General features: G+C 45.3%; 8 protein-coding genes and 2 pseudogenes across 9 annotated transcripts in view; 8 read left to right on the top strand and 2 right to left on the bottom strand.

The window, feature by feature from the left end:
- The window catches only part of LOC127783735 (Bowman-Birk type bran trypsin inhibitor-like), a 683-nt gene extending 675 nt beyond the window's left edge, over positions 1 to 8 (top strand). The window contains exon 1 of the mRNA XM_052310913.1: positions 1 to 8. This exon is cut by the window's left edge and continues 675 nt beyond it. The gene's annotated coding sequence lies outside the window, so the exon portion shown is untranslated.
- Positions 9 to 7,940: 7,932 nt separating this feature from the next.
- On the top strand, positions 7,941 to 23,841 carry LOC127783768 (probable LRR receptor-like serine/threonine-protein kinase At1g05700). Its single transcript, XM_052310937.1, has 13 exons — positions 7,941 to 8,056; positions 8,123 to 8,651; positions 19,942 to 20,444; positions 20,525 to 20,663; positions 21,265 to 21,336; positions 21,463 to 21,534; positions 21,634 to 21,714; positions 21,824 to 21,984; positions 22,065 to 22,333; positions 22,433 to 22,559; positions 22,669 to 22,737; positions 22,838 to 23,024; positions 23,115 to 23,841. The coding sequence occupies exons 1-13, from the start codon at positions 7,954 to 7,956 to the stop codon at positions 23,614 to 23,616; spliced, it is 2,814 nt and encodes a 937-aa protein (XP_052166897.1). The 5' UTR covers positions 7,941 to 7,953; the 3' UTR covers positions 23,617 to 23,841.
- Positions 23,842 to 25,619: 1,778 nt separating this feature from the next.
- LOC127783665 (putative leucine-rich repeat receptor-like protein kinase At2g19210) lies at positions 25,620 to 35,191 on the top strand (annotated as a pseudogene).
- Positions 35,192 to 37,072: 1,881 nt separating this feature from the next.
- LOC127783707 (Bowman-Birk type bran trypsin inhibitor) lies at positions 37,073 to 38,165 on the top strand. The gene has a single exon (XM_052310897.1). The coding sequence runs from the start codon at positions 37,121 to 37,123 to the stop codon at positions 37,883 to 37,885; it is 765 nt and encodes a 254-aa protein (XP_052166857.1). The 5' UTR covers positions 37,073 to 37,120; the 3' UTR covers positions 37,886 to 38,165.
- Positions 38,166 to 43,161: 4,996 nt separating this feature from the next.
- LOC127783718 (Bowman-Birk type bran trypsin inhibitor-like) lies at positions 43,162 to 44,229 on the top strand. The gene has a single exon (XM_052310902.1). The coding sequence runs from the start codon at positions 43,204 to 43,206 to the stop codon at positions 43,954 to 43,956; it is 753 nt and encodes a 250-aa protein (XP_052166862.1). The 5' UTR covers positions 43,162 to 43,203; the 3' UTR covers positions 43,957 to 44,229.
- Positions 44,230 to 45,834: 1,605 nt separating this feature from the next.
- On the top strand, positions 45,835 to 46,857 carry LOC127783697 (Bowman-Birk type bran trypsin inhibitor-like). The gene has a single exon (XM_052310892.1). The coding sequence runs from the start codon at positions 45,844 to 45,846 to the stop codon at positions 46,621 to 46,623; it is 780 nt and encodes a 259-aa protein (XP_052166852.1). The 5' UTR covers positions 45,835 to 45,843; the 3' UTR covers positions 46,624 to 46,857.
- A 2,303-nt stretch (positions 46,858 to 49,160) lies between these two features.
- On the top strand, positions 49,161 to 50,333 carry LOC127783757 (Bowman-Birk type bran trypsin inhibitor-like; annotated as a pseudogene).
- Positions 50,334 to 51,924: 1,591 nt separating this feature from the next.
- On the top strand, positions 51,925 to 52,900 carry LOC127783726 (Bowman-Birk type bran trypsin inhibitor-like). Its single transcript, XM_052310907.1, has one exon. The coding sequence runs from the start codon at positions 52,021 to 52,023 to the stop codon at positions 52,597 to 52,599; it is 579 nt and encodes a 192-aa protein (XP_052166867.1). The 5' UTR covers positions 51,925 to 52,020; the 3' UTR covers positions 52,600 to 52,900.
- Positions 52,901 to 53,075: 175 nt separating this feature from the next.
- LOC127783673 (E3 ubiquitin-protein ligase SINA-like 11) lies at positions 53,076 to 55,293 on the bottom strand. The gene is made up of 2 exons (XM_052310870.1): positions 54,371 to 55,293; positions 53,076 to 53,909 (listed from the first exon to the last, which is right to left on the bottom strand). Exons 1-2 carry the CDS (start codon positions 54,908 to 54,910, stop codon positions 53,226 to 53,228), a joined length of 1,224 nt encoding a protein of 407 aa, XP_052166830.1. The 5' UTR covers positions 54,911 to 55,293; the 3' UTR covers positions 53,076 to 53,225.
- Positions 55,294 to 65,373: 10,080 nt separating this feature from the next.
- Positions 65,374 to 67,101, bottom strand: LOC127783683 (E3 ubiquitin-protein ligase SINA-like 10). Of its 2 annotated transcripts, none has more exons than XM_052310886.1 (3): positions 67,038 to 67,101; positions 66,378 to 66,584; positions 65,374 to 66,281 (listed from the first exon to the last, which is right to left on the bottom strand). In XM_052310886.1, exons 2-3 carry the CDS (start codon positions 66,561 to 66,563, stop codon positions 65,619 to 65,621), a joined length of 849 nt encoding a protein of 282 aa, XP_052166846.1. In that variant the 5' UTR covers positions 66,564 to 66,584; positions 67,038 to 67,101; the 3' UTR covers positions 65,374 to 65,618. The 2 variants fall into 2 exon arrangements, with proteins under 2 accessions (XP_052166846.1, XP_052166838.1); XM_052310878.1 differs by having other exon boundaries at positions 66,378 to 66,619; positions 67,038 to 67,099.
- Between the last annotated feature and the right edge of the window lie 1,148 nt (positions 67,102 to 68,249).

Genomic DNA, 68,249 nt, shown 5'->3' with positions numbered 1-68,249 from the left:
GCGGTTGCTCTGGCTAGCTAGCCGCTGATCTCTAGCTCGTTCGCTCTCTCGCTCGAGCATTCAGAGTTGCTAGCCTATATAGCTCCATTCAGAGCGTGCTCTGCTAAGCTTTAGCTTGCTGAGCGTTCACCTCTCTGCGTGTGCTCTGCTTAGCTTGCTAGCAAGGCACGCCGATCGATCGATCTGCCCACGGGTAATTTCGCGGCTGGCTTGCTTGACTGGTTGACACAAACCACATCGTGCAGAGGCTGGCAAATTAAGCAAAAGCAGCCATAAGCATAGATATCAAGATTACCATGGTAATATATACACGGAGAGGGACCTACTACTCGTAATAAACTTGAAGCAAGCACAGGGCGCTCACTGCAAAGAGGATTCTTTACACGCGTGAGTAGTGCTGGTGAACCAGCATGCACGTGCAAAATCGGCTTTTCCGGCGTGCCTACTGAAGAATAATGTTGATGTGAAAAATAATGAAATTGGCACCTCCCAAGTACTGGTTCGTTAAATAAAATATTACTGTATCAAAACTAGTGAGCTATCTGATATAGACGAGAACCAAACTGCATGCTTTCCTAAAGGTATTTAGATATACCATGAAAGGGGTTGTAATACTTCATGAAATTCTGAACACAATACACCATACAAACACATGATCTGAAATACCTTTTAGGATGGACTTTGAAAAGACATACGATAAAGTTAATTAGTCATTCATACATAAAAATAGTTAAGCCAAAGGCTTTCCGGACAAATTGATTGACTGGACTATGAAACTAGGGGAGAGGAGTGTTGTTGTTTAGGAACATACTTTGACAGTTGACACTCAAAAAGGAAGGAGATCTTTTGTCTCCTGTAATGTTTGATCTAGCTGCTGAAGCACTAACAATGTCAGTGAAAAGGGTTGAACAAAATGGGTTATTGGAATTACTAGGGTATGAAATGAATCGTATATATATCAGTATTACAGTATGCCGATGATACAAACTTTTTACTAAAATATATCCCAGAATATACAAGGAACCTGGCATTCATCCTATATGTCTTTGAACAAATGGCTAGGCTGAAGATTAATTTTTATAAAAATGAAGTCTATTGCATTAGCATGAATCATGAGAAACAGAAAATGTACAGCGATTTATTCACTTGTCAAGTGGGTGCCCTACCTATGAGATACTTGGGCATCCCATTGGAATCGATCACAAAAAAATTCAGAATAAAGATTGAAAAGCAATCATCTTTGACCATTTCACGCAGCTAATGGGACGCGCGGGACCGAGGCCAAATGAACTAAATTGAGAAACCCTGGACATCCCCCCGATTGATCTCTGCGTCCTCGGGGAGCCTTTCACAGAGCAAGAAATCCATGGGCAATTAAAGAGACGCCAGCCGACAAAGCATCAGGCCCTGACGATTTTACTGGGAACTTCTTCAAAGCTTGTTGGGACATCATTAAGGCCGATGTTAGCATGGTCTTCAACTATGCCTACAACCTAAGGTGTGCATCTACAACCTAAGGTGCTCCAACTTGAGTATCGTGAACTTGGCAAATATAGTCCTAATCCCAAAGAAAGAAGGCGCGAATAAGGTGGCGGACTACAGGCCGATCAGCCTAATACACAGCATTGCCAAGATCCTCTCCAAACTTCTAGCGTTGCGGCTGAGACCACACATGCAATCTTTAATCTCCGTCAACCAAAGCGCCTTCATCAAAGGAAGAAATATCCACGACAACTTCCTCTATGTGAGAAACATGGTCAGGAGATACCACCACTTGAGGCGTTCGATGCTTCTCTTCAAACTTGACATAACGAAAGCTCTTGACTCTGTACGTTGGGACTACCTGATAGCTTTGCTGCAGCAACGTGAGTTACCTCAAAGGTGGAGAGACTGGCTAGTGGCCCTGTTGTCAACCTCCACTTCTCAGGTACTCCTCAACGGAATACTGGGACAACGGAATAGCTTTGCTACAGCAACGTGAGTTACCTCAAATTGGAAATATGTGATGGAAAAGTTGAAAGTTTGTGTATGTAGGAAAGTTCGATTTGACGAAAAAGTTGAAAGTTTGAAGAAAAAATTGGAATCTAAACAGGGCCTAAGCGCATGGTGGGTTGGAGGGGCAAGAACATAGGGCCGGCGGGAAGGACCATACTCGTCAAGTCAGTCATAACGGGGCAACCAATTTTATCTCCTCACTGCCTAGCGTATGTCCTTCAATTGAAAACTCGTGCATCTATCAAGTTTTACATTAGGAAATTTAATACTTTCCGGTAACTTCTTAAAAAATAATAATCACCCTTATCCAAATTTATGTGTAACTAAAATAAATATCCGCGTGTTGCAACGGGGTAAAAACTTTTTTCCTATACATTTTATTCCCTTGGTTTTTTACCGAATGCTTCCTTGGTTTTTGTCACACCCTAATCCGGCACCGCCGTACAACAGCACCTGACAGGAGCGTGTCGTAGGAAAAACGGCGCAAACCGCTTCCTACAAAACCGCGATCTCAGTACCAGTCCCAGGACATAGCGCTGGTACCCACAGTGACAAATATGAATCATTGCAATCCTTAAAATAAATAGAGGACTTATTTACCTTAACTTAGGTTGCAGCTCAGAACAGCCCGAGAATGCAACCGACGACACGAACGAGGAAACACCAACAACAACAGCAGCAGCGGAACCAACGGACTAACACCCAACACCACAGGCGATGGCTAGGAACCAGGATGAAACCCTAATCTTCACTTTACTTCATCTTCAACTTCAGGGCGGAGGAACTATATATATATTTATATAGAGCAACGGTGAGTACTTTCGTACTCAGCAAGTCACGGGAATTTAGGTGTTTAATGCAAGCTTGGAAGAGAGGCAAGGTTGTTTTGCAAATCCTTTGTTTTGAAATCATTTTAAAATCACTAAGTGATTTACTTCTTGTTAAGTTTGGGCCGAAAAGAGACTTGCGTCTCAAATCGACTTAAGAGATGCTTTTCAACAACTCAATTGGTAATGTACCGACCTCCCGGGTCAGATCATTACTTCTCGGCTCCCAGAGCCATTTCACTTGATTAATCGGCTCCCAGAGCCTTTTTCAATTTCTCGGACTCCCAGAGTCTAGCTGCCCAGCAACACAACAATCCGCTTCCACTCGGGAAGCCTAGTCTATGATGCCCGCAGACATCCCGAATCACACAGATTTGTTTCTGACCACTCAGGTCATCCATCTGCCACATAGGCTGATTCTGGTTACGATTCCCACACCACAACAACTTTTCACAAAGCACTGGCAAACAATTCTACGCAACGGGAACCACCTCACATCCACTCATGACCATGGGCACTGCTGTTCGAACAGTTAGTTAACCTCTGCAGAGGGGTACACTTTACCTACAAGACACGAACTTACTCTAGACACTGGCCAATGTCACTATACAATATACCCTGTTGCATAGGCCCATCCATTCTGAACAACCATCCCGGCTGCACAGTTCTATCTCCAAACCAGGAATATACCATTCCAAACCAGGAGCTAATCAAATTATTACTAGTTATAGCATCTTTTATTATGGTGAGAAGTGTGAAACTAATCACGAAAGACATTGTTAGACCCGCCCATAACCGCGGGCACGGCTATTCGAATAGTTTTACTCTGGCCAGAGGTGTACCACTGTACCCACAAGACACAGCCCCACAATATGTCACCATGCGCCTCAATACCACCACGGTACCTCGGAAAGGAGCTGTGACAGTACCCCTCGCACAACACAATCCACCACAGCGCACCATTCCTGGATCATAATCACCCCCTTATAAACAAGGCATGGACTCCCCAGCGACCCCCGTGGGCTTATCTCCGCCACTTCTCAGTCTGGTGCCCCGCAATGAACCATGCTATACAAAAGGTAAAGCCGTTGCCCACGCTGGCTTGTGGTTGGCATGGTTAATGTTTCACAACCGAAACTCGTGAACCGGTCCTTAATTGTCATGAACACGACCATCAAAACCATGTGCTCACAACCCACCATTATCAGGTTTTAGTTGGCAAATTAATTAATTAACCAATCATGATTAACCATCATGAGCTATCATTAAATATCCATCATTAAGTAATAGTGAAACATTAGTTATCCCAATAGTGTGCTAATGTTTCTAAGCATGGTTAAGCAATTATGTATAACATCTAGCTGAACCAATATATAAAGCTCAACTAGTCAAATTATCACCCAAGGTATCAAAGAATAGAGTAAGCAATGCAAATTGGTCATAACAAAGGAATAGGTTCACACCACCCGGTGACATTCCAAAATAAATGCACAGTTGAAATAAATAGAGAATTTTAATATAGGATCAACATGCTCAAAGGAATTGTGTTTGGGATCTGTGTGACTTGCCTTGCTGGCCTTGGAACTCTTCAAAATCTTCTCCTGCAAACTCAGACTCTCCGGAAACGTCGGAATCTAAAGAGAAAAGAGCAAAATCACCAAAACATCACATAAACAAGCATGAACAGTACATGTAGATATTTTTAACATGTAGATCTCAATTTTAGAAAAATTTAGAGACTTGAACCAACTAAATCCGAGCTAAGATGAATTAGTTATGAATTTTTAAAGATTAAATCAGATTAAAACACTTATATGGGTTTTAATTGAATTATGACGCAATAATGAATTATTTTTGAAAAAGGAAAAGAGGATTTATTGCGTCAGCGGCTAGGGTTCGCGGTGGACCGGGCGCACGGCGACGGTTCACGGGAACGGACGGCCGAGATCTATCCAACCAAAACAAACGGCCGAGATCGATCGGGTCTACCGCGGCTCACGGGAAACGACGACGATGACGTCAGCGGTGACGTCACCACCGGCGGCGGCTCGGCCTCGCGTGCTCGCCGGCGAACAACTGTGCGGCGGCACAAACGGATGGCACCTACGGGTTGCGGGCATCGCGGCGAACTCACCGGTGACCAAAACGACGGCGGACGATGACCGGACGACGTCGGCGACGAGGAAGAAGCGGCGGCGACCTTCGTCTTGACGACGGCGACGGTGTTCCGGCGGTCTTCGGCGACGACGGAGGGGCAGACGGGATGGGCGACGGCTTGACGATCGCGACGGCGGCTTTCCCGAGCGACGACGACAACCGGAGCGACGGCAGCGCACGACTAGAGCTGCGGCGGCGACGGCGGCGCACGGCTGCACGGGGCTAGGGCGCTACGGGCGGCGGCGGACGAAGGCGAGGGTGGCGATAGGTAGCGGCGGGCTTGGGGGTCCTTATATAGGGGCTAGGAGGCGGCGGCGAAGGCCCACGGCGACCGGCGACGCGATGGAAGGTTTAGGGTTCGGAGGAGAGAGATCGATCCGAATCGAACTCGAATCCACGGATTTCCAAACCGAATTGGCGATCGATTCCAAAAGGAAAAAGGTAGAGGAGATCCCTGAGATCCTTTCCCCTCAATTGATTTCACCGGAGAAGGAAAGGCGCGAGCGAATTTGGAAGGAGACGGCGGCGCGGCTCGGCTAGGGTTTCGGCCGGGCGACGGCGCGACGAAGACGACGGATCCGACAGGTGGGCCCCACCTGTCAGCGAGCGGGAGCGCGCGCGCGAGCGGCGGCTCGGCTGCGGGCTGACTGGGCCGGGGAGAGAGAGAGAGGGAGATTTGGGCCGACTTTCGGCCCAAAGCCAAAAGAGAACTTTTAAAACCTTTTCCAATTTAAATTATTCATGAAGTGCAATTCCATTTATTAAAAATACTTCCTTGGCTCAAGTAAATCCCAGAAAAATCTAGGAAATATAGAATCAATAAAGTATTTAATAAATATTTATCTGGCCCACTTTTATATTGGAATTTATTATTTAAAATTAGATCTTCTCTTCTAGACTTTAAAAATCATTTCTAATAATTCCAATTAAACAACAATTTATATATTTAGGATTTTTAGGGTGTGACAGTTGGCCGCGCGACGGCGATGCGACTTTGTGGTGGTGCGGCGGCGGAGAGGCAAGAAATTGAGAGTGGAGGCGTGGGTTTTATAGGCGGCGGGGAACTTTGAGAGGAAGGGACTGAGCACGGGCGGTCGGTTCAAACCGACCTTGGGGCGGTCAAGGCAGCAGCTGGCGTTCACGGGCGGCGCGAGAACGAGCAACGGCGTGGATGCGAGGGACGATGGAGGCGGTGGATCGGACGATGGAAATCGAACCGCGAGCGCGGGCTGGCGTGGCTCGGCGTGGTTAAGGTGGGGCAGCAAGGAGTAGAGGCGGCGTCAGCGGCTCTGCCTCCGAGCGCAAGCGGCCAAGGGGTGAAGACAGGGCGCCATTGCCCGGGAGGGGAAAAGGAAGGGAGGACGATGGAAAGGAGACTTGTCCCTTCTGTTTTGGGCGGCGGGCAGGCGAGGCGCGTGGGAGCGGCGTCCTTGCCGGTCGGCTATGCGCGAGAGAGAGGCGGCCCGAGAGGGAGAGATGGGCCGGGAAGAGGAAATTAGCCCACAAAAATCCAAGGGAGGCAAAACAAACTTCAATAGAGAAATTGAATTGGAGCTTGGATTTGAATCGAGTTTCGAATTCAAATTGCATATTTGAACTCAGCGAAATACGGAGGAGCCAAGGAATGGATTCAAGGTGGACTCGGACATTTTGGAATCGGGACAGGTATTTGGCGAGGATTCAAAGGAGGCGATTGAATTTCGGAGACTTGAATCGGAATTGGAATCTTGAGGTGGGCGATTTTGATGGCGACGAGAGGGAACAACGAGAGATTGAATTGAGATCCATGGCACGACTTAGACTTGCACACAAAGAACGAAAATTTTCTCAATTAGGATTTTCTCAAACTAGTTTTTAACGTCTCACGAAAAGCGGAGCTTTACAGTTTTGGACCGAACACTCTCATTCCTTCTTTTCCAGCTCCAGTCCTAGCCCAATCTGATACCTCCCTCTGCTCGGCCTACCTCTCTTCGGCTCAACCCACAAGTAGAACTGTATGCCTAGCTCGAACTATCGGAAGCTGGAGTAGCATATTTTTTTCTAATCTGGAAAGCGTCAGCGCGCGTGAGTAAGGCTTTGTTTAGTTCCGAATTTTTTTTCCAAAAATATTATATTGAATGTTTAGATATATGTATGGAGCATAAAATATAGATAAAAAACTAATTGCATAGTTTGCATGAAAACCGCGAGATAAATCTTTTGAGCCTGATTAGTCCATTATTGGCCATAAGTGATACGGTAACCTACGTGTGTTAATGATTGATTAATTATGCTTAATAAATTCGTCTCGTGGTTTCTAGGCGAGTTATGAAATTAGTTTTTTTTTTCATTTGTGTCCAAAACCGTCTTCCGATATCCAGTCAAACGTTCAACGTGACACCCAAAAATTTTCTTTTCGCAAACTAAACACGCCCTAAGTGTGAATCCACGTACTCGGAGACTCAGAGTTTAGACGCTCTCGAGGTAGACTTGCTTGCTTGGATGACTTGGTTGCTTTGGATGACTCAGAGGAGCAAAGTCGTGCAGTTCTGGTCCCACAAATTAAAGAAGATTCGGAAAAGCTGGCCCATCACTGACGAGGTCATCTGATCGCGATGGTGTTAATTAACGGAACCAATATAATAGTCGTAACTGTTCCATCCTAAAATATAAAAGATTTCTAAAATTTTAAATTTTATACCATAATATAAGCATTCTGTGCTAATTCCTATAAATCCTATTTCAATGATTCCACAACCGGTCAAATGCTAGAAAGATAAAATGCTCTAAGCAGTTCAAAATTTAAAAACTGACAACCGAAATGACTAAAAAAAAAATCTTTTAACCTATCTTAAAAAGAATTCTTATATATTAAAACTGACGCGTATATACTTATTACTACTACTTGTTCGCTCGCTAGATTAAAACTGGCTATAAATAGGGGAAGCATGTTCATAGAGAGATTATTCTGGATAGCTAGCACCTAGCATGAGCAATGATGGAGCGTTCACTTCAGTGGTTGCTTCTTCTTCTCTTATTCGCGGTCGGCGTACTCCAATCTCGTGCGCAGCCAGACAGCAAAGGTACGTACTATATTAATCCACCATGTCCGATCCTGCAGTCTTTCGATGGAGTATGTCTATACTAAATTCATCAGGATATACACTGTGGTATCCCGCCGAAGACGAGGTACGTGGACAACACGACCAATATATCCTACGACGCCGACGACGGCTTCACCGACAGCGGCTCCAACCACAACATCTCGGCGTCGTACATGGATTCCGGGCACGGACGAACCTACAACGTGCGTGCCTTTCCCGACGGCGTGCGCAACTGCTACACGCTCCGGTCGCTCGTGGCCGGGTCCAAGTACCTCATCCGCGCCACCTTCATGTATGGCAACTACGACGGCCTCAGCAAGTTGGCCGTGTTTGACCTCCACATCGGTGTCAACTTCTGGACGACGGTGAATATCACGGACCCCAGTCATCAGGTGACGAAGGAAGCCATCGTGGTGGTGCCCGACGAATTCGTGCAGGTATGCCTCATCAACACCGGCGCCGGCACGCCCTTCATCTCCGGCTTGGACTTGAGGCCTCTCGAGAATAGGCTCTATCCACAGGTCAACGCGACGCAAGGCCTCGTCCAGCTCGCCCGGCTCAACTTCGGCCCGACTAACGGCACCATCAGGTGGGTACTCAAAACATCGATCGATCTTATAGCTAGATTATTGTATAGATTTAATTAAGCACTCCCTCCGTTACTAAATATTTGACGTCATTGACTTTTTTAAACATGTTTGACCGTTCGTCTTATTAAAAAAGTTTATGAATATTATTCAAAGACTTGAGTAGTAGTAGTATATTTAATCATTAATCAAATGATAGGAAAATAATTAATAATTACTTAAATTGTTTGAATAAGATAAATGGTCAAACATGTTTAAAAAAGTCAACGGCGTCAAATATTTAGGGACGGAGAGAGTACTAAATATTATCAACTTTTCTTTTAGACTATTAACTATATGAAGGGGCAATTTCGTTCTTACCCCTACTTCTATATCCAATATTGGTTTTGCCCCCGTTTTTTAGGTTTTCGTTTTTTCCCCTGTTTTTTTAAACGAAACTAAGTTTTGCCCCTACTTAACGGCGTTAAACCTTTCACAAAAAGACATCCATACCCTCCTTTGCAAATATTGTTTCAAAATTTGACATACAAATTTGATAAATTTGGTAAATCTGGACAAATGTTGAACAAAAAATGACAAGATTTGGCCAAAAAAAGTCATAGAGCAAGCTACAAGTTGCCGCCGCCGCCTCCTCTCCGCCTCTTCTCCACGCCGAGTCGCCATCGCCTCTTCTCCACGCCGAGTCACCATTGCCTCCTCCCCGCATTGAGCCGTCGTCGTCGCCCACTGGCTGGGTCACCACCGTCGCCTCGGGTCCTCCCCACGCTGAGTCGCCACCATCGCCTCCTCCCCGCGTCGAGCCGCCGCTATTGTCACCCCCTCCCCACTCTGAGTCGCCACCACCGCCTCCTCCCCGCGTTGAGCCGCCACCGTCGCCACCCCCTAGCTAAGCCGCTGCCGCCTGGCTGGGATGTCCTCGTCACCACCTAACCCCCTCCTCACCGCCGCCTCCAAGCCTCCTCACCCCGCCGCCGCACCCTCTCTCCGCTGTCGCCGCACCCTCTCCCAGCCACCTATCCCGCGCAGGGCAGCCCTGCTCGACGGCGGGAGGGGTCTGTGCCGAGGCGCCGCTCGCCCTCGCTCATCGCCGCCTTCCACGTTGCTGGATGCCGCTGGATGGGGTTGCCGTGAGAGTGAGAGGCTGGAATAGTTTCCCCTCTTTGGGAATTTCCCAGGGGTAAAAGAGTCAATCAACAATTCGAAAAATGTTTATTTCATATATTTCTCTATTTATTTAATCATATAATTTATCTAGCAAGGCCTCTCGCGATAGTCTTAACGCGCGACCCAACCGTGTGAGCAATTGAGTGGAGAAGTCAATACACATGCATGCTTTTCCCTTTTTCATAAAGTTTTCTCTCAAATTACTTATCTGAATCTATAATCCGATTACACCATTGTGCTTGTTGCAATTAAATCTTCAGAACAAGATCTTACATGATTATATTATGATGAAAAAATATTTATATTTGTAAATTACTTTTATTACATATGTAAGTTACTTTTATCATATACATAAATTACTTTTAGATTTGACTAAATTACTTCTTAGATAGACATATAAAAGTAAATTCAATAAAGTATAAAAGTAATTAACATAAATTATAAAAGTAACTTAAAATAAAACGGAAGTAACTTTATCACGACATTAGAAGTAAACTCGTTGTAGGGATAAAAATATAACTCTATCTAGAAATTAAACTTAATCAACACATATCAGCATATGTAAGTTTAACAATTTTTAAAAGTAACTTCAATGTTAATTGGAAGTAACTTTTGCATGGTTCAGAAGTAACTCTCTATAAATCTATTTTAATCACCGATTGTTTCTTTCCTTTCATTTTTGTTTTTCATGTAGAATGAGAAAAAAAAAACCTTTGATGGATTGTAAATAACATTGATGGAATAACTAATGAGAATTAATCATGTATAAGATGTAATGGTTACTTCCTGATAACATGGAAGTTACTTTCTAACATGTAATAAATTACTTTTAAATTAATAAAATGTTTGAATATATTCAAAATGGATCTCGTTTTATCACATATTTTGAGTGGAGTACAATGATGCAAATAGATCTTAAAAACAATATGTGATTTAAAAGATATAAGTTATTAAAGAGATTAAAAAAAGATACATACTATTGTATTTTTTTTAAAGTTGAAACGAGACTATAGATGGAGTGGTAGCTGGTTTAGACAAACCAGCTTCCACTAGCTGTGTAGTCACATCCTTATTTAATGCCATAAGCCCGGTCCCTCTCACTTCCGTATATAGCAGGGTCAAACGCCTCTTTCGGTTAAAAAAAGTGAGGGTAAAAATGAAAACCCTAAAAAGTAGGGGCAAAATTAGTATTGGACATCAAAACAAGGGCAGAAACGAAATTGTCCCTTATATGAAAGACAAACGCGCACAGACTCACATATGCCCACCTTTAATATACACTCGAAGAGATGGTAAACGGTGTTAAATCTCTTACCTTACTAAATTCTATTACAAGTGCACCCATCAACCTAAGTGTGCACAATTGGAGGCACGAACCAGGACTAAAACTTTGATGCGAAATCATGCACCCATGTTTGTACTACCATTCAGGTTATCAAATCATCAAAGTTGTTTTGTAGAAGCACATAGGGATATTTATACTAGGAACAACCCTCCTAGATAGGTATGAAAAGTCTTGGAATTTTAAAGGACATAGGCTAGCCCAAAGGTCTCCACAACTGAATTCCCGAGAAGACTCGCGCGTCTATTTGCCTTCTGAGCAGTCTTCAGTAAAAATGTCATTACTCCTTATTGGGAAGTCTAAATGACATGGGGTCGGTTGCGTTGGAAATCTAAGTTAATAAGCTTTCACACCATGTGAATAATACACTACAAAATATTGTAGATTGATAGAGTTTTGCATGGAAAGTTGAATGTCTTGGCAGACTGTTGGCCTTTGGAGTAGTGTCCACTAATCTGGCCATAACTCTTTAGTGGCAAATCCAATGGACGAGCGATTTGTTGGGTGTGAAACTATACTCAATAAGCTTTCCAGAAAGTGCTCATTCACCTTCATAGCTTTTGAGAATCAAAAGTTATGATGATTTCTTGAACTGGTCCGTTTTGAAGCTGAATTGGTCCTTTTTGCTGGTCCTTTTTCACTGCCCAATTCAGCTTCCTCTTGTTGCATATTCCTAAGCACAACCAAAGTAGAATATTTAGATAGTATAACATTCTCATCTATAGATGCATCAAATGTAGCATGGAGTGAGTTCACCTGCTGTTGTAGTTTCTTCGCACGACTTCGCGTAAGTGGACCTTGATTTAGATCTTTGGGACTTGAGCTAGCGTGCACAGCTGGGATGTCCTCATCACTAATAAAATTGCATATGAATTTTTAGAAAAAATAGTTTGCAAAAAAGTTTAGAAAGTTTTTTAGTTGCAGATCTATGAAAATTATACCTTAATAAATTAGGTTCATTCAATAGCAAAGATTATTGCGAGCACAGAAAACTTATTTTATACATATCATAAAACTATTTTTTGTTGCTGAATAGTTCTTTATATAGCTCACCAAAATATAATCTAGGTTGTGTTGTAGAGAATAAGTTGTATTTTTTAAGAAAAAATTGAGTTCATGTACTAGTTTGTAAGGTCCAAAAGATTTTTTTTTTCAGATTTAAATCACAATGCCATGTCATTCAAACTCACTTTATCAATGGCTGATCGACATTAGTTGAATAATATGTGCATAATTAATTAAGTATTAATAAAAATAGATTTTAAAATCTATTTTGAAGAATTTTTTTATATAAAGTTTTTTTTAAAAGAAATCACACCGTTTAATTGTTTAGGGAAAATGAGAATGATATTCTGCTAGCTAGTAATTGAAAAGAACAAGGGCTGAATTTGGTCAAAGGACGAAAAGAGAACAATGTGTAAAATTCATGGATGACCGTGTCTCAGTTTTAAATTAAGTTAGGCATGTAAAGTGAGTATTTATCATACTAGAAAAAGTTGCAACGGGAAGAAAATTAAGGAATATCTCGCTGGCGGATCCGGCCGTCTGGAGCAGAGGGATGCGAGCCGCCATCCATCTCGAAGGTGGAGCGAGGAGAGCACAGCCGATCGGTGGCACTGAAGATGGCAGATGCTATTATATGATTTTGGGTGTGTTAGGTCTTGGATATGACTCATGTGTTCTGTTTGTTGTTGTGCTCTTTTTTGAGGATTTGTGTTCTCTCACACCCTGATTTTCATTTCAACGATTTGGAAATTATTTAATAAATTATTTCTGAAATTTATATTAAATTTCATTAATTTACAAGTGAAGTTTAATATGAGAAATAAAATTTCCTAATTAAAACATGGCTATATTTAATCTTTACTATATTCTCCATGATTAATTATACTCTTTAGAATTTTCCAATTATTAATTTTAATAATACAAAGAACATTTTAGTAATTATGTAAACAATTATTAATGATTAAATGATCTAGATAAATATTTTTTTTAAATATTTTGAGTGTCCAACTATTTTCATGATTTTTTAAATTATTTGAGCACTGGAAGTGTTTTTGAAAATTCAAAGATCATTTTAGTATTTAATTTAAATAGAAAAGTAATTAAAATCCTCCCTCCTTGGACAAATTCTAGTGAAGTCTGTTTTCCGTCTCCGGCAGGCTTGCCTCCTCTCCGGTCAAGTCTAATATGTCTCCTCCTCCTTTCATCATGTTTGCTTTCTTCCTTTCTCCTTTGGCCCAGCAGCAGCAGAGCAAGTATAGAGAGCCTCCCTCAGTCCCTCCTCTCTCTGTCGCCGGGGGCCCACGTGCCAGGGTCGTCTTCCTCCTCCTCCTCTAGACCTAACTCTCGTGCCTGGAGAAGCTGGCGCTGCTTCTCCTTCCAATCCCGCCTCCCCTTTGCTCCCCTTTCTAAATTTGATGCGAAGATGGGTTCCCCTCAATCTCCTCTACCATTTCCTCGAGAAAGCCTCATCCATCTTGTGCTAAATTCCGTGAATTTCGGCTTAGTTTTCATCCTGGCAAACTCGGCTCAGTTTTGTCCGAATCCCGTCGTTTCCGAGCCAGACTCCCCTGATTGACGAACGAAAAGAAGGTGTGACGAAAGGAAAGTCACGAATCTTTGAATTACTTGAAAAAAAGTCTGTGCGTTGCAACGGGAAAACTAATCGTTTAGGTTCATGACGCCTTGCATGTGTAGTATTTTGAAATTATGGATCATGATGTTAACCCACATTGCAAGCTATCGCGTGGCGCTTGCTTCACTTGATTGCAAAAATCTCTTCGAACTAATAAATGGTGGGTCACTGAAGCTGAATATGATTTATCGCGTGAGGAGAAACATCATAGCAGTTCAAATTTGTTAATGATAGCATTAATCTGGAGATAACCAAGGATCCACCTAGGCATTGAAAAAGCTAAGCCGCCAGATCTATATTCCAATTCCATCACGATGTATTGTAGACGATAAATCTAATTTGATCATATATGTTTAAAAAGTATTATATGTTATTATATCTATAACTTTAAAAAATTGCATTAGAATTTTCATCAAATTGGAAGAATGGGTTTCTTCAACTTGGTGGACCTCGACAAAGGAATAGTATAATCAAATAGAAATTTAGCCTAATTTAATTCAGCTTTACCAATTTACATATAGATAGCTAAAAATGATAATGAGTATGGATTTCAACTTGTTGATATTTCGTATGGATTAGAAATTTGATAAATACTTTAAAATGTATGCTGGTTTGGAGATTATTGTTTACTTGGAAGGAAGTAAGAAGTATTAAATAGGATTAGTTGCCTCTCATCATTAGCAGGCAGAACCACACACTTAAGGCATGTACAACGGTCTTCATTTCTGGTCTCTCTCTATTGTCATGCAAATAAATTTGATGGCATGGAAGAAAGAGAAAGGAGGAAAGAGAAATATGGTTGTTATACATGACAACGGCTCAGAGTCGACTCTTAGCATTTATTAGAGCAGATTTTGTTGCATGGTGGTAAAAGAAAGCAACGAATAATAAGAAAAAAATTTTATACATTAATGATTACAGACCATATTGTCTCAAACTATTGTAGGATGCTAGTCTCTAGATAGCATAGAGCTCATACCTGACTCTACCTTTGTAGATGCCCTTATGACCTTGCCAGGTAGATGCCCTTACTCTACCTTTGTAGATGCCCTTATGACCTTGTGTAACGCTCCGCTTTTCGTGTGACGTTAAAAACTAATTCGGCAAAATCCTATATGCAAAAATTTCGTTCTTTGAGTGAGAGTCTAAGTCGTGCCATGGATCTCAATTCAATCTCCATCGTTGTTCCCTCTCATCGCCATCAAAATCCTCCACCTCAAGTTTCCAATCCCGATTCAAGTTTTCGAAATCAAATCCTGAAATTCAATCACCTCCTTTGAATCCTCGCCAAATACTTGTCCCGATTCCACAAATATCCGAGTCCACCTTGAATCCATTCCTTGACTCCTCCCTGTTTCTCTAAGTCCAAGTAATCAAATTCGAAATTCAATTCCAAATCCAAATCCCTTCCAAATCATCTCTCTGCAAAAGTCTATTTTGCCCCCTTGGTCGTTGGGCCGATTCTTCCTTCCTTGGCCCATCTCCTCCCTCAGCCTCGCACGTGCGTTGCACGCGCCGAGCCGAGCTGAGAGAGAGCTCTCTCGCTCTCTCGTTCTTTCTCTCTCTCTCGATGCTTTCTCTCTCTCACGCGCCGACGTCGATTTCCCGCCGGCATCGCTCAAACCTCCACCGCCTTCGCTCGTTCCCGCGCGCGCTCCCGCCATGGTGGCCGACCGCCCTCGGTCGCCGTCCGCCCTGGCCCGCCTGCACCGCGCAGCCGCCCGCGCCCACTCTGCCGCCGCCCCCACCTCTGCGCAGCAGCGCGCGTGTGTCCAAGACGCGGAGGCAGCGCCTCTCTCTCCCACGCGCTCTCTCCTCCCTCAGCTCGCCCAAAATCGGCAAGGAGCCGAGCTCCTTTCTCCCTCCCCCTTTTTGCTTTTTCCTCGACCGGCGCCACCGTCACCTCCTTTGCCACCCGTGACCGCCTCTGTCACAGCTTGACCGCGAGTCCACCACCGCCTCTCCTTGATCGCCCGTGCTCGGTTCCTTCCCCTCGAAGCTCCACGTCCCGCGCCTATAAAACCACAGCCGAGCCCCTCCCCTCCATCTCTCTCGTTTTCGCCCCCCACCGCGCCATTGCAGCCGAACAACCGTCGCCGCCCTGTTGCCGCTCGACCCGATCTCGTCGTCGCCGTTCGCCGCCGAGCACCGGAGGAACCGGTGCCTGCATGGGCGCGTGACGAGGAGCTCCGGGCGCCACCTCTCCTCTCTTCCTCCCCGGCCGCGCCCACTCGGTGCCGCGCCATCCCACCGTTGCGACCACCTCGCCACGACTCCCTCCGATCCGCCGACGCCGTTTCCTCTCGTCGGTGAGCTCCCCGCTGAACCCTTTCCTCCTACCGCTCGCTATGCCGCGCCCGCCGCCGCACGCCATAGCCTGCCGCACGATGCGCCGCGCACCTCGCCGTTGCTCTGTTTCCGCCGCCGCGCGCAGTCGCGCCGTCGTCGGGCCCCAGCTCGTCGACCACCCTCGCCAACACCGTCCTTGAGCTCCCTAGGACCTCTCCAAACCATTCCCTAGCACCGCCGTCGCCCGGCATGGCCTCACCGCCATTACCGTCCGCTCCCGGAGGCCGCTGCTCGTCGCCGGCCCTCCTCAGTGCTTCTCCGCCCCATCCGACACCGGAAACGGATTCCTTGAACCCCGGAGATGCTCCCACCCCTTTGAATCGAATCCTCGTCGTCTCGTTATGTTTTCCCCTTTTTGCTCGCCGGTGATTGCCCTCGCCGCAATCCACCGCCGTCAGCACCTCTCGCGCCGATTCCTCTCGCCGCCACGCTCCCGGGGATCCCCTTGAGCTCCCCCCGACTGTCCCTAGGCCGCCGGCCTTCTCCTTTGCCTCCGCACCGTGTCGCCCCTTCCGCCGCCGCATAACGCCACCGCGCGTGTGTCGCCGGTGACCATCGGGTCCCGCGTCACCGCGTGCGCGTTGCAACCCCATACCGATTCGGCTAAGCCCGAGCCTGCGCGCCCTTCTCTCTTCTCGCGCGCGGCCACGTCGGCGTGCCGGCGAGATTGGCCGCCGCCGCCGGCCGTCGTCGCGCGTCGTCTTCCCGATCCGAGCCGTGGAATGAGTGCCCCTTCTCCTCCTCCTGCCGCCAGTGCTAGCCGCCCCTCCGGCTTGCTGCCGTTCGCCGGATCCCGCCGCGCGCCGTGAGCCGTCCGATGAGCCGCCCGGCCTCCTCTCCCTTCCCCATCCGACGTGACGTCCACGTTGGCGCCACCTCAGCCATCGGCCCCGCTTGACCAAGTCAGCCGACGCCCAGTCAGCAGCCGCCCCTCTCTCTTGCTCTTGGGCTTGGCCCAGTAGCCACCCTCCTCCTCGGCCTGATAAGTAAGACAAACAAAGTCCACATACACTCCCTTCGTCCAAGCCCAGTGTCCATCACCCAAGAGCTAAAAGTCCACAATTACTCCCTCCAATTGCTCCTCTCTCTCTCACCTTCTTGTTGGCCCCACGTGTCAATGAGTCAAAGATATTCTTGGGAATATCTTTTTCAATAGTCCTCACATATTTCTCTTTTCTAGAAATTCAATAAATCATTTCCTATATTCCAAATTCCATAAACCCATCCTCTTAATCCGGAGATTCCAATAATTCGTCCCCTCGAGCCCGTATGTCAATGGATGTCAATAATATTCTTGAGAATATTATTTCTATAAATTCCATAAACCATTTCTCGTATTCCAGAAAATTCCGACAAATCATCTCCTTGTCTAGAAAAATTCATTTAAACTTCCAAAATTCATATCCCTCGATCCGTTCGTCCGATTGCCTCCGTTCCACTTCCAGTAATTCCATTGAATTGTGATCTATCTAATGGCACTATTAATTAGCCTAAATAGGACATTTTATTTGGTCTTTGCTTAGGTTTTTGATTGTTTGCGCCTAGTTGTGGTTATCGGATATTTTTCTTCAAGCGGATTTCTCGAAGATTTGTGAAGCTTCGTGAAGACCCTGAGCAAGGCAAGCCACCTTTGAACATATTGATCCTATATTTGAACTTAATTATATTGCTTGCAAAATATTATGCATTGATAGGATTGCACTTAATCTGTTTGCCCCGTCTACAAGGCAGACCGATGGGCCTACCTAACTTGTTGCATCTGATCCTTCTATTGTTAATTGTTATATCATGTTCCCTTGTAACCATCTAGTTGCGCCTCGATAATTCGTGCACTCTGTGCGAGTATCGACGGTCGCCTTCAAACTTAAAATTTGAGTAACTTCTTGGGTAACACTTGGTTTACAAAATCTTTGGAAAACCCGACGCCTGGGTCGGTGCCTTGTGAAAGAAAATGAGTTTTAAAAATGAAACTCGCGACACAAGGCCATTCCTGGGTGGAATACTTGTGCGGTCGCATTTAAGGACCGATTCCTTCGGAATTACATTCGAGCATACAACAGTGCGACCACATGGGTGTAATGGGACGCCCCTGGCTGAGTAATTAGCTAATCAGGGGAACCATGATGCCAAGAGACATGTGGATTCAACGGGGTGGTGTCGGGGAGAACCCTCGGGCTTCCTGGCACAGTATGGTCTGGGACCTAACCTGTTGTTGGTCTGGGACCCCTCTCGTTGGCATATGGCAACCCTGTGTCGGCTTTGGAAATGCCTTGTCGTGAAAGCCTCAAAGTCGCCAGACGTGGCTGTTCTGCACGGGCTGGGTGACCTAGGTTAGTAACGTCGTGTGGGTAAAGTGTACCTCCTCTGCAGAGGTTATTAAACTGTTCGAACAGCCGTGCCCACGGTCATGGGCGGATGTGAGGTGATTCCTTAGCGTAGTTTTTGTTTTACCCTGTTTTATGAAAAGGTGTTAAGGTTTGGGAAACCTAATGCTTGGGAAGCATTTAGCTGTCCGGGGGACAGTGGGACCGGGAGTCCCTGGAAGTGATTGGTCGTTTGGGGTCCACTATTATCGGGAAATTTGGAAAATTGGTTTGGTTTGGGAAAACTAGATTTGAAGCCAACTCTTGGAGTTGTGCAAATCTTGATAAATAAATTTGTTACTTCTCACCCCGACCGAGCTGAGACTTTGTCTCGCTCTGGTTGTGGAAAGCACACACTTAGATTGTTGAAAACCTTGAAAACAAAACTGATTGCTAAATAAATAGTCTTCCCTTGAAGCTTGCATTAACCACCTAAGTTTCCCTGGCTTGCTGAGTACGTAAGTACTCACCCTTACTCTCTATATAAATATAGTTCTGCCAGCTCCGAAGATGAAGTTGAAGTGAAGTGAAGATTAGGGTTTCGTCCTAGTTCCCTGCTGTTGCCTGTGGCGTTGGGTGTTAGTTCGTTGGTTGGTTCCGCTGCTGCTGCTGTTGTTGGTGTTTGCCTCGTCCGTGTCGCCGGTTGCATTCTCGGGCTGTCTGAGCTGCAACCTAAGTTAAGGTAAACAAGTCCTCTATTAATTATAAGGATTTGCAATGATTCATGTTTGTCACCGTGGGTACCAGCGCTATGTCCTGGTACTGGTACTGAGATCGCGGTTTCGTAGGACACGGTTCACGCCGTTTTCCTACGACACGCTCCTGTCAGGTGCCGTTGTACGGCGGTGCCACAGAGAAGAAGGTTGTTAATCAGGACCATATGAAAAATTTGTAGATGCCCTTAGGACCTTGCCACAGAGAAGAAGGTTGTTAATCAGGACCATATGAAAAATTTGTAGATGCCCTTAGGACCTTGCCACAGAGGAGAAGGTCGATAATCAGGACCATATGAAAAAATTTGGTGACTACGTACTGAGAACAAAGGGGTGATGGGAGCCGAACTCCAAACCTTTTGGTTGAAAGTTTCATTGGCTAACCAACTGAGAATATTCATGGTTGTGTCATGAGGTGTTGCTACAATTTAGCAATATAAGTATTCAGTGGTCAATGAGGCTGGTAACAAATTGGAGTCATAACACGCACGAACGAAAATTAATGAAACCGTTGCTCGTGTGGATAAGCGAAAGACGGACGAAATTTTTTACGGAAGCCTTGCGTATCTTTTAATTATCTTTGATTTGAATTACTAAGATAATATTTTAATAAGGTTTATATAATAATTATATTGGTTACAAAGTAAAGCTGCGTGTGAAACAGAAAGCATGAAAGAAGGATGGATTAATGGCCGTAGATGCATTTGATTCCATGACCTGCAGGTTCCCGAGTGATCCCTACGATAGAATGTGGGATACCTGGATCGACGCGAACGACACGAGATGGAATGAGATATCGACGAGGGATCTAGTGCAGAAGGAAGACAATGACCCGTTCGACCCACCAATGGCGGTGATGCAGACGGCGATCAGACCGCGCAACGCGGCCGATAACATCCAGATGTACTGGGAGCCCGAGTTGGAGACCAACGGCCAAACTCGGGGTTTCATCGCCATTTTTTACTTCTCGGAGCTGGAGAGCGTACCCAACAACGCCTCACGCCAGTTCTACATTAATCTCAATGGCGTATTGTGGCTACCGAATTTTTTCGAGCCAAGATACCTTAAGGCGGATGCCGTCTATGCCACACAGACCATGGAGAAAAACCGCTGGTACAATATCAGTATCGACGCCACCGCCAACTCGACGCTGCCACCGCTCATCAACGGTGGCGAGGTTTTCTTTGTCATCTCCACCGCCAACATTGGCACAAACTCGGAGGACGGTACGAATTAACAAGCATGCTGACATACTTATATGCATAATATACTGTTAGTGGTGAAAATTACTTATGCGCACTGGCAGCATCCGCAATGATAACGATCAAGACGGAGTACCAAGTGAAGAACAATTGGATGGGTGACCCGTGCATTCCAAAGGCATATGTGTGGGATAGGTTGACCTGCACCTATTCCATTTCCGACCGTGCAAGAGTCACACGCTCGTAAGTGATTCCGTTCATAGGTTGCTCGTGAAAAATGGAAGAAAACCATTATTTTTTTTCAAAAAAAAGAAGGTTATTGCCTCTACATTAATGATGATCATAACCATATTTTTATGGATACTAAATCTTGAATCAAGTACGTGTAGTCATGTAAGAAAAGTAATGTGAGGTAACATGATAAAATAAAACTTTCCGATTCACCACTGAACTCTTGGGTAATTGGTTTGATTTACCCCTATTAAACTACCAAACAATCAACACCCTTAAACTCTAACCTGGATAGGTTATACCACTAAATGAATAGAGGTGGTTTTGATCCTATGTGACAATTGAGTCAGCATACTTAAAAGAAACTGAAAGAAAAAAAAGAGACGTACATGTCATTCACACATGCCATGTCAGATCAAAACCGCCCGTATTTTATTAAGGGGTAATTCATCTAGTTAATTAGAAGGATGCCAAATGAATGGCATCATAGTTTAGGGACGTAAATCAACCAACATAATAGTTTAGGGGGGTAAATCCGAGTATTTCCCATAATTAACTTTGTAACTAGTGAAACTGGATCAATCTGATTATATTGTTTTTTTTTTTTTTGTAGAAATCTGTCCGCCGCTGGCTTGAGTGGTGATATATCATCCTCTTTTGGGAACCTCAAGGCTATTCAATACTTGTGCGTTTTGAGTTCACAGTGCATCGATCGATTTCTTAACCCTACCTTGGAATTTTCTGTTAAATTTGAGAAATATTACTCCATATATACTAAACATATATATGGTTCTTACTCCACCTCTTGCAGGGATCTGTCAAACAACAACCTGACAGGCTCAATTCCAGATGTCCTCTCACAGTTATCTTCAATGAGAGTTTTGTAAGTTTGGTAACTTTTTGTCAAATTAATTATATTGATCGTGTTCACCTATGCGAATCATTTTCAACTGAAATCATCCACATTATATGGCTTCTTTAGAGATTTGACAGGAAATCAACTCATCGGATCAATTCCATCTGGACTTCTCAAGAGAGTTCAAGATGGCTCCCTAGATCTAAGGTAAGTACACTGCATTCTTTTGTTATCAAGCTTTTCTGAACACCAAATTCTTGGGCAATTTTTGAAAATAAATTAAATTTGACTAAACATCTTATTTATGCCGTAACAGATATGGAAATAATCCAAACTTCTGCACCAACGGCAATTCATGTCAGCCAGCTAAAAGAAAGAGCAAGCTAGCCATCTATATAGCTGTTCCTATAGTTCTGGTTGTTGTGATAGTATCAGTGACAACACTACTCATTTGTATGCTAAGACCGAAAAAGCAAGGTGGAACATAGTAATAGCCCCGCTCTACTTCATCTCTGAAACACTTTTAACGCTAGTAGTTCTGTTCTTTACATACACAGGATCAATGGAAAAATCTTTAAATCCACAAAATGAGACAACAAGATATGTGTCAACAAGTGGTGGATATTGGGACAATTCATCGTTACAACTGGAGAACCGCTGGTTTACATACAAGGAATTAGAGAAGATAACAAACAACTTCAAGCAAGTGCTCGGCCGGGGAGGGTTTGGGTATGTCTACCATGGCATCTTGGAGGACGGCACTCAAGTGGCTGTCAAATTGCGGTCTGAATCGTCCAACCAAGGTGCTAAAGAGTTCCTCGTGGAGGTAACCTTTTTTTTCACCTTAAGTGATTTTGTTCCTATATGTGTAGAAATTTACGAGAAAGTTTCCAATAGAGAGTGATTAGTAAGCTTACTTGTGTAGGCTCAGATTTTAACGCGGATTCACCATAAGAATCTTGTCTCTATGATCGGTTATTGTAAGGATGGAGTATACATGGCACTTGTCTATGAATATATGTCAAAAGGAACCTTACAAGAACACATTGCAGGCATGCACATATGTTGTATATGCACCGCTAGCATGGTTGATGTAATAATTCATTTGCTAGACCGTCTTATAGGCCTCTTATGATGTCACTTTTCTCCAACAATGTGCAGGCGAAAACAACAATGGTGGATACTTAACTTGGAGAGAGCGACTTAAAATCGCACTAGAATCTGCACAAGGTAAATTATTGAATCTCTTCAATAATCTTGGAAGTTTGTTTTTTTTTTACTTTTTTTTAGACCTTTGGTCACTAGTTCAATTTTCCGGTCTAATGGCCAGGGCTAGAATACCTACACAAGGGGTGCAATCCACCTGTCATTTACAGAGATGTGAAGGCAACCAACATCCTGTTGAATACAAGACTGGAGGCCAAGATTGCGGATTTTGGCTTGTCCAAGGCATTCAATAATGACACCCATGTATCCACGAACGCTCTTGTTGGTACACTTGGATACATGGACCTAGAGTATGGCCATCACATTTGTACTTTGTAAAGCCGTTGTGTGGTGTTTTATGTGATAAATGATAAGTATTGCCGAACTGGCTAAACTTGCAGGTACCATGCGACAATGCAACCAACAACAAAGAGTGACGTCTATAGTTTCGGTGTCGTCTTGTTGGAGCTAGTCACTGGGAAGCGAGCTATCCTACATAACCCAAATCCTGTCAGCATCATCAAATGGGTGCAACAACGCCTAATTCAAGGTAACATTGAGGATGTGGTGGATACACACATGCATAGTGACTATGATGTAAACAGTGTGTGGAAGGTCACAAATATTGCCCTTCAGTGCATTGTACAAGCATCAACACAACGACCCACTATGACCGATATGGTGATGCAAATACAAGAGTGCATCGAGCTTGAGGATGGACATCGTGCTATCAGAAATGCGTATAATGGCTTCAATACCAGCGATAGTACTGATCCCAACTCAAGTTATAGCACGTATGTCACTGACCAATCCGATGTTGTTGATCATCACAATGCTGCATTTGAGACGGAGCATATTCTTAGGACGGCGCCGACGTTGGGCACCGGTCCTGCTGCACGATGAAGGCTTTTGCCCATTTGATCTGAAGTTCTGAACTGCTAAATATACATGCTATTAATTCCTGGAAGAAATCTGTACAGAACTTCTTATCAGCGTTTGTTTGACCAAAATAAATGTAAATGTACACATTTCAGACATTTATAACCTTTTATATATATAGTCTGTTTTTTTTTTGTTAGAACCAGCTCGGGATAAGCTATTTTACCCGTCTTTGGTTTGAGCAATAGTACTCTCCTGTAAATATATAATTCTTCAAGGAGAGAAATTAAAAATCAGTATGTTTTGTCCATTCAATTCATAGCGTTTTCAGAATTCCAAATACAATAATCAGAGTCGTCCTCTAGTTTTGTCTGGTTCTTCCCGTGTTGTTCAATTAGCCATGCACCTCTCAGGTTGGGATGTGGACATTGACATCCCGTACGTATTTTTTCCAACTATTAGAAGGCCGAAGATAATGGCCCATCCACTATCCGGCTTGGAATCGATCGATTGCACTCGCGAGGGGATCGACATCGGCAAGGAGGCTACGAATTTTTGTTTCTTTGGATTATTAGAGGCATTTAAGAGTAGTGGGTCTTTAGCCACTCAATAATCTGAAAAAAGCTCCTCTAGAGGAGATTATTAGATTATAGGAATCTGGCATATAGATTATAATAATTTAGCATAATAATCTACTTGTTTTTTCAGCTTACTCCAATAATTCAGATTATAATAATTCTAAGCTGAATCAAACAAGGCCTAAACCCATGCAAATTTTATATCTAGTATTATCCGTAGTCTAAACTCTAAAGATTAATGGTAGTAAACATACTGCAATTAAAAAGGATAGCTCAAAATCAACTTTAAAATAAGTTCAAAAGTTGTGGTTGATAGGCCAACAAATAAATGACGAGAACTTTATATGCATTTAAATTGATATTTTTGGGTCGAAGTTACTCATGGAAAGCTTAATTATATGCATCCGTCAGTGATCAACTTCATTTATGTAAAAAACTAGGAGGCTGGAGTAGCAAGGCTGTTTTTTTTTTTTAGCAATTCCGTTTTTTTTAAAAAAAAAAAATCTGGAAAGAGTCAGCGCGCGTAGCAACACGTTTTTTGAATGGAAAATGTAACGTAAGTGTGAATCCACGTAGGCAGAGTTAGACACACTCCACGTAGACTAGGATATATGCATGCATGCCATGCTGGAGAAACAGTCAAAAGTCGAGCAAAGTCGTGCAGGTCCCACAAAGAAGATTCCGAAAAGCTGGCCCATCACCGAGGAGGAAGCGGTTTCTCTCCCTTCGGCGAAAGTGAAATTATCTCTCGTTTCATACATGTCACCTAAATAGTCATAAAAAAATATGAAAAAAATTGGCAACATAGATTAATATGAAATATATCACCCCACAAACATGCAAGTTTAAATTCAACTTCTACAAGTTGTAACAAAAATAACAAATATAGTTGCGAATGTGTGATAACTATTTTCAGTTTAGTTTGTTATTTTTGTTGTAACTTGTAGAAGTTGAATTTGGTCTTGCATTTTTGTGGAGTGATATATTTCGTATTAATCTATGTTTTTAATTTTTTTCAATTCTTTTTATAACTATTTAGATGACATACAAATAACGATGTCCCTTGATGAAAATCTACATCCCTCCCTTTGCTTTGATGTGATAGGTTTAGTGGGATTGAGATCCTCTGTAGTTATTTGCACCGCTCTTTATCACTGAGGTGGCCGAGCAGCGGGAGCCCTCACGGCGACGGCGGCAGCATCCGGCGGCGGCGGCTGTCGCCGCCGTCGTCCTCCCACGACACATCGAGCCCACATTTATTCATACACATATAATAACATGACTAAATTAATTTATTTAGGGTGATGTTAATTACTGTGACAAGATCGATAGTAGTAACTAACTAGTCCGTAGATTATAAGGATGGCTATAAATAGATGGGGCATGCATGTTCATGAAGAGTACTATATATACTCGATCGATAGCTAAGCACCTAGCATGAGCAATGAGATGGAGCGTTCACTTCCGTGGTTGCTTCTTCTTCTCTGCTTCGTACTCCAATCTCGTGCGCAGCCGGACAATACAGGTACAATTAATATTAATCCACCACGTCCAATCCCGTACGTCTTTCGATAGTTTCATCACTCAGGATATATATACATGCTAGACATGAACGTACGTGATCGATTGGGCCTTTTGCATGCATTATAACTATGGCTGCAGGTTTCATTAGCATAGACTGTGGTATCCCGCCGAAGACGAGCTACGTGGACAACGAGACCAAGATATCATACGCCGCCGACGACGCCTTCACCGACGGCGGCTCCAACCACAACGTTTCCCTAGAGTATGTCGTCGGGCCGTGGGGCTCGCAGCGGTACGACAACGTGCGTGCCTTCCCCAACGGTGCGCGCAACTGCTACACGCTCCGGTCGCTCGTGGCTGGGATCAAGTACCTCATCCGCGCCACCTTCTTCTATGGCAACTACCACGGCCTCAACAAGCTACCGGTGTTCCATCTCTACATTGGCGTCAACTTCTGGGCCATGGTGAACATCACGAGCCTCGGTGTAGTCTATCGTTATGAGGCCATCGTGGTGGTGCCCGATGACTTCGTGCAGGTCTGCCTGATCAACATCGGCGCCGGCACGCCATTCATCTCCGGCTTGGATTTGAGGCCTCTGGAGAATAGGCTCTATCCGCAGGTGAACGCCACGCAGGGCCTTCTACTGCTCATGCGCCGCAACTTTGGCCCGACTGATAACAGCCTCGAGATCAGGTACCCAGATGATCCGCATGACAGATTTTGGGGCACCTGGGACAGCTCTTCATCGAACGATTGGAAGGAGATATCCACGGCGTCGAGGGTAGATTACTCAGTCGGAGACATATTCGATCCGCCGACGGCGGTGATGCAGACGGCGGTGACGCCGCGCAACGCTTCAGATAACATCCGCTTCTCTTGGGAGCCTGTGCCGCAGCCCAACGACCCGACGCCGGCGTACACTGCCATCTTCCACTTCTCCGAGCTGGAGCTCCTCACCAACAACGCCTCGCGCGAGTTCTACATCAATCTCAACGGCGAACCGTTGGGCGTTTACACTCCGAAATACCTTACAGCGGGAGGCACCTACGGCTCGGAGCCCTTTGAGAGAACCTCCTCGTACAATATCAGCATCAACGCTACCGCCAACTCGACGCTGCCGCCGCTCATCAACGCTGACGAGGTTTTCTCTATCATCTCCACCGCAGTCATCAGCACGGACTCGCAGGATGGTAAGTTTATGTAGACACATGCATTCATGTAATTAACACTTGTACATACACATATACACGATCAAGTTGATGATATGCTCAAGCACATCGTGTCTCTTGGTACTGTTGAAAATATGTGTGCAGCATCTTCCATGATGGCGATCAAGGACAAGTACCAAGTCAAGAAGAATTGGATGGGTGACCCGTGTATTCCAAAGACATTTGCGTGGGACAAGTTGACCTGCAGCTATCCCAATTCGAGCCGTGCAAGAATCATAAGCTTGTAAGTAATTCAGTCCATGTATTGTCCTCATGAAAAACAGGGGAGCGTTAACTATATATTTAACTAACTAAACTGTATCGGCCGATCATATATATTCTCCTTTTGCAGAAATCTGTCCTCCAGTGGTTTGAGTGCTGACATATCCTCCTCTTTTGGGAATCTCAAGGCTCTTCAATACTTGTACGTTCTGAGCTCAGCTCAGCATGTTAACATTTTTTTATGCTTATTTGTGATATTTTTCTGTTATATTTGGAATAGCCTGTTCCATATCTTGTTTTTATGCTTTTTGATCCACATCTTGCAGGGATCTATCAAACAACAGTTTGACCGGCTCAATTCCTGATGTCCTCTCACAATTACCTTCCTTGAGAGTTTTGTAAGTTTGGCGATGAAACTTTTGTCAAATTATATTATATATACCTGTTTGCATCATTTTTAACTGAAATACACATTATATGGTTTCGTCAGAGATCTGACAGGAAATCAACTCAGTGGATCAATTCCATCTGGAATTCTCAAGAGAATTCAAGATGGCTCCCTAAATGTAAGGTAAGTGTCTATCGCATTCTCTTCTGATACCAAACTTAATTTCTTCAGCAAACACTAGGCCAAACTCTTTGCCATTTTGACTAAACACGTTTATGCCATTGGTAGATATGGAAATAATCCAAACCTATGCATCAACGGCAATTCATGCAAGGCAGTTAAAAAGAAGAGCAAGCTAGCCATCTACATAGTTATTCCTGCAGTTCTGGTTGTATTGATAGCATCAGTTACAACACTCTTTTGCCTGCTGAGACGAAAAAAGCAAGGTGAGTGTTTGCCATGGTATATTTTATCCTACGTCAAACTTCTTTAACTCTAGCACGGTTCTACAATTGACTTAGAACAACTTATAATATGGAAAGGAGGGAGTAGCAATTGTCTATTCGACTTCATCCTTGAGCACCACTAATGCTATAGTAATTCTATTCTTCGCATATGAAGGACCAATGAACATTTCTCTAAAGCAGCAAAACGAGAGGTCGACATCAACAAGCCACGTGATGAGAAATAGTGGATATGGTGACAACGTATCGGTGCGGCTTGAGAACCGTCGGTTTACATACAAAGAACTAGAGAAGATGTAGCGCCCGTTCCGTCGTGGCGCCTAGCGGGAAAATGTAATTTCTAAAAACCCTAATTGCGAAAATTGGTTCCTCGCTTGCAGTCAGTCTCCGTGCCATTCCGGATCTCAAATCCCCGATCTATCGTCAAGTTCAATCCCGAATCCAAATCCTTCCCAAATCAAATCCCTCCGCAAAAGTCTATTTTGCCTCCCTCAGGTTCGATGGGTCGAATTCCTCTCGGCCCATCTCTCTTCATCTCTCTCTCTCTCTCTCTCTCTCTCACTCTCTTCCTCGCTCTACCCGTGCGCCGCGCGCGCGTGCGCGTGGGCCGCGCCGAGCCGAGCGCCCTCCGCCCTCGCTGCCGCTTCCCGCCGACGCCGCCCAAATCGCCGCACCGCCCGTTGCTTCCCGCGCGCGCACGCCGTGGTGGCCGACCACCTGGTCGCCGCCGCCGTCAGCCTCTGCCGCGCCTGAGCCCGCGCCTGCCGCCCGTGTCGCCGCTCCGTTCCAAACCGCCCCCGCCGTCATCGCCGTCATCATCGACTCGGCCCCGCCTCTCCCCACACGTGCTTCCAAGGAAAGGAGGCAGGGCTCCTCCTCATCGCCCTCTCTCCCTCCTTCTTTTCCCAAAGAGGCAAGGGGCAAGCCCCCTTTCTCCCTTCCTTTTTCCTTTTCTCTTCCCCGCCGGCGTCATCCGCCTCTGTCGCCGTTTTGGCCGCAAGCGCCGAGCGCCAGCTCGCGCCTTGACCGCCCAAGGTCGGTTTCCAAACCGACATTGCCGCCCTATAAACCCAGGCGCCCTCCCTTCCTTTTTCCCTCCCAATCTTCCCCGTTTTTCGCCCGCGCCATTGCCGTCCCTCTGTCTCTCTCACCGACCGCCGCCGTCGCGTGTGCCGGAGGAGCCGGTGCGCGCTAGGACGCGGAAGGGGACTCCGGGCGCTCGTCTTCTTCCTCTTCCCCGGCCCGAGGCCGGAGAGATCACTCCCATGCCGTCGGCCCCTCGTCACTACGCCCCATCACCCCGCACGGTAGTGCCTCCCTCCGTTCTCCCTCCTCGTTCCATCTCCTCCCCTTAGACTCGGGTAGTAGCACGAGTAGCCTCCCCGTAGCTAGCTGGCACCGCCCCGACCGTTGCCGCCGCTCGCTGTGTGCTCGCCGCCGTCGCCGCCGTGCTCCGTAGCGCCCGCTCGTCGCCGGCCTCGCTCGGCGTAGCTCCGCCCAATCCGACGCTAGCAACGGATTCCCGGAGTCGCGTAGATGCTCTAGCTCGCCCGAATCGGTCTCCCGTCGCGCCGTCGCCGTTTCCCCCTTCTCTCGCTGCCGGTTGCCGCCGCCGCAATCCGCCGCCGTCGAGCATCCCCCGGCGAATTCGAGCCGTTGGCTTGTCTCCTCTCGTCCCGTGCAACCTCCCGGTGTGCTCGCTTTCGCCTGTATCGCTGTGGTTCGCTCCGCCGCTCGCCGCCGCCGTCCGCCGTACGTTCCAGCCGAAGCCTTCGTCTTCCTCTCGCCGGCCCGCGTGGCTGCCACGAAGGCGCCACGTCGGTGCCACCTCGGCCGCGACCGGGTCGAGCCGACCCCGGTCGGCCGCTCCCTCCGGCCCTGCTCGCGCGCGCGGTCCACCGCGAGCCGTGAGGCTGCGCGTGGGCCCGCTGCACCGCGTCCTCCGCGAACCGCGCGCATGCGCCGCGCCTCCCCTCCCCAAACCCTAGCACGCCCCACGTGCACCACGCTCACGGTGAGCCGAGCCGCCGACAAGCGGGTCCCACCCGGGACCACGCGAGATGGACCCGGCCCACCGGCTTCTTCTCTCCTCCCCGCCCGCGCGCGCGCTTCCGCCTTCTTGGGCCGGCTGGCCCATTAAGTTCGGCCGAGCCGCCCCTTTCTCTCTGGCCGCGCCCTAGCCGCCCGAGGAAAGTCTAATTTCCCTCCCTCCTTCTTTTCTTTTCTTTCTTTTTCAAAAAGGGATTTAAATAAATCCTTTTCCTTTAGATCCAAAAATCCAATAATATTAGAAATTCAATATCTTCCCAACCGTAAGTCCGTTTGACTCCGTTCAACTTCCAAAATTCCTCAAGTCTCGAGATCTATATAATGGCACGCTTAGAGGTCAATAATAGGGCTTTATTTTCGCCGTTTGTTGAGTTGTCCCGTTTCGCGTGTAGTTTCGGAGCCCGAAGACCCGCAGTGCGAGGATTTCGAGGATCAAGCTCAAGATCTCAAGCAAGGCAAGTCACCTTTGATCATCTTGCACCTATAATTTAAATCTAAGTATTTCTTTTCTGCAAATATTGCATGAATAGGATCTACACAAGTAATTCGGCCGCGGCTTGCGAGATAACCTGCCGGCCCCCGATCTTAATTGCTGCAATTACCCTCCTTGAATTGTTGAACACTTAAACCTCCTTTGTCAACTGTTGTGCTTCGATGCACGGGCCTTCGGGTACGCGCATCGGAACACCCCCCCCCCCCAAAATATAAAATATCCAACGATGGGTAAAACTTGGGTTTTACAAAAGACTTGGAAAACCCGACACCTGGGTCGATGCTTGCGAACTAAATGAATTTCCAAAAAAAATCGCGGACCGGGGAACGTATCGGGTGTACGGTTTCCCGCTCTTGCACTCAAGGACCGTTTCCTTGGAATTTCATCCGAACATAAGACAAGTGCGACCACATGGGTGGAATGGGACACCCCTGGCTGAGTAACTAGCTAATCGGGGGAGCCTTGATGCCGAGAGACATGTGGATTCAACAGGGTTGTGTCGGGGAGAACCCCCGGGCTTCCTGACACAGTATGGTCTGCGACCTAACCTGTTGTTGGTCTGGGACCCCTCTCGTCGGCATATGGCAACCCTGTGTCTGCTCTCGAAATGCCTTGTCATGAAAACCTTTAGGTCACCAGACGTGGCCGTTCTGCACGGGCTGGGTGATTCGGGTTAATAATGTCGTGTGGGTAAAGTGTACCCCCTCTGCAGAGGTTATTAAACTGTTCGAATAGCCGTGCCCACGGTCATAGGCGGATGTGAGGTGATTCCTAGCGTAGTTTTGTTTGACTACTGCTTTGTGAAATTTGCTGTTGTGGATTGGGTTCGATGTTTGGAAAATCTACGGCTGATGGGATCAGCCAAGCCCGGGTGGCCGTTTGAAAGTTGTTGGCCGGATGCCAACCTTGAGCAATTCAAAGACTGATACATTGCACATACTCCGACCAGACGAGACGCACTGTCTCATCCGTGTCGTTTGAGAAGCACCCACTTAGTCGTTTCAGAAAGGAGTTCAAAATGAAATCAATTGCAAAAACAACAGCCTTTCCTTGAAGCCTGCATTAAACACTTATTTCCCATGGCTTTCTGAGTACTCCCGTACTCACCCTTGCTCTATATAAATAATCCCCCCCAGTTGCTAAAGAAGATGAAGCGGATCCCGCTGACGAGGAGTTCTTCCAGGAGCAAGTCGGCTACGATGAGTTTTAGGGTTTCGGCCTAGTTCCCAAGTCGCGCCTGTGATGTTTGGTCCAAGTCTTGGCTTCCGCTTCCCTTTTGTAATGCAATTGTGAGCTCGGGATCTGTCCGCAGCCCAACATGACTGTACTCCTACTATATAATAAAGAGACCTCTGTTGCTGTGATATTCTGTCTTCCTGTGCTACCAGCACTGTTTCCTGGGACTGGTATCGATTAACAGGTTAATTTGGAGCGTCACGGGCTAGTTCCGCTCGGGGCTAGTTCAGGGCGTGACAGAAGATAACCAACAAATTCAAGCGAGTGCTTGGACAGGGAGGGTTCAGATATGTCTACCATGGCTTCTTGGAGGATGGCACACAAGTGGCGGTCAAGTTGCGATCTGAATCTTCAAGCCAAGGTGCTAAGGAGTTCCTCATAGAGGTAGAATCTTTTCACTATATCAATGATCTTGCTACATATATGGAAATCCTACTGTGAAAAAAAAATCCACTAGAGAATAATTAAGTTCATTTGCATGCTTAGGCTCAAATTTTGACCCGGATTCACCACAAGAATCTTGTATCTATGATCGGTTACTGCAAGGATGGGATATGCATGGCTCTTGTCTATGAGTATATGCCAGAAGGAACCCTACAAGAACATATTGCAGGTATGCATGTATACTATTTATGACTGGCCAATAGGGTAATACTCTAATACTTTATAAAGTGGACCGTTTTAATCATAAGCCTCTCATGATCTCCAATTCTTGTTTTCTTACCTATTTGCAGGGGAAAATAACAAGGGAAAATACTTAACGTGGAGAGAGAGGCTCAATATCGCATTGGAATCTGCACAAGGTAACTACTTGAATTACTAAGTTGTTCTTAAACGTTGGGTATATTTACCTTAGAGAAAGTGCAATAGGAATGGGAATGCTAGGCGCCTAGCTAGGCCGACGCATATTTGGATGATGAGATGGAGGAAAGAAGGGGAAGGAGAGATGATGAGCTACCGTTCATTCAAGAGGTGGCCTAGAGACAAGCTCCAAGAGAAGGGGAAACACGGAGAAAGAGAAAATTGCGAACCAATGAATTAAAAGAAATTATTTTGTAGTATTAGGGTTAGTGTACTAAAGTAATGTATAATATATGCTATCTTTAATTGATGAGTAGATGATGTGAAATCATTGTCATGATTAATATTTGTGATGAACAATTGGCTATGCAAATGATTTAATCAAAGAATTGGTTTGAGAATTTGTGTGAATGTTGGTGTGAGTGCGTGTGACTAATGTGGGTCAGGTTGTGATATCTGTGCCCAAAAACGGTTGTTTTGTCTGATTATGTGCAGGTGACTTGAGGTCAGCCTTGGTCAATGGTGAGGACCGGGACTATGCTCAGGGAGGAGCAGAGGTCTAGTGCGGTCGGGATACCATGTGAGAAGGTGACTAGAGTCAGGATTCTTGGAGGTCAACTTGGATCAACGGGGGGGATCGGGACAAGACTCGGGGAGGAGTTGAGGTCCAGACGGTCAAGGATACCGGTGACAAAGTTGGATACGAGAGGACACACGGTGGATGGACACCGTGTGGGAGAGATCTTTGCAACGGGCTTCACGAGGTGTGCGTGTAAGTGCCGGTGTTCGCGAAGGAGATTGAAAGAAATTAGAGAGAAGTATATGGTGCTACAGTGCTTCGAGTTACTGTAGCAGGTCGTGTATGCATATATGTGTGTATGTTGGTCGTAGCATATGCATGTATGTATGGTGATTGATGCATGCATGTTGTGCCATGCATGTGTGATGGCTTGGTGGGCTTCGGTGGCAGCTGGCTGGAGGCCGAGCTGGTCCAGGAGCAGTAGCACGTCGGCCCACGTGCGATAGGCCCAAGCAGGAGCAAGCGCAGGAGATCGAGTCCGATGCGTTTGGCTGCGGCTGTGGGAGTTTCGGAAATTGTACAGGTATAGAAATTGTGGATTGAGTCCTATTGTGAATAGGAGTTCTACACCTACTTTGAGTAGGGGTTTTTTTATGTATAAATAGAGAGGGAGCGTGAAGCTTCCTGTATCGTTTTGAGAGCAATTGAGTTGATAGTTTAGTTAGGGTTTCGAGTTTAGTCGAGATTTTTGTAAGGAGTGCTATTGTTGCACTTTGTAAACACAGAGAAGCAATAAAGTTGTCATCTACTTTGAGAGTTTTTCGATTTGTGTTTCTTCGGGTTCAGGCGGCAGGGAGGTGATCTAACCGGCGGCGTGCGAGCGGTCCGACCGGTGGCGACAGGACTACGTCGAGATTTCCATCGATTTGAGGGTAACTTTTATTTCCGCTAAAAGTTTTTAGGTTTTTGGTTTTCCCTACCATTCACCCCCCTCTGGTAGGCTTGGTTTCTTGTGTTCGATCCTACAAATGATGCGGACAAAATTAGAGGTATCAATCATCTGCATTGTGATAAATAGAGTTCATCTATAATATTCATCCAATGGACCAGATTCTACTAAACTACTTACATATAATAGTATAGGAAGTAAAAATATGTAGGAAAAAATTGGAAGTAGATCAGTAATATCATTTTTAGGTGTATAATTCTCACTATACCGATCGATGGATCTATATGCACTGCAACAAATCCTTTTAGGTAGATGTACTGTAATTTTACAATTTTATTTTCCAAAGCTTGATCGCTTATGTTAATATTTGGTTAATGATCAGGGCTAGAGTACCTACATAAAGGGTGCAATCCGCCTATTATTTACAGGGATGTGAAGACGACCAACATTCTACTAAACACAAGGTTGGAAGCAAAGATTGCCGATTTTGGCTTGTCCAAGGCATTCAATAATGACAACATCACCCATGTATCCACCAACGCTCTCGTTGGCACACTTGGATATGTCGATCCAGAGTACGACAAGCACATTTATATTTATTAATGTTATTGTTTATTGTTTCCAGTGACATGCTAAATAAGGCTCATTGACCGAGCTGAACGTGCAGGTACCAGATGACAATGCAAGCAACAACAAAGAGCGATGTCTATAGCTTTGGCGTCGTCTTATTGGAGCTGGTCACTGGGAAGCCGGCTATCTTGCATGACCCAAACCCCATCAGCGTCATCCACTGGACACGGCAACGTCTTGCACGGGGTAACATTGAGGACGTGGTGGACACATGCATGCCTAGTGATTATGATGTAAATGGCGTGTGGAAGGCTATGGACATTGCGTTCACGTGTACTGCACAAGCATCAACGCAACGACTCACTATGACCGATGTGGTGATGCAGTTGCAAGAGTGTCTCGAGCTTGAGGATGCGCGTTGTGCCATTGGCGATGCACACAACAGGTTTTACCCCAGCACTAGGAGTGACCCGAATTCAAATTATAACATTTATGACTCAGACCGGTCCAATGATGTGAGTCAAAATAGTGGCGTGGCTATGATGGAGCATAATTTTGGGAGGGTGCCTACAATGGCCTCCGGTCCTGCTGCATGATAAAAGGCTTTCTTCCCATTTGGTTTGAAGACCGTTTGATACATCATCAGTGTAAGAGATCTATACATATAACCTGTTAACTGTGTTTGTCTTAGCTAAATAAATGCAAATACACTAATTCCAGACATTTGATTTCTTTACTATTTTTCTAGGTTTTAGAATGAAATGCAAATAAATGCACAATAGGACTCTCATGTTCTTGTGTTCATTATCCACATTATTTTTACAACTCAGAGTGCAGTAATCAGATTAATTTCTAATTTTTCCTGTTCTTCCTCCACTGTGAAGTGCTATGGTGCCATTGATGTTGGAAATATAAACCCATAATTTGACTAGTTGAAAAGAAAAATCTCCATTCATATAGCGTAAAGTTAAGGTCAATGTTGTGCCAACTACAAATCTGAAATCCACGGTTGATTTGAGGTTGGTACGTTAAATTATAGTGGTTTAAAATTTTAATTTTTATTTAAAATAAAAACTAAATGATTTATTGCATATTTATATCATGGATTTGAAGTATATACGTCGAAGAGGGCCAGTGTACGTTCATGGGACTTTTACTCATGTCCAGACCTGCGACATGACTACACGAGTTGCTCTAAGCCCCTCTCTCAATTCGCTGGGCCGCTCGCCTCCACCATCGGAGATTCCTCTCCGACGAGGCGACGACGACGACTCCTACCCTCAGCATGCGACGCGTACGTGCATACGTCTTCCGTGCCGCCGCGCGCGTGCACGTGCTTGTGTTGTGCATCCACTTGTGCTCGTCGACCAGACCGTACATGCACCACGTGCGCATGCGCACATGCGATGCGTACAGTAGAGAAGAGAGGGTACAGAGATCAGATTCCGACGCACTACGTGTCATCGCAGTCTCACGTAGTTACAATGTGGATAACGTACTTCTAAATTAATAATGCGACGTCACCATCACCGATCACGGGGTGGAAATTAGAAATTGCTCCATGCTTTGCATGCATGGCAACCCATGCATGCATGTCACTCCAGAACGATCGAGCAAACCCAGCTAAATGGATAGTCCCACCGATCGGTTATCATTATAATAGCCTTAGCTAAAAATAAATTATGAAATTTTAAAATTAGTTTTAATGTTAGTCGTTAAAAGTTTTTATTTATAAATTAAATTTTGTTTTTAATAAGCCGTTTTGTGTTTATCTTTTAAGTTAAATTATCCTATGCTTTCGAGATAATAAGTTATCCTAAGTTTAACCAAGATTTATAGAGAAAATTATTAACATCTAACCATATTAAGGAGTAAATTGTTAAAATATACTACTATTATATAATGGATCTATCTAATGACACTCATTTAATATCATAAATATTATTTTTTAAACTTAAAGCAGTTAGACTTAGTACAAACATAGGATCGATCACCTGTATTTTGGTGGAATGGAGTAGCACACAGTATATGTTACTCCCTCCGTTTCAGCTGGTTATATGACGTTTTGACTTTGATCAAAGTCAAACTACTCTATATTAGACTAACATTATAGAAAAAAATAATAATATTTACAACACCAGCATAGTTTTATTAAATCTATAATTGAATAATTTTTCATAATATATTTGTATTAGGTTCAAAGTATTACTATTATTTTTATAAAATTAGTTAAATTTAAAGTCGTCTTATAAGATTAATCGATGAATCGGAGGGAGTACGTTATACTAGTAGTACCGTATTAGCTGCGTTGCTTGTTGATTAATTAATTCGTCCTATATGTGTGCATGCATATATACGCGTGGCAATGGATCGGAGGCCTCCACGTGCTCTTATCCTCATGCAAGTCAGCATTTGTGATTGGGTATGGGCGCGCTATACATATTAGTCGGTCGATCTCTATCTATAAATATTAACCACTCGACCCATCACTAGCACTAGCACCCACACCCCCCAGTACAACCAAGATGAGCAACACTACCATGGCTACTTCCACCATCCTGCTCTTCCTCCTCGCCGGCCTCGCCGCCGCCCACGGCGACGGCGACACCACCATCCGTCTCCCCAGCGACGGCGCCAAAGCATCACGACCACGCCCCGCCAAACCATGGGACTGCTGCGACAACATCGAGATCTCCCCGCTAATGATCTACCCGCCACTGTACCGCTGCAACGACGAGGTGAAGCAGTGCGCCGCCGCCTGCAAGGAGTGCGTGGAGGCGCCCGGCGGCGACTTCAACGGCGGCGCCTTCGTCTGCAGTGACTGGTTCTCGACGGTGGACCCCGGCCCCAAGTGCACGGCGGCGCTGGATGGGCCGTCGATGGAGAGGCCGTGGAAGTGCTGCGACAACATCAAGCGGCTGCCGACGAAGCCCGACCCGCCGCAGTGGCGCTGCAACGACGAGCTGGAGCCCAGCCAGTGCACCGCCGCGTGCAAGTCGTGCCGGGAGGCGCCGGGGCCATTCCCGGGGAAGCTCATCTGCGAGGACATCTACTGGGGCGCCGACCCGGGCCCCTTCTGCACGCCGCGGCCATGGGGAGATTGCTGCGACAAGGCCTTCTGCAACAAGATGAACCCGCCGACCTGCCGCTGCATGGACGAGGTGAAGGAGTGCGCCGACGCGTGCAAGGATTGCCAGCGCGTGGAGTCGTCGGAGCCGCCTCGCTACGTCTGCAAGGACCGCTTCACCGGCCATCCCGGCCCCGTGTGCAAACCCCGAGCGGAGAACTAGCTAGCTACAGATGATCGATGATCGATCTGTGTGTCCATCAATAAAACTCGCCCTAGCTTGCAGCTAGCTGATCGTTCGTTCGATCATTCAGAGTTGGTATAGCTAGAGGCTAGAGCTTAGCTCCATCCAGATTTTTCAGTGCTCTGCAGCTTTTGTGCATCTTGCATGCTTTGTTAGTTTGTTTGCTCCATGTGTGTGGGTTGTCTTTGTCTCTGTTCCCTTGTGTGGACCATGAGGAAAAATAAAATAAATATGCAATGCAAGCGTGGATATGTACCCATGTTGAGTTGTCTCATCATAAATAAGAGATGAACGAGCGATATTTATCTACTCGACATATAAAATGATCAGAAACGTGATCCTGTCACATGGGTACCAGTCTAATAAATTGAAAGATAAGTTATATACTGAAAATTAAGAAACAGGTTAAATATTAATAATAATAAACACAATATCTCATTTAGCACGGGCCTCATATGTTGATTGAATGATTACTAATTCCTCTGTTTCACGTTAGAAGATGTTGTGGGTTTTCAATACATTTATGTATGGATTCATATATATGTCTCAGAATTCATATGGATGTTAGTGAATATAAATGAACGATAGAGAGATCAAATATCTTATAATGTGAAGTGAAAGTAGTACATAGCAAGCTATTCAGTTCGAACTCCATCGCATGAGAAACATTTAGCACTAGGGTTTAATTTTTCGGTTTGGCCGATTCTATCGGAGGTTACCGATATACCGAAATTTCAGTCTAAAATTATGAACAAATGTTTATCAAATTTGAAAAAAAATATTACCAAACATTACAAAATTTATTTTAAAGTAAAAATTTCAGCTGGAATAATATGGGTTGTGGGGGGTGGGGGCGAGGGTGGCGTCTGGAATGACCGAAATTTCTAGTTGTTTGGTCCATGTGTTTGTGCAGTGGCTGGTGTATTTGTCTCTGTTCGCTTGTGTGGACCAAGAGAAAAAAATAAAATATGTATACTATGCAAGCATGCATATGTACCCATGTTGAGTTGTCCCAATATCATAAATAAGGCCTAGTTTAGATCCCCTGGCAAATTTTTTCACCATGTCACATCAAATATTTAGACACATACATAAAATATTAAATATACGAATAAAAACTAATTACACAAATTGCGTGTAAATTGCGAAACGAATCTTTTAAGCTTGTTGTTCAGGGTATGTCTGACTAAGTTGCTTATCTCTGAACTAGTGAAGGAGGAAGGACGAGTATTGTGGATTTCCTTTGGGTTGGGAATGGGTTGAATCCATTTTTCTACACTTGGTTTGGATTGGTTTGGGTGCTCTGTGAGTGGATTGGATTGGTTTGTTTTCTGCAAGCTATGAATTAGAATGGATTGGTTTAGAAGTGTACTGTGTAGAGACAAGTGGTCTGGGGGCGGTTTTGGTATAGATCTCAGTCCATTAGCAGGCGGATATGGGGTCAACATCAACGATATTGGTATTGATCCCTTGCTGAGTTTGAATTTAATTTTATCACCTCGGTAATTTTCTTGGTGCCAAAAGAAGACGGCGCCGAGGTGTTATGCCAATCTCTATGGTATCAAGGTAAAGATGTTTTTTTTTTTACAAAGTTCATTCTTGAAATTAGATTTTAGAAGGATTAATTTGTCAAAATTTCATGAGAGAGAGAGAGAGAGAGAGAGAGAGCAGCGTGTGTCGCAGACAGCTGCTAGTGTCCCATTTTACTGGTCCAGGCTTCCAAGCTTGATTCAGCTACTGGTCCAGGAAAGGAAACCAGCAACCAGGCCTCTCTCAACTCGCTGGGCCGCTGAGCATGCGTGTAGCACGTGCTTGTGCTCGTCGACCAGACCGTACATGCACCACGTGCGCATGTGCAGACGCGATGCGATGCGGAGAGAAGAGTTGGTACAGAGATCAGATTCCGACGCACTACGTGTCACCGCAGTCTCAGTTAATTGGGAGCGTATCCTATGCACACAGGCCCTCACGTGTACACACCGTGTACACCAACTAAAAATTATCACAAAAAATTCTAGGAAAATTCATACATATACTTTCAATAGTATTACATCTACGTGCAAAGTCGCATATTCAAATTCATTCTACATAGAGAATAACAAAAAAGATAAAATTCTGATAAAATTGCAACCTTAAAACTGTCAGATTTTTTGTTTTTTTTGTTACGGCTAAAATATAATGAATTTGACGTTAAGATTTTAACCCTAGGTGTAATACAATTTAAAGTATGTGTATGATTTTTTCTAGATTTTTTGGTGACATTTTTTAGTTGGTGTGCACGTGTGTACACGTGAGGGACTGTGTGCATAGGATATGTTGCCCAGTTAATTAGTACTATAGTTACAATAATGTGGACGACGTACATCTAAATTAATGCGACGGTCACCATCACCGATCACGTGGTGGAAATTAGAAATTGCTCCATGATTAGCATGGCAACCCATGCATGCATGTCACTCCAGAACGATCGAGCAAACCGAGCTAAATGGATAGTCCCATCAATCGGTTATCATTATAATAGCCTTAGCTAAAAATAAATGATTAAATTTTAAAATTAGTTTTGATGTAGTTTTTTTTAATATAAAGTCGTTAAAAGTATATGTACTCCCTCCATAAAAATAAACAAACCATAGTTTCCGTGTTCAATGTTTGACCGTCTGTCTTATTTGAAAAAATTATGAAAAAAAATTAAAAGACAAGTCACGTATAAAGTATTAATCATGTTTTATCATCTAACAACAATGAAAATACTAATTATAAAAAATTTCATATAAGACAGACAGTCAAACGTTGGACACGGAAACTCAGGTTTTGTCTTCTTTTAGGACGGATGGAGTAAAATTTTATTTATAAATTAATTTTTATTTTTAACAGTCGTTTTGTTTTACTAGTGAATATGGCGATATGACAGTACCCAAAATGATAATGGTACTACAAATGAATGAATGAACAATGATCCAACAACCCAACAAAATATACTCCAATTAAACTCTATCCTGTATTATTCCTGCATAGGGGTGAGCATATTTAGACCGAACCGAAAAACCGAACCGAAAAGACCAAGACCGAGACTGAAAAATTCGGTTATCTGTTCGGTCTCAGCCCTCAAAAGACCGAATTTATTTCGGTCATTTCGGTTATTGGGATCAGTAACCGAATTAACCGAAACGACCGAATTTTGGCCCAATAGGCCTAGGAAGCCCAATGAGCCCACTAAAACAAACCCTACCACCACTGCCGCACAGCGCTGCCTCCTCCTCCAGCCCCCACCGCACCGCCTCCTCCTCCAGCCTGCACCGCGTCGCCGCCGCCGCCTCCGCCCTCCACCGCACCGCGGCCCGCCTCCGCCCTCCACCGCGCCGCGGCTGCCGCCTCCGCCCTCCACCGCGCCGCGGCCGCCGCCGTCCTCCATCGCGCCGCGTTCGACGCCGCCGTCCTCCACCGCGCCGTGGCCGACAACGCCATCCTCCACCATGCCGTGGCCGACGCCTCCGCCCTCCACCGCGCCGGCGTGCCTCTGTCAAAATTTTTCGTTCCAAATTTTCTCCACAAAAATTTCGGTCAGACCGAGACCGAGATCGAATTTGCCGGTCCTGAGTTTTTTTGATAAAATTCGGTCCTGAGTTTGTAAAGACCGAACTGACCGAAAAATCGAAGAACGAGATCGAATTTTTCGGTCGGACCGAACTGTCGACGGGTGATACCCGTAGACCGGATATAGAGGGTATTGGGGTACGTTGGTACAAGGATCTACGTAGTATAACATCAAACAATCAAAAGACAAGAATTATACTGGTTTCGTGCGAGAAGGACTCTTCCCATCTGTAGATTTTGTGAAAGGTTTCCTTAAAATATGTAGAAACCATCCGCGTGCGCGTGGGTATGCCATGTCGATATATAACGTATATCGAAAGGTAGAGGCTATGCCTGACCTGTAACCTGACACAAACGCCCACCCCTATTCCTGCATACATCCATGCATATATATCAGCATATCCTCTTACTTCTAACGTACGTTGAACCATCCTCCTCTCATATCTCACGTACCGGAACACATATGCTTGCACAGGTATGAACATATGCTTGCACAGTATGTGAAAGGGATACGTACTTTCTTTTTTTTCTCTCTCCTTCCATTACATGAAAGATTTATACGTAACGAAGACGGATTCTAATCTCTCGGGTGGACGTCTACCAGTTTCTTGCATGTTAACTAAATAATTATTGAAAAATTTCAAAAAAACTTTACAACATAGATTAATATATAATATATCACTTAACAAACATGCAAGTTCAAATTTGACTTCTACAAGTTGTAACAAAAATAACAAATTAAACTCTAACTAGTATATACATATATTCAGAGTCAAATTTGTTATTTTTGTTACAACTAGTAGAAGTCGAATTTGAACTTGCATGTTTGTGAAGTGATATACTCCCTCCATCCACAAAAGTTACACATATTACTTTTTACATCAAGACCAATGAGAAATTAAATCACCTTGAATGTTACAAAATCAAAGAATGAGTGCAAGCATGCAACTAATGAGTATCTAGATGACTCCTTAAATTCTAATAAAATATTTAGTTTGTCTCTTCATTTAAGTCTTAAAATTTAAAGATTACAAATAGGAATAGGTTATTTGGAAAAACTCAAATGTGAAATTGGTGTAACTTTTGTGGATAGAGGGAGTATTACATATTAACCTACCATGCCATTTTTTTGAAAAAATTTTATAATTATTTAGATGACATGTAAGAAACATATGGACATCCACCCAGTGTTTAAAACATTTTCCCGTGCGCGCACACATATAAATACATGCAACACCACCCTCATAGGTAAGGTAAGAGAATCCGACCACCAAAAACATGTTAAAAAAAAAACAAAACCAACAACAAATCTTTAATGTCACTAAAATCAAACTACTCGAGTATTATTGAAAACATACTCGAGTACTTGTGTATGTGTAAATATTCGAGCGCACCTAGTTTTAAACCACCTTGTAATTTGCATAGTCACATTTGTGTCAATTAAATTCCACTGTGAGTATGCATATGGAAGAAAGCGTCAAATTAATTAATCAGCACTGATATAGTAGTGGCAAAGCCAGGAAGAAGGGAATCAGAGTAGACAGATGCGTGGCAAATGGGGCCTCCACGTGCTCTTATCCTCATGCAAGTCAGCATTTGTGATTGGGTAGTATGGGTTAGCTTAGCTATCAGTTGCTCGATCTTTCTATAAATAATAACGCTACTCAGTACTCACCCATCACAAGCACCCACACCAACCAAAGATGAGCAACACCACCATGGCTACTTCCACCATCCTTCTCTTCCTCCTCGCCGGCCTCGCCGCCGCCCACGGCAACGGCGACACCACCATCCGTCTCCCCAGCGAAGGCGACGCACCACCGCAGCCCGCCAAACCCTGGGACTGCTGCGACAACATCGAGATGTCCCCGCTAAAGATCTTCCCGCCGCTGTACCGCTGCAACGACGAGGTGAAGCAGTGCTCCGCCGCCTGCAAGGAGTGCGTGGAGGCGCCCGGCGACTTCCCCCGCGGCGCCTTCGTGTGCCGCGACTGGTACTCGACGGTGGACCCGGGCCACATGTGCACGGCGCCGGATCAGCCGACGACGAAGAGGCCGTGGAAGTGCTGCGACAACATCGTGCAGCTGCCGCATATGATCTTCCCGCCGTTCTGGCGCTGCGACGACGAGCTGGAGCCCGGCAAGTGCACCGCCGCGTGCAAGTCGTGCAGGGAGGCGCCGGGGCCGTTCCCGGGGCCGCTCATCTGCGAGGACGTCTACTGGGGCGCCGACCCGGGCCCCTTGTGCACGCCGCGGCCATGGGGGAAATGCTGCGACAAGGCCTTCTGCAACAAGATGAACCCGCCGACCTGCCGCTGCATGGACGAGGTGAACAAGTGCGCCGCCGCGTGCAAGGATTGCCAGCGTGTGGAGTCGTCAGAGCCGCCTCGCTACGTCTGCAAGGACCGCTTCACCGGCCAGCCCGGGCCCATGTGCAAACCCCGAGCCCAGAACTAGCTAGCTACAGATGATCGATGATCGATCTGTGTGTCCGTCAATAAAACTCGCCCTAGCTTGCAGCTAGCCGGTCGTTCGTTCGATCATTCAGAGTTGGTATAGCTAGAGGCTAGAGCTAGCTAGCTCCATCCAAAATTTTCAGTGCTCTGCTTGTGCATCTTGCTTTGTTAATTAGTTTGTTCTCCATGTGTCTGGGCGTGTTTGTCCCTGTTAATTCGCTTGTGTGGACCAAGAGGGAAAATAAAATATATATGCAACGCAAGCATGCACCCATGTTGAGTTGTCTCAATATCATAAATAAGAGATATGAGCGAGCGATATATCTACTCGACATATAAAATGATCAGAAACGTGATCCTGTCACATCACATGGGCACCTGTCTAGTAAACTAAGAGGACAATTATATTGAAAATTAAGAAACACTGAATAATAATAATAATAATAATAATAATAATAATAATAATAATAATAATAATAATAATAATAATAATAATAATAATAATAAAACACAATATCTCATTGAGCATGGGCCGCATATGTTGATATTATACTACTTCGTCTTATTTATATTTTAAGACGTTGTGGGTTTTCAATACATGTATACATAGATTCATATATATTGCTTCATATATGTCTCCGAATTCACATGGATATTAATTACTAAATATAGATAAATGATGTAGAGACCAAAACATTTAAGATACGATATTAATTACATATACATTTAAGATTCTTTTTTTGGCGAAGGCAGTAGTACGAATATTACATGCCACCTGTATAATATATGAGGTCAACATCAACGATATTGGTACTGAATCCTTGCTAAATTTGAACTTAATTTTGTCACCTCGGCAATTTTCTTGGTGCCAAAAGAAGACGGCACCGAGCTGTTACGGCAATCTCTATGGTATCGAGTTATAGATGTTTTTTCTTACAAAGTTCATTCTTCAAATTAGATTTTAGAAGTGTTAATTTGTCAAATTTCATGCGAGAGAGAGAGAGAGAGAGAGAGAGAACAGCGTGTCGCAGACTGCTGCTTGTGTCATGTACCCGCGACAATAATCCAAGCGCGCGCACATGCGATGCGTGCGTTTACACAGGACACTCTCGTATCTGCCCCATTAATCAATTCCCACGGCCGTACTACTACGTGTCATCGCAATCTCAGGTAAGCGTATGTATGTACGTACGGTCTCGATCGCCGGCCACGTGGTGGATATTAAATGGCTGCATGGCATCACATGCGCATGCATGGGTCAACCGGTCAACCCATGCATGCATGTCTCTGTCATGTACTCCAAAACGATGGAGCTATCAGCTACCCAACAAAATGCACGCCAAACTCTATCCTGTAGTTCTCAAAAAAAAAAAAGAAGAAAAACTCTATCCTGTATTCCTGTGATCCTGTCTACATGCATCCTCTTGCACATGTTCCTTAATTAATTGATTCCTCTGTGCATGCATATATTCGTGGAATGGAAACCTCCACGTGCTCCTCTTATCCTCATGCAATGCAAGTCAGCTTTATGGTTAGTTGATTTTATGATTTAGAGTAGAAGTTCGTTCGTGGCTTGCGTGCTATTTAAATAGTTATAAAAAATTAAAAAATATATATTATAAGTTAAAAACACTTATAGTTAACATATATTAATAGTTAAATTTATTTTTTTAACATATAAAAATTAGATTTGGTTTTATATATTTGTGAAGTGATATATCACATATTAATTTATCTTGTTAATTTTTTTAAAAAAAAAATTATGATCACCTAAGTTACATACAAACAACTGGACATCGCTATGGAGTTTAGAATATTTTTCCTTGGTCTATCTATCTATAATAACTAAACTACTCGACTCATCACTAGCACAACACCACAAACCAAGATGAGTAACAACAGCATGGCTACTTCCACCATCCTGCTCTTCCTCCTCGCCGTCGGCGGCCTCGCCGCCGCCCACGGCGACACCATCCGTCTCCCCAGCGAAGGCGACGCACCACCGCAGCCCGCCAAACCCTGGGACTGCTGCGACGATATCGAGATGTCCCCGCTAAAGATCTTCCCGCCGCTTTACCGCTGCAACGACGAGGTCAAGCAGTGCTCGGCCGCCTGCAAGGAGTGCGTGGCGGCGCCGGCGGCCGGAGACTCCCCCTGCGGCGGCGGCGCCGCCCTCGTCTGCCGCGACTGGTACTCGACGGAGGACCCCGGCAAGCCGTGCACGCCGGAGCGGGAATGGCCGGAGCGGACGACGAAGAAGAGGCCGTGGAAGTGCTGCGACAACATCCGGCGGCTGCCGCCGAGGATCCACCCGCCGTTCTGGCGCTGCGACGACGAGCTCAAGCCCGGCCAGTGCTTCGCCGCGTGCAAGGCTTGCCGGGAGGCGCCGGGGCCATTCCCGGGGCCGCTCATCTGCGACGACGTCTACTGGGGCGCCGACCCGGGTCCCTTCTGCACGCCGCGGCCGTGGGGGGATTGCTGCGACAACACCACCTGCACCAAGTCGATCCCTCCAATCTGCAGCTGCGGCGACAAGGTGGCGGCATGCGACGGCGCGTGCAAGGATTGCCAGCCGGTGGCGTCGTCGTCGGAGCCGCCTCGCTTCGTCTGCAAGGATCAGTTCACCGGACAGCCAGGGCCCAAGTGCACACCATGCACTCAGAACTGATCCTTGCAGATATGATCGATGTCCGTTAATAACTCCAGACCAAGCAGAAGTACTTGATCGTTCGTTCGATCATCCAGAGTTGCTATAGTCTATATTCTCTCTGGTTCTGGTTTCATTTTAATTAACGTTTTGAAAAGTGATACGTTTTGAACAATGATACGGTCTACAAGATATATCTTTAACCTTATTTTTCTAATATAATATATATAATAAATAAATGTATGTTTACTTTTAGGGGCAATTGCAAATTTACCACTACTTTGAATCGTTATTGCAAAAATGTCACTAGAAAATTGCAAAAATACCACTAGAACTATTATTCGAATGGCATCCTTGCAATATTGAAAAAACCGGTGGCAAATTTGTAAATGCCCCTTACTTTTATTATAGTGCTTTAAACGATAAATCTATATATGTTGTTTTAGTTCCTTTAAACTAAATATTTTTAAAGTTATTGATGGTAAAAGTTATAAGAGTTTGACCTTAACCTTGTCTAAAACGTTAATTAATATGGAACCGGAGGGAGTAGCTAAGTAGATCCATTCAGAGCTCATGCAGTCGAGACATGATTATCTGTTTGTGAATCTTGATTTGCTTGCTCGTTTGATCCGTGTGTGTGTATTTATCTGTGTTTATTCGCTCGTGTGATCTATATGCATGTTGAGTTGTCCTCATAATTCATAAATACTACTCTCTCCTATTTCATTTTAATTGACGTTTTGGACAATGACATGGTCTACAAAATATATCTTTAACCTTATTTTTCTATTATAATATATATAATAAATAAATGCATGTTTATTTTTATTATAGTAATTTGAAAGATAAATCTATATATATGTTGTTCTTATTTCTTTAAACCAAATATTTTTAAAGTTATTAATGGTTAAAGTTATAAAAGATTGATCTTAATCTTATTCAAAGCGTCAATTATTATAGAACCGGAGGGAGTCCTCGTAAGAGTCAATATATAAAATCAGAAACTTGATCCTGTGTTTGGGCTACCCGCGGATAACCGATCAAGGAGATACGGACCGATGCCATCGCTAGCGGCCCAATCTGAGATGGGCCGCAAATGCGTACGTATGGATGGGCCGAGGCAAAGGTGAGTGGACTGATTCATGGGCCTGCTGGATGAAAAGGTAAGGTGACGACGGGAGGGAGACCCACTCTTGTCGCCGTCCGTCCTACGGTGAGTGGACTGATAAGCTACCTAGTCTGCTGTAATATTCTCTTGTGTTTCGGTTACTGATGCATGCTTCAGGGGGTGGCCCCTCTCTCAAAACCGAGAGACTTATGGATTTGAGAGAGGGGCCTCTCTCCCAAACACCCCCTCAAGTGATTGTTTGTGTTTTTTGAGCAAATTCTGTTCTGAGGCCCTGTTTGGATCAGGACTAAATTTTAGTCCCTGTCATATCAGATGTTGGGACACTAATCAGAAGTATTAAAACGTAGACTATTGAGAAAATCCATTCCATAACCCTAGACTAATTCGCAAGACGAATCTATTGAGCATAATTAATCCATAATTAGCCTACGTGATGCTACAGTAAACATGTGCTAATTATAGATTGATTAGGCTTAAAAAATTTGTCACGTGAATTAGCTCTCTTTTATATAATTAGTTTTGTAAGTAGTCTATATTTAATACTCTAAATTAGTGTCCAAACATTCGATGTGACAGGGATTAAAAGTTTAATCCCTAGATACAAACACCACCTGAATCCTGCTAATTTTTTATGGGATTGAGATATGGCTGGTTCATGATAACTGGCCTTCGGTGCTAATTGCAATGGGCGGTGGCATTGTTCTTGGCACATGCGTAGGTCTCTGGATGGGCCGAGACAAGGTGAGTGGGCCCAGTTCATGGGCCTCGAGTGATTCGTGGATCACGCACGCACCCATTCATTCGTGGTCGCTATCTGAAGTGATAATCAACGTGGCCGAAATGGAAATCACGTCTCTTTCTCCGATGCAACAAACAAACGATCGAGCAAACATACAAAAACTCTGCCTTCCACATTTATATCCCTACTCCATAGCTAGCTAGCTTTGGTCCCGACGCTGAACCATTTAGCTCCATCTTAATTTTCGTATAACGAAAATATCCGATGAAAACCATAAAATAAATAAATGGGACCATGTGAAAATGGGACTTCAAACTTTTCTAGGATAAAAATACTAGAAATAGCTAGGTATATATGCATGAATAATATTATCATCAAATATTACGTCAAAACTCAACTTCATCATTCGATAGGAATAAAAGAAACAAAATCCAGTTAAAAATAATAGTAGTAACAGTTACCATCTACCTATTTTTTTTCCTTTTTTCCCCATCTAAATAATTAAAGGCATTTTTCATGACTATACTGTCTCTATATTTTTTAATGAGTTCATAGCATGAGTGTGCACGCGTGTTATGAGCATATACGTTTATACTTTATTTTTCAAAAAAATATATATTTTTTAGTCCGATTTTAATGAATTTTTTACTTATTTAACTGTTTTCACCAGATAGTCGATCCTCTTGGATATACCAAAATATATGCACGCATATATCCTCGTGATATCTCAGTTTATGCTAGACAACAAATGCTATTTGCATATGTGTACAAAGTTACAAACGCATCGATCGAGGCAAATATATTTTCCCCGTTTACCTCAAAACGTGTGTGGTAACTGGCAACAATGGAATCCGGTCGCCATGTTTATAGCTAGCTCTCAGTTTAGTTGCTCGATAAATAACACCCCATGCATGCATTTCACCATGACCAAAATTAAACCACGCCTAAACCTAGCTAGCTAATAAGCTCCAAGCAAAGTAATTAAGATGACCATGAAGGTGAAGAGCACCATGATGGCTGCTTCCATGCTGCTCTTCCTCCTCGTCCTCGCCGGCATCGTCACCGCGCGCCACCACCACCGACAGCAACATTCGCCTCCCCAGCAACGGCGCCGCCGGCGAAACCGATGGAAACAAACAGGCGAAATCCAGACCGTGGGAGTGCTGCGACAACATCGAGATGTCCGTGCTCAAGATCTACCCGCCGCGGTGGCGTTGCAACGACGAGGTGAAGCAGTGCGCCGCCGCCTGCGAGAACTGCCTGCGGCTGGTCCCCGGCGGCGAAGAAGATGTCTTCGTCTGCGACGACTGGTACCCGACCACCGACCCTGGCCCCGTCTGCACGCCGAGGCCGTGGGGCGATTGCTGCGACAAGGCCTTCTGCACAAGGTCGCTTCCCCCGATCTGCCAGTGCGCCGACGAGGTGGCGTCGTGCGCCGCCGCCTGCAAGGAGTGCGACATGGTGGAGTCGTCGGCGCCGCCTCGCTTCATCTGCCGCGACCACTTCACCGGCGAGCCAGGGCCCAAGTGCGCATGAACTAATTAACTATAGCTGAGATTGATCCTTTCACCAATAAAATTAAGCGTACGCGCGCGCTATATGTATATAGCTGATTGTTCGCGTCGTTCGATCGATCGAACGATCAGTCTATGTGTGTTCTAGCTTGTTCGTATTCGTACATACGTACGTACGTGTGTGTACAATTCCGTGTGTTGTCTATCGTGTGGTTTGGGTTTTGGTATGCATGTTAATGTTATGTCATGTGTTACGAACATATCATGATAAATAAGAGACGAATGAGATATCTATTCGTCTATCGATATCCACAGGGAGGGGTATTATAGCAAATAGCTAATTTGAATATCGACGCTCGTGATTACACTTTTGAGTAGATCTCATATATTTTCCTATTAATTTCAGGCAGCCGGTTGAAGGGTCTTCAGTCTTCACCATCTGCCTCCAACATGAACAAACCATCCAAAATTATTTATATATTCTAATTTAACATTCGAATTTTTTTCAAGTAATCATAACCTTCATTACGTGCCGTTTTCGTCCAAATACATGTGCAATATAAATTGCAGAAATTTTACGATACGCAAGGGTGTACCAAACTACGAATACATGTCTAGATTTTAGGCGATTAATTCTTTTTTAAAAAAATGAACTGTTTTCTTATCTCTTAAATGAAAATATGGTGGCTATCACTCCCTTCACTTCCTATTTAAACAAAGCCCTTCTTTAATTATGAGATAAATGGTTGAAAAATGAATTATTCTAAGTTAAACATGAAGATAAAATTGATATTTTTTAAAAAACTTACATATACAAGTATTCAAACTTAAATAGTGAAATAGTGAAACCATACAATAAAAAATAAACTAAAATTGCACATTACATGGCAGTGTAATTTTAGACAACTGTAAATGTTTAATGTTGAGGTGACTAAAAATTACAAATTATCATACGCTTGATATCTAACAAATCCCATGAAATAGATGTTAAGATTAATTTTACAACGTATATATGTCTCTCTGTCTTCTACACGTGTGACACCAAATGAGCAAAAATACAAAAACTCTGCCTTCTAACTTTATATCCCTTGGTGCTGACATTGAACAATAAATCCTGTGAAATCGTGTGGCAAAGGACTGCGCCATTATCTATATCCACACTTGATCTGTGATTGGCTTATTAGTTGCTCGATAAATATAGGGAAATGTTATATAACGATATCTTGTTCGAACTTATGATACCTCTGAGGTATCACTTGATATCTGTTAAGTATCGGCTGATACTCCGTTCGGATAGGATGGGATGATACACATAAGATATGGCCTGATAGCTGATATCTACTGATACCCAAGTATTGGATAAAAGCCACTAGTATAGTTTTAATTCAAATTTAATGTTTCAATTAATTTATTATTTTGTCCAATTATTATTGCCATTATTGCGGGTCCATGCCAACACATCTATAATACAAATCGAAGAAATTTTTACTGCCCTTCAGGAGTTAAAGAGAGGCATATGTAGTAATTTCTTTAAATCCTTTTTAGAGTATAAAAAAATGACCTCATATGTTACCTGAGGTAGATGTTAAGAAATCTCACATTCATTCGCGGATTCCCTTGGACGTGTTATTATCGCTATCTGAATTTAAGTGGAGCACATTAATGATCACGTGGTCGAAATGGAAAGGAACAGTTGCATGAAAAACATGTATCGTGTCTCCATCTTTAACTAAAAAACAGAGCAAAATATGACGGTAAACAGTGCACAGTATTGATAGTCATTTTTTAAAAAAGGAATTTGTATATATCAAATTTAAACTTTTAATATTCTTTACAGAGATCTCAGATCGATTTGTCCTTTTTTTTTAAAAAAAAACTATGATATATGCGTGTGTGGCAACGGAAGGCGTCATGTGTTCTTATCTATCCACATTTCACAGTTCACTGTTCAGCTCTGCTATTGGTCTCAGTTACCCGATAAATAACACCCCATACCTGCAACACAAAATCTGAAAGCAAGCAAGAAGTCGACTAAGATGAAGAACACCATGGCTGCTGCTTCCATCCTGTTCTTCCTCCTCGCCGGCCTCGCCGCCGCCTCCCACGGCAGCACAGAGGACGACACCACGACCACCACCAACACCATACGCCTCCCGAGCGACGGAGGGACACTGGCGGCCACCAGGAGGACGAGGCCGTGGAAGTGCTGCGACAACATCGAGCAGCTGCCGGTGAGGACCAACCCGCCGCAGTGGCGCTGCAACGACGAGCTGGAGCCCGGGCAGTGCTTCCGCCAGTGCGAGGCGTGCCGGGATCCGCCGGGGCGGCCGTTCCCCGGCCGGCCGCTCATCTGCGACGACGTCTTCTGGGGCGACGACCCGGGCACCTCGTGCGCGCCGTCGTCGGAGTGGCCGTGGGGGCCGTGCTGCGACTTCGCCATCTGCACCAAGTCCATCCCTCCCATCTGCCACTGCTCCGACGAGGTGGAGTCGTGCGCCGCCGCGTGCGGGCAGTGCGAGATGGTGGACTCGTGGTCGTGGCGCCCTCTCTTCGTCTGCCGTGACTCCTTCACTGGCGACCCAGGGCCCAGGTGCACACCTGCCATGGACAACTGAACTAAGAAGAGAACTACTCTCTATATACCAAGTGGAGGCTCATCGTACGTATTCTCTGCTAGCTTGAACATGTCTCTGTGTTCATGTACGTGTTGGTATGCATAGCTTGAACATGTGTCTCTTTGTGTTCTTGAACGTCTCTTTGTGTATTTGTGTTCATGTACGTGTGTTGGTATGCATAGCTTGAACATGTCTCAGTGTTGGTATGCCAACATGCATCTTGTCTTTGTGATGATGCGTAAATGAATAAAAGATAAATAAGAGATGGGATCTACCCATACGAAGAGTTATGTTTGGCACATATCACTGCTCCATATTTGAGAGTTTTCTTAAAGTTGGGTATTGTGTTGATAATATTTCGATGAATTATTTTATTTCCATTCTAAATAAAATGTAAAATTTTAGTGCATTATTATAATTTAACATTCAATCTTCAAACCCGACGTGGAAATAATAATGCACTAAAATTTTAAGCACAGTCTAAAAATCTATCTCGCCAAATAGAGCTTAGATATCTATTTTGTGTGCACCGCACATCGCTAACACATCAAAGTGCTTCTGATGTGATCGAGTAAAAGAAACATTGCAACAGAAGCTGAGTACGGAGTAATTGATAGTATAGATTTCTAGTTGTTATTGGCGGCGCCGGCGGCGGACGTCGCCTTTCGGACGAACACCTGGACGGCGTCGCCCTGCCGGAGAAGCATGTCATCGGGCACCGTCACCCTGGCCTGGACCGCGTCCTTCATCCCGTACCGCAGCGACGTGCCCTCCACCGCCGCCTGCATCTGCAGCCGCTGGCACGCCGTCCTCACCTCGTAGGTGAACTCCTCCTCGGCGCCGGCGACGTGGTCGGGGCGGATGCACACCATGGACATGGCGGTGCCGCCGCCGCCGCCGCGCTCCCGCGTGCAGCTGAGGTGGAAGATCCTCCCGTCGTCGGCGCGGAGGATGGTCGGCGACTGGACGGGCACCACCGCCGCCTCCCCGTACGCGACGCGGAGGCAGCCCCAGCCGTGCCGCGCGGTCAGGTGGCGCGCCAGGGAGTCGGCGGCGCCGGCGAAGCCGCAGCGGCAGATCGGGCAGAAGCAGGGCTCGTGGTCGCACGAGAGCTCGTGCTCGTCCATGTCCAGCCGCGGGAGGAACGACGGGCACCCGTACCTGCGGTTCTTGCACGCGAACCGGATGCACCGGAGCAGGTGGCCGATGGCGCGGCTGCGGGCGAGCTCCATCGTCCCGCATTTCCTGCACACCCTGGCGCCGCCGTCGTCGTAGCTGCATCTCTCGCAGATGACATCCCCGTTCGCACACTGTACATGAACCAATCAATTAGGTCAAGATGATCGGGAACAAGTTTAGGACGACGACGAATTGGAAGTGGATTTTTGTCTCTTAAGAGAGACATCCCATCGTTTTATGCATTTGATTCGAAAAGTTATAAAACAACCTTTAAAAAGTTATCGAGGATAGATTAATATATGATATATCTTTTCACAAACACGCGAGTTTCAAAAAAAATAAAAAAATTAACTATGAATTACGCGCTATATTCATAGTCAAGTTTATTATTTTTATTTCTACTTGTATAAATTAAATTTGAATTTTATATTATAAAGTAATATATCACATATTGATCTATTCCTACTAATTTGTTTAAATTTTTTTATGACTTCTTAAGTGCTATGTAAAAGTGAGGGGATATCCGTTTTAAGGGGATGGATTGAGTTTTTCCGACGAATTGATCGATGCAACCTGAACTAATCTATACTACCTCGTAGATGGGAGAGGAGAGCATGGCGAAGCATCCGTCGCACTGGAAGATGCCGTCGTCGGCGCCGACGCCGTCGATGCGGACGGTGAACTCGTTGTCCGCAGGGGGGTGGTACCACGACCCCTCCTGCTCGTCGTCGTCGTCTTCCCTGTCGTCGGAGTGCGGCGACGGCCTCATGTGGCAGCACCGGCTGTCCTCGCACTCGTAGCTGCGTGTGCGGCTCCGGCTCCGGCAGCTTCTTGGCCGACGACGACGTCGGGGAGGGCTGTTGCACCGGCTCCCGGTGCGGCCGCGACGGCGAGAGTACGTACACCCTTCCTCGTCGCGAGGACGACGGCTGCTCGGTTGGTAGGCCGGCGACAGCGACCAACGGCTGCCCTCAAGGTAGACCGGCGATTCCGGCCCGGTCGTCGGGTCTCGCCGCCGGCCGCCGGGATGGCGATCCTGTCGCCCACGCGGCCGCTGCTCATCTTGGGCGCTGGAATCCTCTGTTCCCGAACATCTCGGCGATGAAACAGATTTTATAACCATCTGCTGCATGCTTAAGAGTTAAGGAGTCTTGGAGATAGGAAATCGTGCCAAATATTTCGGAAGGTTTGTTTTAAGAAATTTTTATCTTCACCCTTCTTGTTTTAAGAAAAAACGGGAACTCTCGAAAATTGTGTTGTTATACAACTCCACCATAATTTGATAAAACTATAAATAAACATAGCTATCTCTTCTTTATCTTGCAAAAAAGTGTAGCATTACTATATGCATATATTTGTATATAATTAAATTTTCAAATATACTATTGTTTTTGGATTTTCCAGGAATAATAATACCGTATTTAAACATATTTGCAATAATACAGTATTGTTTGATTGGTTTTTCTTTCCAACAAATCTCTTCTACTTTAAAATTCTGTAGTGGGGGTGGTGAAGCTAAACCTGGCAGACACGCGTCCTATCAACCGTTGGATCGGAACATCGGACGGTACTGACGGTACTGAGAAATCGCTTCGCACGCGATCCACTTTTCTGGCTTTCCTCCACCGCGATTCGTTTTCCTTCCCCGAAACGCTCGCGCTTGCCTTCCGTCCGCCGACGCCTCGCACCTCTTCGTCCGCTGCGCCTCCCACCTCTTCGCCGCGCCTCCACCGCCGGCGCCCCCATCTTCGCCGCGCCTCCACCGCGGTCGCACCCAACGCCTCGTCGCCACGCCCCGACGCGCCTCCACTGCCGGCGCCCCCATCACCGCGCCGTCCTCTTGCTCCGCCGCGCCTCCCTCCCATCAACAACCGCGCCGCAATACCCGCTCACCCGTGGTCATCGCGCACCACGCCGCCGCGCCTCCATCCCTCCCTTCCCCGTACCACGCGTCTCCAGCCCTCTCTTCCCCATGCCCTAATCACCGCCGCTGCCGCCGCAAACGCCGCCCACGATCTCCGCCTCGACGACCGGCTCCGCGCAGCCACTCGTCCCGATCCCCTCTCGTCCTCCTCCGCGTCGCCCCCAATCTCTCCTCGATCGTCTCCCGCCACCGCCACCGCCACCGCCACCACCGATCTCAGTCGAGCGCTACTGTTCCCTCTGCCGGAAGCTCCACCGCCGCCCCACGCAGATCGACGTGCTGCTGTCCCCAGCCCTCAAGCTCCACCGCCACCCATCCGACGCAAGCTCTGCCGCCAGGTCGCCATCGATGACCACCACGCCTCCTCTCTTTTCCTCCGCCCACGCCTCTGGATGGAGCAGCATCCGCTAGGTGACTCGCCTGCGATACGAGATGGACATTGTAAAGGGATAACACTGTTCATCTGATATGTGTGTTTCGTGCTATTGGACTGTACTTCGGAAAGTGCTATTGGACCGTACTTCGGAAAGAAGCTGGACCTAGAGCTTATAGATGGCAAGAAGTGGCAGTGCTCGAAGGAGGCTGCCCTGGACTCAAGTACTGTGAGCACTACATACCCCTTAGATCTCAGGTGATTGTTCATTTCTTTTTTTCTCAAATGCCATATTTCAGTGGCATGTTATATACTCTTTGATTTTCTGAAAAAAGTACAATTGTCTAACTGATTGGTGTCATATGTATGCAGTGATGCCTTTGTACATTTGTGATTGGTTAATGATCGTGTTATATTTGTTTGCTTCAGTGGTAATCAAACCATCAGTTCATGCTCTGTACTTATACATTGGTTTGATGCTACAAATATTTGATTTGTAAATCATCTATTTGATTCTAATCCATGTGAGAATCAGAACAAATTAATTGCTCCTTAACTGATCTTCTATGTTAGGTGTTAGATTTGAAATAACCAAATTTGTACATGTATTTTTTTACATGTACATGTCAAATGATTTTGTGGGAGTAAGGGTGTGTCCCTAAGGTATTATTTTATCTGTGACTATGTCTTTGTAATTGGTTGATTACATTGCCAATAGAATTTTTCAAAATTAAGAGTTTGTTATGCCACACCTCTCTGCTACTTCGTCCTATTTTTGTTTTTATCATAGATTGGACCATTGATTTTATCCATGGCAATCACTTCAATTTTTATGGTTTCTCATGGTTAATGTGGTTCATTTTCTTTTGTGACTTATTTGCTCTCAACCTAAGGCATCAATTATCATGTAGGTACTACATAGCGTTATATCACACTTACATGTGTTTGTCCATCAATATATTGTTTATAATAGCTTAAGCATAATGGCAAGGACCGTTAATTTTTATGTATGGTTCCTGATCAGTTAGGAAGTCCTATACTCCTAGAGGTGATATGTCAGTCAATATGTTGTTTTTTGATAGAGGGGTGACTGAGCAGTTAGGCAAGCATCTGAATATTGATATGCTCTGTTGTGATCAAAAGCGCATAGCCCTTTGCCAGATAATCTAACCATGATGCTCTGATGTGATCAAAAGCCCATAACCCACTACTATGTTTTACTACTTTCAGATTAATGGAGATACCACCTGCATGGAGTGGTATTGGGGTTTCTCAGCCATGGCAATGTGGGTATGTAAACAGTTGTCACATGAGCTGTACATTTTCTATCTCTTTTTGTGCATATGTTAGATTAATGAAGGAAGATACACACAACATCTGGCTGGCCCTGTTGTTGGTTTGAGAATAGTGGTTTCTCTGAGATGATAATGAGATTACAATTGGTTTTTGGACCCTAACATGATTGCATTAAGTTGTCATAAATAATCGAAGTATTTGCTATAGTTTCTTTTAGAGTTTATGTCAATATCAAAACAAAAATGTACTCTTTAGTTCTTTATATTTGATATGAACATGCTTCTGAAATTAAAGTTTGGGTGTGATCGTCTGAATCACTGGATACTGCACATTGCAAACATGTTGACAATTATGGAACAGCTCATCAATGTTGAAAATTAAATTGTCACTAACTTTCTCTATACTTGATAGGATGCATAATGATGCTTTTGTTGTTATTCTGCAGCAGTGCTCCTTAGTCCTTACTTTATTTAGCAAAGAAGAGGGCCTTTGACAATTTATTGCTTAGTGATATGAGTTTAATCATTTCTACTAAAGCAGAAGATTATGCTCCACTAAATGCTTCTCTTGTAGTTCTATTTGCTGATGCTGTCAAAGGATCTCTGCTATCTACTAATATATAGTACAAACAAGGACATTGGAATTGATCTTCCATTTAGTGTCATCTGTTAGATGTGAACGTTGCAGGTTATGTCTTCGAGGTCCTCAGGTTATTAGGCACGAGGAACCATCTTCTGCAGTCATCAAATGTTTCACAATTTCTAACCCAGTTGTTATATGTTTCAGGAAATAATGAACCGCTGATCATTGCCTCTATTCAATTAATTTTTATAAGCATCATTTACATAGTTGTGATGTGATTTTTTGGATAAATTTGGTTCTGTGGCATATCTTCCATGGCTTATGTTCCCTGTTTTCCAAATCTAACAGAGCAACAAAGCCTGAAGGATATGCAGCAAATAACCAGTTTTTTCTTCAACAACTATTGATTTTCCAAAATGGTGTTAAATTTGCATACTTTATATAATTAAATTGGTCATTGATGGTTTTGTAGTAATTCTTTACTTGGTCTTAGAATGTACTGAAATATTCTTCTTTTTCCGTTTAATTAATATTTTACTTCCTTGGTAATTATAATTATAGAGTGTGATTTGAAAATTTGAAGAAATGAAGAGTTGAACAGGGTGAAATGCTTTGCATGAACATTACTTTAGGCTTCAGACCTTCAGTTCCATGTTGTCTGTCTGTAAAGATATTCAAATTTTAGAATGTGTATTGCTGGAATAATGAAAATATATGTTATATATGAAGGCCACTGTTTTATTGAGTTGTTAAAGGAGTAGGGTACAGACAGTACAGAGTTGGCATGGAAACCAAATGAGGGTGCTGAGCAAGACTCACCTCGGAAGGCAAGGTCCAAACACATACTCCCTCCGTTTTTTAATAGAAGACGCCGTTTACTTTTTCTCGCATGTTTGACCATTCGTCTTATTCAAAAAATTTTATGCAAATGTATAAGATATAAATCACACTTAAAGTATTATGAGTGATAAAACAACTCATAACAAAATAAATTATAATTACTTAAATTTTTTGAATAAGACGAATGGTCAAACATGTGAGAAAAAGTCAACGACGTCATCTATTAAAAACGGAGGTAGTATGTTACATCCATCCTATGTTTTTTTATTACAAATGGAAATTATATTTTTAGTTGATCAGAAGATAGCTATGGGTATATATGGGATCTGTAAGTGTGAAGTATTCTTTACAAATTTGAAGGCCATACTGATACTGTTGATCATCTCAGTTTCCTATTGGTCAGAACAAATTTAAATATGGTCAATGGTGAGAGCTAATATCTGAAATTGCTACTGTATGTCCTATGAGTATAGAATTATATTTTTTTTGTTTTTTCATTGTTAGATGAGAGTACAATCTAATCTAATTCTGTAATGGTACAATGATCACTTGTAGCTATTTGTATCTGATGAGCGTTTGTAGCCTTCATCGTATATTGTACCTAAATTAATGTGAGTTGAGGCAAAGTTGGTGTTATTTTTTCCCGTTGAAAAGCACGGGCACCCAACTAGTCATATATAATCTTGGCTACGCAAATCTGTATATATGTATAGGGATTATCTAAAACATAAGTGGGATTTTTAGGGGTTTATGCATTTACTTTGCTCCCCATTGTTCTTTGTACTGTACATGAAGCTTCGGGGTTGCCTCGCACAAGAGCAAGTTTAATACTTCCTCCGTCCTATAATATTAAAACTTAGGATTGGATGGGACGTTTCATAATACAACGAATCTGGACAAACATCCCATCTACTCCTAGGTTGTAATATTATGGGACGAAGGGAGTAGTACAACCAATGTCACACCCCAATCTGACACCGCCGTACAACGGCACCTAACAGGAGTGTGTCGTAGGAAAAACGGCGCGAACCGCTTCCTACGAAACCGCGATCTTAGTACCAGTCCCAGGACATAGCGCTGGTACCCACAGTGACAAATATGAATCATTGCAATCCTTAAAATAAATAGAGGACTTATTTATCTTAACTTAGGTTGCAGCTCAGGACAGCCCGAGAATACAACCGATAACACGGACGAGGAAACACCAACAACAGCAGCAGAACCAACGAACTAACACCCAACACCACAGGCGACGGCTGGGAACCAGGACGAAACCCTAATCTTCACTTCACTTTATATTCTCTTTAGGGCGGAGGAACTATATATATTTATATAGAGCAAAGGTGAGTACTTTCGTACTCAGCAAGTCATGGGAATTAAGTGCTTAATGCAGGCTTCAAAGGAAAGACTGCTTGTTTTCACAATTGATTTTAGTTAAACTCCTTTTCAAAACAACTAACTGAGTGCTTCTTAAACGACACGGATGAGACAGTGCGTCTCGTCCGGTCGGAGTATGTGCAATGTATCAGTCTTTGAATTGATCAAGGTTGGCACCCGTCCAACAGCTTTCAAATGGCCACCCGGGCCTAGCTGATCCCATCAGCCGCAGATTTTCCCAACATCGAACCCTTTCCACAACAGCAGTTTCACAAAGCAGTAGTCAAACAAAACTACGTTAGGAATCACCTCACATCCGCCCATGACCGTGGGCACGGCTGTTCGAACAGGATAAGAACCTCTGCAGAGGGGGTACACTTTACCCACACGAAGTTACTAGCGTTGGTCACCTAGCCCGTGTGGATCAGACACGTCTGGTGACTTGGGGCTTTCACGACAAGGCATTTCGAAAGCCGACACAGGTTCACCATATGCCAACGAGAGGGGTCCCAGACCGACATCAGGTTAGGTCCCAGACCATACTGTGCCAGGAAGCCCGGGGGTTCTCCCCGGCACCACCCCGTTGAATCCACATGTCTCTTGGCATCATGGTTCCCCTGATTAGCTAATTACTCAGCCAGGGGTGTCCCATTCCATCCATGTGGTCGCACTTGCTTTATGTTCGGATGAAATTCCAAGGAAACGGTCCTTAAGTGCAAGAACGGGAAACCGTACTCCCAGTACGTCTCCCGGTCCGCGATTTTGGAAATTCATTTTAGTTCGCAAGCACCGACCAAGGTGTCGGGTTTTCTAAGTCTTTTGTAAAACCCAAGTTTTACCCATCGTTGGATATTTTAAATTTGAGGGGAGGTGTTCCGATGTGCCTTGCTATAGGCCCGTGCATCGAAGCACAACGGTCGACAAAGGAGGTTTAAGTGTTCAATAATTCAAGGAGGGTAATTGCAGCAATTAGGATTAGGGGCCGGCAGACTATCTCGCAAGCCGCGGCCGAATTACTCGTGATAATCCTATTTATGAAATATTTGCGAAAAAGAAATACTTAGATTTAAATTATAGGTGCAAGATGATCAAAGGTGACTTGCCTTGCTCAAGGTCTTCATGAAGCTTCACGAATCTTTAAGAAAACCCGCAAATGACGAAAACCCGGTAACCGCGACTATACGCAAACAATCGAAAACCTAAACAAAAGACCAAAAGAAAGACCCTATTTAGACTAATTAATAGTGCCATTAGATAGATCTCGATTTTATGGAAATACTGGAAGTGGAACGGGGTCAATTGGATGAGCGGTTGAGAAGATATGGATTTCGGAAGTTTATTTGGAATTTCTGGAATAAGAGGAATGGTTTATGGAATTTATAGAAATAATATTCTCAAGAATATTATTGACAGTCACTGACGTGCGGAACCAAGGGAAATGATTCATGGAATTTTGGAATAAGGAATTGATTTATGGAATAGGGGGAAAAGGATTTATTTAAACCCTTTTTGAAAAGGAAAATAAAGGGGGGAGGAGATTTAAACTTCCCTCGGGCGGCTAGGGCGCGGCCCGAGAGAAGAGGTGCGGCTCGGCCGAGCTAACGGGCCGGTCGGCCTGAGGAGACACGGCCCATTAGGGCGCGCGGGAAGGGAGGTGAGAGGGAGCCGGTGGACCGGGCTCACATCGCGTGGTCCCGAGTGGGACCCGCTTGTCGGTGACGCGGCTCACGGAGGGATGGGCGCACGCAAGGGTGGCGCTAGGGTTCGGGTGAGCGCGGTTCACGCGCGTGCACCGGATGGACCAGGGATGCGGCGGGCCCACGCGCAGCCGGTTGGCACATCGTGGACCGCGCGCGCGAGGGTGGGGGAGGGAGGAGGCGGCTGACCGGCTCGGCTCGGTCAAAGCCGAGGTGGCGGCCACGCTGGCGAGCGGGAGGAGGAAGAAAGGCCGCGGCCGGATGGACGGCGGACGGTGGCGACATTCGCCGGGGCAGCACACGGGGATTCAAGGGAGAGGGAGGTCACCGGAGCGACGGGAGGGACAATAAGGAGCGAACCACCGGCCCGGATTCACCGGAGGGTGGCCGGCGGCGACGAATCACGGCGGCGCATACCGGCGGCGAGCAAAGAGGGGAAACGGCGGCGGTCAATGAGGGATCGATTGAGGGCGGCGGGAGCATCTCCGGGGCTCGGGAAATCCGTTTCCGGCGCCGGATGGGGAGGAGAGGCACCGAGGAGGGCCAGCGACGAGCGGCAACCTCCAGGAGCGGGCGGCAATGGCGGCGAGGCCGTTCCGGGCGGCGGCGGGCATTGGGGCGGCGTCTATGCGCGTTCGGGACGGCTACCGAGCTGCTGCGCGAGCTAAAGGAGGCGAGGGAGAGCGAGGAAGGGGAACGGAAGGGGGCACTACCAAGCCGGGACGGGCGCAGGCATGCACGGCCGATGGCGCGGGGCGAGCCCTCCGGTCTCGGGCCGGGGAAGGGGAGGAAGACGGGCGCCCGGAGTCCCGCGTCACGCGTCCTCGCATGCACCGGTCTCCCCGGTGCTCGGCGGCGGACAGCGACGGCGAGAGCAGAGGGAGGGCGACAATGGCGCGGTGGAGTAGGAGTCTGAAGCGGGAGGGATTGAGATGGGGAGGGGAGCTCGGCTTTGGGCTTTATAGGGGTGGTGAAGTCGGTTTGGGAGGAAACCGACCTAGGCGGTCAAGGAGCGGGAGATGGTGGTCGAGCGTGGTCACGGGCACGACAGAGGAGGCGATGGTGGCTGGAAGGGAAAAAGCAAAAAGGGGAAGGGGGAAAAGAGCTTTGCTCCTTGCTGTTTTTGGGCGAGTTGAGGGAGGAGAGAGCGCGTGGGAGAGAGAGGCGTTGCCTCCGCGTCTTGGACGCATGCGCGCTGCGGCGGCAGAGTGGGCGCGGGCGGCTGCGCGACGCAGGCGGGCCAGGGCGGACGGCGACCGAGGGCGGTCGGCCACCACGGCGGGAGCGCGCGCGGGAACGAGCGAAGGCGGTGGCGGTTTGAATCGGCGGGGCGCTGGCGGGAAGCGGCGAGAGAGGGAGAGAGAGAATCGGGTGAGAGAGAGGAAGAGAAGAGAGCAAGCGCTCTCTCTCTCTCTCTCTCTCGAGCGCGGCGCACGCGCGACGCACATACGAGGGAAGGAGGGGGAACGGCTGAGAGAGGAGATGGGCCGACGGGAGGGGATCTGGCCCATCCAAAATTAGAAGGACGAAAAACAGACTTCTGCAGAGATATTGAATTGGAGAGAATTGGAGTTTAGGTTTGAATTCAAATTGCATATTTGAACTCAGCGAAATACGGAGGAGCCGAGGAATGGATTCAAGGTGGACTCGGATATTTTGGAATCAGGACAAGTATTTGGTGAGGATTCAAAGAAGGCGATTGACCTTTGGAATAATTGAATCGGAATTGGAATCTTGAGGTGGAGGATTTTTGATCACGATGAGGGGGAACAACGATGGAGATTGAATTGAGATCCACGGCACGTCTTAGACTCTCACTCAAAGAACGAAATTTTTGAAATTAGGATTTTGCCGAATTAGTTTTTAACGTCTCACAAAAAGCGGAGCGTTACAGCCAACTACTAGCTCCAATTGATTTATAGCCAATCTAATAGCTCATTTATACAATAGTTACATACTGCACTATTAATACTTGGTCCTACCTGTCATACACACACCGTGTTTTGGAGTCCGTGCTATAGCTGGCTACAAATTTGTAGGCCGCTGCTCTTCTCTCTCATTATTTATCTATTATTTATCTTCTTAAAATATGTTTGTAGCTGGCTTATAGACTGCTATTGTACCTGCTCTGATGAAGATTAATTTGGCCATCGAGCAGTGCAGTACAATTCGACCGTCTGCATGCGCATTGGGAATTTGGAACTGCAATTTTTGCATGCACAATGAGTATACCAATCGGCATCTCAATCGCCATATATATTCTGCTGCTCACTGCGCACCTCGTTCCATCGCCCACACGTTCGTATACGTCTTGCTAGTTGCTACGATGGCAACAATGGAGGAGGAGATCACAAACAGCAGCTCGAAGGCGATGATGAGCATGAAGCTGTTGGTGGACAGCAAGGCGCAGCGCGTGCTGTACGCGGAGGAGGCAGGGGAGGACGTCGTCGACTTCCTCTCGTCGCTCCTCACCTTGCCCGTCGCCACCGTCGTCAAGCTTCTCTCCCAGGGCTCCACGGTCGCCTCCGTCGTCAAGCTGTACGCCACCGTCCAAGAGCTCGGCGCCGGCCGCGACGACGACGTCTCCTCCGCCGCCGCCGACGCCATGAACATCCACCTCGAGGCGCCGGCCACGAAACTTTACCGGTGCAGCTCGAGCAGGTTCAGTGACTGCCACGACTACGTTTCTACGGTGAGTGACCTGCCTTGTCAGCTGCCGGAATGCGACGGCAAGATGACTTTGCCGGTGAAGCACGTGCTACTGTCGAGCTCGAGCTTGAGCAGCAGTACAGGTAATGGATCTAGCGGCGGCGAGGCTGCTGCAGTGGCGACCTACACGATCATGGATGACCTCAAGGTCGCGGCCATGTCCGCCACCGTGCTGCTCAAATCCGGTAGTGTCAATGACATCAACTTACCTCCAGGAGAAGACCGTGCAGATCGGCTACATTGAGGTTATTAAGATTTGTAATTTGGTACATTTTATTTGTGTTTGCGAATAATGATACATTTTGTGTGTCTGTTCATGCGTGTTTAATTAACCATTTTGTAATAATACACTACCGCATGCAGGGTTTGGCGATGCTCAAGGCGTCGCTGGAGTCGAAGACGGTGCTCACAGATGTTTTCCTTGGCAAGAAGCGGAAGAAATGGCCATTTGTGTTGGTCATTCTTCTCTTGTGTCTTTTACTTGCTGGCATTTGTGGGCTTTAGTCGATCTGAAACTTTATGAATTACTATGTCATCATCTGTACGAGTTACGAAAAAAAAAAGTATCTCTCTTTGACGTGTGTTAAAAAGCGTATTAACGGATGTATGTGTACGTGTGCATTCGCCGTGTAATCGAAATGAAATTATTATTTGAGATGGAGCAGATAGGCCATGAGTTTTTTTTTTGAGTGCGAGATGGTCCCAACAAACTAAGATCCTCTTGCAAAACAATTAACAAGGCTACATTTCCAACTAGATTATCCATGGAAATTATGCAAAGGTCACAGCTGTGGGTTTGCAAAGTTGGACCATGTTCATTTGACAAGCCACCATGCTACAAGTCTTTTGTGACATCACACGCAACATCTTGCAGAGGCAAAGCAAAAGAAGCCATGGACCAGGATACCATGGCAATACTACACGAGAATTATTACTAGTAATAACCCTGAAACTAACAGGGATAGACTAAGCCACAAGCTTAGGTAAGTTAGGTGTGACCCAAAAGCAAACAAACACATCCAACAGATCATGGTGAAGCGTACTAGATGTGCACGGTGACGGAGACGGTGCCCGACGAACCCCAGTAAGCCTCCGGCACGAACAGGAAAGCCTTCGCCTCGAACACATCAAGCTGGCGGACGCACGGAACAGTGCCCGACGCCGACAGCGCGAGCTCGCCCTGGCCCGGCCCGACGGCGGCGAGCTCAATCTTGTACCGCAGCTCGCAGTTCGCCGGCGGCGGAGGGCCGACGCTGACGAGCGACAGCGAGCGGCCGGACAGGACGTCGCCGCCGTTGAGCAGGAGGAAGACGCGGGTGCCGCCGCGGTGGAGGACCACGTGGAACGGCTTGCTCTTGTGCACCGTGACGACGATGCCCCGGAGCCGGAGGGAGCCCATGGCGACGACGGCGTCCGTGGCGTGTTCGTCCAGGATGTGGTTGTAGAGCAGTAGGCCGAGGTAGGTGCAGCCGTCGAACGGGCAGGGGCACGGCGCGTGCGGGCACGACGCCTCGTGGCTCCGCCTCTCGGTGTAGCCGACGGTCTCCGTGCACCCGCTCGCCCTGAACTTGCAGGGAGCGGACATGGCGGCGAGCACCTTCTCCAGCGGCCGGCACCGGATGTCGCCGATGGGCTCGTTGCAGCTCGGGCATTCCCTGCCCATGACGAGGCAGCAGGAGCCGCACGCGGCGTGGCCGTTCTTGCACTGCACATCAACAAACAAACATCAAACAAATGCTCTTCGAGCCTTGTTACATTCTTCTTGTTGTAGTCTACAACCAACCATCATATTGATACGTACCATGTAAACTCGATCTTCAAAAGGCAAGAAACAAATGCCACACTCTAGCGAGTCACTGTCGATGGAGTAGGTCATCTTGGTCGTCTCCTCTTCCACATCCTGCTGCTGATCCGTGCAGAGCCCCGCCTCCGTCTTCTTCGCCACCTTCTTCACCGACCTCGTCTTCTTAGCCGTGCCATGATCCATGGTAGTCCTCTTGCCGTTTTTCTTCATCATACCTAAACGCGTCAAACGCATCCTTGCTGCAACGCAGTGAATAAACTCTACTACTCCCTCCGCCCCACGGTATAAGGTATTTAAGGTATTTTCGGTTTTTGTTCGTAACGTTTGAACACTCGTCTTATTCAATTTTTTTTATAAATATAAAAAACGAAAAGTTGTGTTTAAAATACTGTAGATAATAAAGTAAGCCATAAATAAAATAATTAATAATTTCAAAAATTTTTAAATAAGACAAGTCGTCAAACATTGTAAACTAAAACACAAAATCCATTATATTATAAAACCAAAACTCAAAATCCATTATATTATGAGACAAAAACTTAAAATCCATTAGATTATAAAACCAAAACTTAAAATCCATTATATTAGGAGACGGAAAGAGTAGAAAATCCATTATATTATGAAATAGAGGGAGTAGTAGTATGCAATACTACTTACCTGCAATTCTGCAAAGCTTGAAACACTCTACTACGGAGTAGTACGCAATACTCCTAGAAGCTTGAAACTCGGTAGCTTCACTGGTTGGAGCAATATTGGGTCTGTATTTATAGAGCCGACCGGGTAGCAGGGAAAAGAGGAAGAGGCATCAGGCTACGTGTCAATATGGAATGGTCCGTAGAATCGCTGGATGCCTCGATGAAGTGGTAAAAAGAGGAAGAGGCATGCAGCGAGCCACACGCAGCACATCCTCCCTCCGTCCCATAAAAAAAAAAAGCAAATCTTGAATTTCCGTACCAACGTTTAACTATCCGTTTTATATAAATTTTTTTATAATTAGTATTTTTATTGTTGTTAGATGATAAAACATGATTAATATTTTATACGTGACTTATTTTTTTAATTTTTTTATATTTTTTTAAATAAAACGGATGGTCAAAAGTTAGATATGGAATCAGGGTTTGTTTTTTTTTGATGGAGTGAGTACACACACTATCCTGCAAGTGTACTGTCTACTCCACCACACTGTGTGTTGTCGTGTGTGACTCTCCAGTCTCGAGTACTCCGTCTGCGTCAATGCGTCATGCTGCTAGCATCTCCTCGAGCTGAAAGATTCGCAAAAGAATAGATAATTAATGATTGCAGGCATAGTAGTACTCCCGTATTGTCTTGAAGGTTTGTCTTTCCTACAATACTCCAGTTTGTACTGTTGCTATGGCAAAATACTGTGGTGCTCCTCATGTTTTAGGGTGTGTTTCGTTCGCCAAAATATTTGAGTGTCGATGTTTGACTAAGTATTAGAAAAGGTTTTTTTTATACGAATAAAAAAATTAATTTTATAACTCGCCTAAAAACCGTAATATGAATCTTTTGAGCATAATTAAGCCGTCATTAGTACATGTGGATTACTGTAGCACTTATAACTAATTATGGATAAGATTCGTCTCAAGATTTACATGCACACTGTGCAATTAATTTTTTTTCTTTTATCTATATTTAATATTTCATACTCGTACATGTGTATAAAATTCGATCTGCTGTTTTTAGAAAAAAAAAATTAAGAACTAAACCAGGCCTTTGGCTATGTCATTTATCCCTACTCTGTATGATGTGAGGGCCATCTGCGTCCATGGGTAGGCCAGTACTCCTACCAGCTCATGAGTAGTGTACACAGTGTTGTCATGTACTCATGTCATTGTCCCATGCTTTGGC

Source organism: Oryza glaberrima, chromosome 1 (assembly GCF_000147395.1).
Source record: "Oryza glaberrima chromosome 1, OglaRS2, whole genome shotgun sequence".
Lineage (NCBI taxonomy): Eukaryota > Viridiplantae > Streptophyta > Magnoliopsida > Poales > Poaceae > Oryza > Oryza glaberrima.
Note: the sequence above shows the minus strand (reverse complement) of the source record. Positions and strands in the feature narration are given on the sequence as shown.

Excerpts from the sequence above, each read along its gene's own strand:
- LOC127783768 (XM_052310937.1), top strand. The coding sequence starts at position 7,954 with ATGATGGAGCGTTCACTTCAGTGGTTGCTTCTTCTTCTCTTATTCGCG. Across the intron at positions 21,985-22,064 it reads GCTAAGACCGAAAAAGCAAG|GATCAATGGAAAAATCTTTA; the intron begins GTGGAACATAGT and ends TTACATACACAG. Across the intron at positions 22,334-22,432 it reads CTAAAGAGTTCCTCGTGGAG|GCTCAGATTTTAACGCGGAT; the intron begins GTAACCTTTTTT and ends TTACTTGTGTAG.
- LOC127783707 (XM_052310897.1), top strand. The coding sequence starts at position 37,121 with ATGAGCAACACTACCATGGCTACTTCCACCATCCTGCTCTTCCTCCTC.
- LOC127783718 (XM_052310902.1), top strand. The coding sequence starts at position 43,204 with ATGAGCAACACCACCATGGCTACTTCCACCATCCTTCTCTTCCTCCTC.
- LOC127783697 (XM_052310892.1), top strand. The coding sequence starts at position 45,844 with ATGAGTAACAACAGCATGGCTACTTCCACCATCCTGCTCTTCCTCCTC.
- LOC127783726 (XM_052310907.1), top strand. The coding sequence starts at position 52,021 with ATGAAGAACACCATGGCTGCTGCTTCCATCCTGTTCTTCCTCCTCGCC.
- LOC127783673 (XM_052310870.1), bottom strand. The coding sequence starts at position 54,910 with ATGCAGCAGATGGTTATAAAATCTGTTTCATCGCCGAGATGTTCGGGA. Across the intron at positions 53,910-54,370 it reads TCTCCTCTCCCATCTACGAG|TGTGCGAACGGGGATGTCAT; the intron begins GTAGTATAGATT and ends GTTCATGTACAG.
- LOC127783683 (XM_052310878.1), bottom strand. The coding sequence starts at position 66,614 with ATGCGTTTGACGCGTTTAGGTATGATGAAGAAAAACGGCAAGAGGACT. Across the intron at positions 66,282-66,377 it reads TTGAAGATCGAGTTTACATG|TGCAAGAACGGCCACGCCGC; the intron begins GTACGTATCAAT and ends GTTGATGTGCAG.